This window comes from Narcine bancroftii, chromosome 3 (assembly GCF_036971445.1).
Source record: "Narcine bancroftii isolate sNarBan1 chromosome 3, sNarBan1.hap1, whole genome shotgun sequence".
NCBI classification, from domain to species: Eukaryota; Metazoa; Chordata; class Chondrichthyes; order Torpediniformes; family Narcinidae; genus Narcine; species Narcine bancroftii.
Window position 1 is genome coordinate 247,368,548 of NC_091471.1, and position 71,635 is coordinate 247,440,182.

Consider the following 71,635-nt stretch of genomic DNA (forward strand, 5'->3'; position numbering starts at 1 on the left):
TTGTTTTGTTCTCTGCACTTTTCTTGGAGCTGTCTGAGGGCAAAGACCACGTCAGTAGTTCCTCTGTTTGCGCGAAAGCCGCACTGTGATTCAGGGAGAACATTCTCGGCGACACTAGGTATTATTCTATTTAGGAGAATCCTAGCGAAAATTTTGCAATGGAGAGCCAGCTCTTCAGCACTTGATGTCCTGTTTTGCGGAAACTGCCAAAATGTTTGGCCTGGAAGTCAGCCTGAAGAAAACTAAGGTCCTCCATCAGCCAGCTCCCCACCATGACTACCAGCCCCCCCACATCTCCATCGGGCACACAAAACTCAAAACGGTCAACCAGTTTACCTATCTCGGCTGCACCATTTCATCGGATGCAAGGATCAACAACGAGATAGACAACAGACTCGCCAAGGCAAATAGCGCCTTTTGAAGACTACACGAAAGAGTCTGGAAAAACAAGCAACTGAAAAACCTCACAAAGATTAGCGTCTACAGAGCCGTTGTCATACCCACACTCCTGTTCGGCTCCGAATCATGGGTCCTCTACCGGCATCACCTACGACTCCGAGAACGCTTCCACCAGCGTTGTCTCCACTCCATCCTCAACATTCATTGGAGCGACTTCATCCCTAACATCGAAGTACTCGAGATGGCAGAGGCTGACAGCATCGAATTCACGCTGCTGAAGATCCAACTGCGCTGGGTAGGTCATGTCTCCAGAATGGAGGACCATCGCCTTCCCAAGATCGTGTTATATGGCGAGCTCTCCACTGGACACCGTGACAGAGGTGCACCAAAAAAGAGGTACAAGGACTGCCTAAAGAAATCTCTTGACCACCGCCAGTGGGCTGATATCGCCTCAAACCGTGCATCTTGGTGCCTCACAGTTCGGCGGGCAGCAACCTCCTTTGAAGAAGACCGCAGAGCCCACCTCACTGACAAAAGACAAAGGAGGAAAAACCCAACACCCAACCCCAACCAACCAATTTTCCCTTGCAACCGTGTCTGCCTGTCCCGCATCGGACATGTCAGCCACAAACGAGCCTGCAGCTGACGTGGACATTACCCCTCCATAAATCTTCATCCGCAAAGCCAAGCCAAAGAAAGAAGAAAGCTGCTGTACAAATCTCTGTCTCTTCATTCTTAAACCAAACAGCAAGAACCTTAGCCGTTTAAACCATCCCCATCCCATTCCCTCGCTGACATGTCTGCCCATGGTCTCCTCCACTGCCTGCAAATTGGAGGAACAACACTTCATCTTCCTTCTGGGACCCTTCAGCCAGATGGCATGGACATCAACTTCTCCAGCTTCTGTTAAACCACTACCACTACCTCTCCCACCTCCCCACCCCCCCCCCACCCCGCCCCCATCACCTTTCCTCCAGATCTGATTCTCTGTCTCACAGAGCCAAAAACAATTCTCACCTCCTCTTATCAGATCCAATTAACCTCTTTTGTTGGCCTGGACTCCTCCCCCAGCCAGCCTTGTCTTTATTCTAATGCGCCTTCCGGTTCTTTACTTCTACCTTGAAGAAGGGCTCAGGCCCAAAACGTCGGTAATATATCTTATGGTCACTGCGAGACTGACTGAGTTCCTCCAGCATTTTGGTGGATTTTTAAAGCAGCACATAAAGGCATCACTTAGTCATTCAATATGAATCTTTCTTTGGCTTGGCTTCGCGGACGAAGATTTATGGAGGGGGTAAAAGTCCACATCAGCTGCAGGCTCGTTTGTGGCTGACAAGTCCGATGCGGGACAGGCAGACACGGTTGCAGCGGCTGCAGGGGAAAATTGGTTGGTTGGGGTTGGGTGTTGGGTTTTTCCTCCTTTGCCTTTTGTCAGTGAGGTGGGCTCTGCGGTCTTCTTCAAAGGAGGTTGCTGCCCACCAAATTGTGAGGCGCCAAGATGCACGGTTTGAGGCGATATCAGCCCACTGGCGGTGGTCAATGTGGCAGGCACCAAGAGATTTCTTTAGGCAGTCCTTGTACCTTTTCTTTGGTGCACCTCTGTCACGGTGGCCAGTGGAGAGCTCGCCATATAACACGATCTTGGGAAGGCGATGGTCCTCCATTCTGGAGACGTGACCCACCCAGCGCAGCTGGATCTTCAATTGAAGAACAATCAGTATCATTTTCTCGCCATCCAGATCTCAGCTTGTTATCAGCTCTGGAACTTTTCAGCTCTGCCTATTTCTCGTTATAGTAAATATAAAAGCATACTCTTGTAATTTAGCGAGCCATTGTTTAGACAGAACAGCCACTGACATGAATAGATACATTAACATCAGCTCCCTAGTTCATTTATGGAAGCTTACCACAGAACCATAGAACATTACAGAACAGCAAGAGGCCCCTTTGGCCTTTCTAATCTGTGCCAAACTATTATTCTGCTTGTATAAACACAATGCTGGAAAATCTCAGCAGGTCAATCAGTGCACTTAATTTAGCAAAGATTAAGATATGTAATCAATGCTTTGGTCTCGAGCCCTTCATCAAGGAACCAAGGTTGATACCTTGATGAAGGACTCAAGCACAGAATGTTGGTTATGTATCTTTATCTTTGTTATACTTGTATATCTTTTCCTCTGACTGACGTTGCAAGACCAGCTGAGTCCATCCAGCGTTTTTACCGCAATCACAGCGTCTGCTGGCATTTCGTATTTCACCCTCTTCACTCTGCTACCATCGGGAAAACGGTCCGGGGGGCCCAAAGACGAGCACTCAGCGGCACAAGGACAGCTTCTTCCCCTCAGCCACCAGATTCCTGAGTGACCCCACCTCACTTTGTCTTTTCCTTACTCTTCTTTATTTTGTCACGTGGTTGAAATCAACGTTTGTACTGTGATGCTGCGGCAAAACGACAAATTTTGTGGCATGTTAACGACAATAAATTTTGATGCTGTGTGAGCAATCGGCTCACGCAAACCTTCCACTGATGCCTAAACTGATATTTGTCCATTTACACTCCGCCTATTTCTCTTCATTTATCACGTCTCCAATTGTTTTCATGTGGTTTTTAAAAAAGCATCTGAATTTACCAAAAATAAAGGTAAAATCCAAATAAGAGAATCGGAATTTTGATCCTGCCTGGATCAACTGCATCTTGCTTGGGAATTCATCGCAATTTGTGAAGGGGTTGGGGTTCTGATCACCTTGTGTGGAAGCTACGGAGAGAGCGGAGGGGAAATTTTCCAGGATGTTGCCTGGATTGGAAAATGTCTTGTGAGGCAAGGTTAGCAGAGCTGGGACTTTTCTCTTTGGAGTGAAGAAGGATGAGAGGAGACTTAATCGAGGTCGACAAGATTCTGAGAGGCATAGATAGGGTAGACGGCCAGTGCCTTTTTACCAGGGCGGGAGTAACAAACACCAGAGGACATCTGTACAAAGTGAAAGGAGAAAAGTTTAGGGAAGGTTAGACATCAAGGGGTAAGATTTTTACGCAGAGAATAATGGGTGCTTGGAATGGTAGTGAATGTTAGTATAATAGGGGCATTTAAGAGACTTGTAGCCAGGCAAATTTCAGATTCATATTTAGATTTATTGTCAGAAGACATCATTTACAACCCTGAGATTCTTTTTCCTACGGATGAGGCAGAATTACCACTTATTGGCAATGCAAAAAATCTGACTCAACACACACACGTAAACACATCTTTGGCTTGGCTTCGCGGACGAAGATTTATGGAGGGGGTAAAAAGTCCACGTCAGCTGCAGGCTCGTTTGTGGCTGACAAGTCCGATGCGGGACAGGCAGACACGATTGCAGCGGTTGCAAGGGAAAATTGGTTGGTTGGGGTTGGGTGTTGGGTTTTTCCTCCTTTGCCTTTTGTCAGTGAGGTGGGCTCTGCGGTCTTCTTCAAAGGAGGTTGCTGCCCGCCAAACTGTGAGGCGCCAAGATGCACGGTTTGATGCGTTATCAGCCCACTGGCGGTGGTCAATATGTAAACACATAAAGCAATGTAAACAAACTGACTGTGCAATACAGAGAGAAAAAAATCAATAAAGTGCAAAAGTAAGAGTCCTTAAATGAGTCCCTGATTGAGTTTGTCGTTGAGGAGTCTGATGGCAGAGGGGGAGCAGCTGTTCCTGAACCTGGTGGGTGCGAATCTTGTGGCATCTTGGCAGCTGCTGGGCGGCGTGGGTCCTCCAACGACAGTGCTCCCTGAGGATGTTCTTGATGGTGGGGAGAGTTGCGATGTCCTGGGCTGTGTACACTGGCTTTCCGCTCGGGATATTCGTGTCCCTGCACCAGACCATGAGGCAGCCGGTCAGCGCAGTTTCCACAACACATCGGTAGAAATTTGTCCAGGTTCCCGATGTCATGTGAAACCTTCTGAAGAATAGTGCTTTCTTCACGATGCCATTAGTGTATTGGATCCAGGTTCTCTGAGATAGTGACTCGAGAAATAGAGGGTTTTGAGGTAGAGAGGGTTTAATTTTTTTTATATATGGGTCGGCACCACATTGTGGGTCAAAGGGCCTGTACCATGCTCTCTCTCTTGGACTGACAGCAAGAGGAGAACATTCAACCTTTGAACTGACAAGCCGTCTCTGGTAGGCGGGGAGATGCAAGGCTGCTTGCAGTGAGCTGCCTCTCTTCACTGTCCTACACACGCAGCCTCTGACAGGGGCATAGCTGCCAAGCATCCACTCAACTCGGAGAATAAGGATCTAAAACCAGGCAAGTTCTTGTGCGCAGCCTGTTTGAGCACAGCCAGCAATTCAGCTCGATGCAAACATGACATTCCAATAGTATGTCATGCACAATTTTGACCCTTTGTTGTTGAAGTCAAGGACAATGGGGGCTGTTGATAGACACACACCAACTCAAAAGTCTGCAAAACACAGGTAAGGGGATTTACTACTAAACAGAGCCCAGCAGCAGATCAGTCTGCTTTGAAGTCTGATTTGTGTGAAAGAATGGATTCTTTTGCTAATCTCAAACTGCTTCATTTGATGCTTTGGGCGACAGGGTGTAGAGACGAAGGCACAAGAGTTTCTGAAAGAAATCAGTGACCTCAGTGCATTTCTCTATTTGGATGGGCTCGTAGCAGAGTCAATGTCAGAACAGGTCTAATTGGAGGGCTTTAGGGGTCTCACTCAGTGGGGCGGGGGGACAATTGCTAGGGGCAAAGGTGCTGGAAGCACCTTTTAAACTGCAGGGGGATCGACCCATTAATTCACCAACTTGGTGATTTAAGGGGATCCCGCCCTCGCAATGTCGTGTCACGTACCCTCCGGAGGTACTGCCAGATTTTCAGATGCTGGCTGCCCGGTGACGCACGCACACAAGCGCTGACGTCACCAGAATAAATGGGCTGGCCATTTTACTTTTCGAATCGCCTGTGGACACGACCTAGGTAAATTTAATTGGGTTCCCCAAATACCTCTGAGGTAGGTCAGAGACCCGATTAGATTCTGACGGGGCTGACCGGGTCAGACCCTTTCTAACTGCCACGTAACTGGGGCGTTAACCGGGAAAATTGCCCATTTTACACGGCAGCTTGAAAGGGCCTAAAGCCTTGCACCATTTAACCCACTGTATGTCCCCCTGTGATTTCAGAGTTTTGTCCTCTTGGATGAGTCAGTGCTTGGTTCTTCCATGTGTTCACCTCGTGTAGACAATGAAATACGAAAGACTGTAGATGCTGAGATTGTAGTAAACACACAGAAACGCTGGAGGAACTCAGCAGGTCTCGCAGGTCCAGGAGCCTGAAGACGAGCACCCAGCTTCTTCCCCTCAGCTATCATCAGATTCCTGAATGAACAATGAAGAACTGACACCACCTGCCCTTTGCCTTTTTCCTTGCACTATTTCTTATTTATTTTGAGATGTGCTTTATAGAAATATTTGCACTGTAAAATAATGAATTTCTTGACAGTAAATTCTGAGTTTCTGGGGCTGGGGAGGGGTGGGATAAGATTTGGCTGTGGGCTTTCTCATCTCACCCAGGAGATTGTGCACCTTTAGTGGATAGGAGTGGGAGGGTGGGTTTGGAATGGTTAGGTTAGGTTGCATTGGGGTGGGGATTAATAGACACAAGACCACTGGGTAGTCATGACTGAACCTTCCTGAGTCTGCATTTTCAGGATCATTGTGGGTTCTTCAGAACCTGGCCAATGCATCGGCCTTTTATTATTGACTAGAACTGCATCTGATTGGTCGGTACCTTTACAACCAGGGCCAAGTCGAAAGCACCCAACCTCAACCCAGAAGTTAAAGCTGCTTTCGGGAACAATCACTCCGAGAATGTGTGTTCGAATGGCGGCATGGCAGTCACTGTTCTGGCACCTGAAAGGGCCGGGTGCAGGAGAGGCACCTCGGAGCGAACGCCAGCTCCTGTCGACTGTGGCCGCAGTCCTGCCCACTGTCATGGCCTCATTTGCAGCGCATCGAGGCTGAAGAAGAAAGGAATGCAGGATCATGGCGGGGCCCAGAGCAGAGAAGAGAAATGCCTCTAACGTACTGAAAAATGTGACCGTACCGGTAATGCCGAGTCTGCACACACTCCAGTTTTTCAAAAATCGCGCCAAAGGCTGACGACATCACTGTGACATCATCAGCCCGCCCCCTAGCAGCCGCTGCTGCTTTCAGGTGCCTCGGGGGTGTGCTCGGAAGCGGAGAATATACCTCCCCGAGGAGGGTTGGGTGAGTACTCCTCAGGGCTAGGTTTTCCGCTTTCAGGAGGCCTCCCGACAGCCGCATTCAGGTAAAATAGACGGCTTTACATTGGGGTATTCTGGCCACTTGAAAGCAGCTTAAGGGACATGGCTCAGGATTTCATAATCTGAGGACAGCTGGGTAATAATTGGGGGGTAGGGAAGAGATCACTTTGAGGTGACTCACTTGGTTTTTCTGTTGTAAACATGCAGCATTACCCATTCTACAACCACTGTGGCATTCAGGAAGGCTCTACACCCATGCACATCTGTTCCTGCTCGCAAGAGCTTTTATAATGTTTGGGGAAAAAGTGATTTGCAAATGTCGCCCTTGCCAGCAAAACGCACATCTTACAAAAGTAATAAAAAATAAACCACAGGACAGCATTTCCATCAAGGCGCGTTTGATGCCAGCCCTTCTACAAAGGCGATCAGGCAATGAAACTTTAAAATGATTTTTCATTGGGAGCCTGGTATTTTGGAGCATGGACCCAGAATGAAGAAGCTGGGGGGAAATTAGTTGCAGTTTAAAGTTCTTCGGTCTACAGAATCGCATCAACTGCAAATATTCATTTACAATCCCATCCAAACCACAGATTCGTAAAGCGAATGAATGCACAACTGAATGAATGCATACACAGTCCCGGAATAGAACGTAAAGCCTAATCCAAAAGCACAATGCTGAGTGTGGGGAACTGTTATGCACTCTTACAGTCAGAGAGAGAGAGAAGCAAAAGGATGTCTGCCCAGGGTCACCGAGTTCCATAGATTCGCCTCCAGTACTACCGCAGCCACACAGAGTCCAGACCAAACCGTTGGCAACCAGATCCGAACCTCCGACACGGTCAGGAATCCATTAGGACAGTGGTTCTCAATCTTTTCTTTTCCACTCACATCCCACTTTAAGTAATCCCTCTGCCACAGGTGCTCTGAGATTAGTAAGGGATTGCTCAAGGTGGTGTGTGAGTGGGAAGAAAAAGTTTGAAATCCAATGTTTTAATCGTACTTAATGGACTCGTTATGTACATGGTTTCATAACTCCAAAGGAAATGGGCCAATGACAATTTTTCTCAAGCAAAGTATTTCAGTAACAATTGGGTCTAGAGCAGTGATTCTCAACCTTTTCTTCCCGCTCATATCCCACCTTAAGCAATCCCCTACTAATCCCAGAGCACTGATGGCACAGGGATTATTTAAAGTGGATGTGAGTGGAAAGAAAAAGGTTGTGAACCACTGATCTAGAGGCCCTCGGAAACTACTTGCAACCTGGTTCTGATACTTAGTACCCCTCCAGCCAGTTCGAGCCAGTCTCCAGCAGCCCGGCACAAGTCTCCTGACAGCGGTCTCCAGCAGCCCACACATTCATACAGAACTTTTTTACATAATTTCCAAGGTTTCTTTCCTTTGCTTTGGCATTTAACTGACAATTCAACCTTTGAATTCAGTTACTCTTTGCTCAAAGTTCAAATTCATTGTCGGAGTACATACAGGACATCACATACAACCCTGAGATTCTTTCTTCTGCGGACCAGGTAGAATTTATACTGGTGATTGTAAACTGTACTCAAGAAGTACAGGCTTCTTATATGCAAAAGAAAAATGTAAACAAACTTGGGCGTGGCACGGTTAGCAGAGCAGTTAGTGTTACAGCGCCAGTGACTGGGGTTAGAATCCGGCACTGTCTGTAAGGAGTTTGCACGTTCTCCCCATGTCTGCGTGGGTTTCGTCAGGATGCTCCAGTTTCTTCCCATCCTTTAAAACGTACAGGGCTTGAGGTCAATTGGGTGTAATTGCGCAGCGCAGGCCCGTGGGCCTAAAGGGCCCGTCACCGTGCGGTATGTCTAAATTAAATTTAAACTGACTAGTCATTTACAGAAAAGTAAATATTCGGCAATGAAGAGTTTGCACGTTCTCCACCGTGTCTGCGTGGGTTTTTCCCGGGGACTCCTCCCACCCTTCAAAATTATACCATGGTGTAGGTTAATGGGCTGTAAAATGGCCTGTTACAGTGCTGTATGTATAAATTTTTTTAAATTTAATTTAAAAATAATGAGCAAAGTAAATACATTTTGCTCACACCTCGATGAAGGGCTCAAGCCCAAAACATTTGTTATGCATCTTCACCTTCAGTCCTCTGTGTGGCCTACTTTATCCAACATCCCTGCATCTGCGGACTTCCGTGTTTCTACTGTGAAAAATCTGCGAATTCTCCTCGAGGGATGCCTGCCCTGAAGAAGTTCTCCTCCTCCTCTCTCTGAAGGGAGTTCCATGAGAATATTTCTTACTGCTTCCCATCTGTAATCCCTGCTGCTCCACAACCAGGCCTGTCTACATTTTTACTCACACCTTGTTGAAGGGACCAGGCTTTGCTTCTGCATTTTTATCTTTGCTACATAAAGAATGTTGTGTGACCTGCTGGGTTTCTCCAGCACTGTTGTGGATGGTGGAGAGGTAGCAACTGGTGGTGCAAGCCTTGTGGCAAGTCTTTCCTAATGGCAGCAGCGAGAACAGAGTGTGTCTTGGGTGGCTGGGACCTTGATCACTAATGCTGCTCTCCAACCAGGCTGAGAAAGGATTTCTCCCCATGGGCAGTGAGGCAGCTGAACAACTGCTTCATACCATCCCTGCGAGACTGTAATTTATTCAACAATGTGTAGCCGACCGCTACAAAGAAACACAGCTGGGCAGCTTGACCAATGCCATTTTTGAGCTGTTGGTCTGATGCTGCCTCAGCTTCTACCCCCACTGGTCCCTTGTCCTGGGAGTCACTTTAACGATCTCTGTTCGCATCTACTGTCGCGCAATGTACCGGCCTGATCTCCGCAATTGCCACAAATATTTATATATTTTTATACAGGCACTGCATTTAAATGGTCTGTAAGTATTTGTTCCATGTAGATCTTCTCAATGGGGGGGGAAAGGTTTTGCCTGTGATGTCCTGGCCGTCGAGGCTTCCAGCTCAGAGATGTTGGCACCCTGATACCAGGCCATGATGCAGCACTGTGGAAACAGCTTTACCACACGGATGATATTTCATGCCTTATCATCTTCTCAAGTGCCATTAATAATCCAAGTTCAAGTTCAAATTTATTACTATCATTCAATTGTAAAATGCAACTGGATAAAACAAACCTACTTCAGTCCTCAGTGGAAGAACCATATATAGGTTATATTCCACAGCACGAAGGTAGAGCATTTCTGAGAAACCGCTTGTAAACCAAAAATTTGTAAAGCAATGACCCATTGACTACAATTGGAGGCAATTTTCTTAAAAGTGAAAATTCGTTATAATTTCTTCATAAAAAATGAGCATGGGTTTCTTTGTAAAAGGAAATTTTCATAATTCGAGTATTCAGTAAAGGAGGGTTTACTTATATACACAAAGCACAAATATTTACAGGCAATTTATATGCAGCACGTATGTATAAATAAGTATTGTTGAATGAATAATAGTCTCACAGGGATTGTATGGAGCAGTTCATCAGCCTTTCAGCTGCCCGTGGGAAGAAATTCTTTCTCAGCCAGATGGTTCTGGCTCTGATATTTCTGCATCTCTTTCCCCTCAGGAGTAGCTGAAAAACATTGTGTGTGGGGTGGAAAGGGGCCTTGATTATTTTGTGTGCCCTCTTCAGACGACGAACCCGATAGTTCACATCGATGGGGTGAGGGGATGAGGTGTGGGGGGGGGGGGGGCAGGGGGAGATCTCAGTGATCCCTCTCTGCCACTCTCATGGTCCTGTGGATTAACCCCTGATCCAATGCTCTTCCACAACCGTACCACACTCTGATGCAGCTGGCCAGGATGTTCCTAATAGAAGGTGGCCGGTGACCTTGCCCGCTTCAGTCTTGTCATAAAATGCAGTCCCTGTTGTGACCTGACAAATGAGGAGAGGTTGTGTGTCCAAGGTAGATAGTCCTCAACTTGCAATGGGGTTACACTCCATCATTTCGATAAAGGGTAGTGTGGGGGCCGACATGGGGCAGAGAGTGGGGCAGTGGGATCAGTGTGGGGACCGACACAAGGCTATGAGCAGAGAGCAGGGCAGTGGGATCAGTGTGGGGGCTGATACAGCACTGTCGGGAGAGAGCAGGGCAGTGGGACCTGTGTTGGGACCAATATAGCACTGTTGGGAGACACTGAATAGCCTAGTCAAAATTCAAAATTCAAAATATGGTACAGATTTGAACCATCATAACTTCAAAACATCGTAAGTCGGACCATCAAAAGCAGGGACAATTGTAAATGGACTCTGAGGAACTTGGAGCTCTCCACTCTGTCCACTAGTTATTCACCAATAGTGTAGAGGTCGGCTACCCCCATCAATGGTGTAGTGGTCGGTCACCCTCACCAATAGTGTAGAGGTCAGCCACTCCCATCAATGGTGTAGTGGTCTGCCGCCCCCACCAATGGCGTTCACATCACAAAGGTAAAAAGTCTTCCACATTTATTCAATCTTAAGTGTAGGTTCTCAAAATAACAAATTAAAGACATAATCGAAATTAAAGAGAGAAGTGAACACAAATGATTTCCCTTCTCTTCATTTCTGTAACAGAGATACATTTTCATCCATTTTGCCACCCAGGCAGGGCCGCACTCACAATGTGCAATCCCAGATATAATTCACAGCACAGCTCAAACCCGAGGTTTTTAAGTGAAAGAGTTTTTTTTTAAGGGAATGTTTTGTTTCAGCTGGGGAATTTGACTGAGGAGATAAAGTCAAGATTTATTCACAAGGATTGGAGACCCAAGTGACATCCTCTGTCCAGAAGTATGTTGGCAGAGAGAAAAGTCGATAGGTGGCTATAAATAGCGCAGTGATTTTCTTTTTCAATAACATGTCATGTTTACATGGTGCTTGAACATCAAGAGCTTTCGCAGGAGTCCCACTAGATGAACCCTGGCATCAAGCCCAAGGAGGGAACAATTCAAAGAGGCCGATTTTCAGACACATCTTAAAAGCACGGTGCAGAGGGGGGAATCCCAGAGTCTTGGCAGATGAAGGCCAAGAAGTGAAGGCTGGAAAAAATAAATAAACTCTGGAATAAAAATGATTTTGAGTGGAGAAATAGTTCTTAAAGGTCACGAAGATCAGAGAAAGGAAAAAAAACCTCATTGTAAAATCCAAATGTTCTCCCACGCTTTTTCCCTTGAAAGGTACAGGCACCCTCCCTGCAGTCTGTTCCATGGGTGCAGCCACTCTCTGGAGTTGTCCCACGAAAGAGGGTGGAGGAGGTCAATAAGCCACAATAAGGTGGTGCGGTTGGCAGCGACCGGGACTGGGGTTCGAATCCCGCGCTGTCTATAAGGAGTTTGTACGTTCTCCCCATGTCTGCATGGGGTTTCTCCGGGGGACTCCGGTTTTGTCTCACCATTCAAAACAACCCGGTGGTTGTAGGTTAATGGGGTGTAATTGGGCGGCATGGATTTGTGGGCCTAAATGGCCTGTTACTGTTTTTTAAAAAATGTAAAAAAAAAGATATCTTGAAAATTTCGGTAATGTGGCTGCTGCCTCAAAGGGCAGAAGGCGATTGAGGGGAAGTGAGAGCACAAAGCCTCTTTCATTTGAATCTGGCTTCAATTTTTAAATTAAAATTTATTTACAGCCCAGTAGAAGTTGATTACGGCCATTTAACCCCGTGCTGCCCAATACAACCCCATATGGTTTTGGAGGGCGGGAGGAAACTGGACTCATGCAGACACGGGGAGAGCGTACAAACTCCTTACAGTGGGATTCGAGCCCCAGTCACTGGTGCTGTAACAGCATCGCACTAACTGTTGTGGTCACCATCGCCGCCCCTCACCTCTGATTCAAGATGTGAGTACATGAACAAGGTGAACCTCCGTGACGGGGCAGCAGGGAGGGGAGACGGAGAAAAGGGCGACAGGCTGTTGTCAGAGTTATTGTCCTGTGGACAAGATAGTAAATTGAAGCCCTCAGGTGGATGTGAAAGATAAAGCACCAGGATGAAAAGGAAACATTCTCTCCAATATGCTGCAGCACATTTATTCGTCAATTAACTTAATTAAAACATTATCTGGTCAATAAGGGCTGCACATTTAGCACAGCAGTTAGTGTAAATTTGTTCCAGCGCCATCGACACGGGTTCGAATCTGGCGCTGTCTGTTAGGAATTTATACATTCTCCCATGACCTGCATGGGTTGTAATGCTTGTTAAGACATTCTGAAAGGGATGGGAGAGGCGGTTTAGAAATGCATTTTAAAAACTCAGAATTTTACTCCTTCCCCATCAAAGTGACTGGCCGTAGACTGGGAGATCGCTTTGCTGAGCATTTTCGCTCTGTCCGCACCAGAAACCTCCCAGTGGCCAACCATTCCAGTTCTGTGCCCCACTTCTACACTCCCATGCCTGTCCATGGCCTCATGTACTATCCCACCAAGAGCACCTGTAAGTTGGAGGAACAACACCTGGTTTTCCATCTGGGTGTGCTCCAGCGGGATGGCATTAACATTGGCAGTGGCGTCATTAGGCTTGGTGTCATCCACCTGGTGTTTCTCCCCTCCCCCATCCATGGACCTCCTCCCACACCAGACCATACAGAGTCCTTAGCGGTGTTTTTTGTACTAATGTTACTTGTAAATCGGGTATCATTGAATATAACGGAAATAGAAAATTTGACAAAAGCAGCGACTATACAAACACCAGCATCAACGAAAACAACAGCGCGTGCTGGTAGCGCGGGCAGATGAGACCACGTGATTCGAAGCACCATTATAATTGGGTAATAATGACAGCTCTGACTGGAGCCCATTAGAAGGTTCAAAAATGAAATGAGCATCGAGTTTTAGCTTTGTAGGGACATTGATACGTGTAAGCTGGGCTTACGAAAAATGTTTTTGTTGTTATAACTAGCTACAAAGATATTTTTATTAAATAATATAATTTCTACTGAAATACTGCACAAAAATTTTATAGACAGTCATTTTGGTGTCACTCCCTCTGATGGGATCACCCAGTGCAGTCCGCACCCCCCCCCCGCCCCCCCAGTGACAGCAGTGAACATCGACTTCTCCGGTTTCTGGTAACTTGCTCTCCTTTTCCTTCCTCCCTTTCCCCCCTCTCTATTCATCAAGCTGTCCCCTCTTCCCCTGCTTGCTGCTGTTCCCTCCCTCCCTTCTCCACCTATTACTTCCTGCTTCCGGGACCATGCCATTCCCACCACCCGTCCCCCCACCTTTCTGTTCGGACGCCTGCCGACCTTGATGAAAGGCTCAAGCCTGAAACGTCAGTTATGTATCTTTATCTCTGCTACATAAAGGACACCGATTGACCTGCTGAGTTTCTCCAGTGTTGTGCTTTTACTTCAGCCCCGATGCCTGCAGACTTGAGTGTTTTACACTCTTTTACTCTTCCTGCAGATTTTGAAACTGCTTTACACAGCTCGAGTTGAACAATGCTAAAGCTTACCGTCAGTCTCTTCGTGCTGATCAGAGTAGCAGGAGCTGGAGAGGTTCCCTTAGATGCAGGCAAGTTTGCACAGGCACAGGCCGGGGAGCCCAACAGCCGCCATGCTCGATCCTCTGAGGGCGCACCTTCCACCAGGTGCACATACACCTTCATTGTGCCCCAGCAACGGCTCACCGGCCCCATCTGCCTGAGCACCAAAGCCCCAGCAGGGGGACACGATAGCGCCAACAGGAGCGAGCTGCTGGCTGCGCGGGCAGAGATGCGGGAGCAGCAGCGGCAGATCGAGGACCTCAGGCAGGCAGTGGTGCTGGACGGGGGCCTGGTCGATGAAGTCAAGTCCCTGCGCCGAGAGAGCCGCCACATGAACTCTCGGGTGTCGCAGTTCTATGCCCAGTTGCTGCACGAGATCATCCGGAAAAAGGACGATTCGCTGGAGATCTCCCGGCTGGAGAACCGGCTCCTCAACATCACGGCTGAGATGCTGAGGCTGTCCATCCAGTACAGGGACCTGGAGCGCAAGTACACAGCCCTCACCGCCCTCACAAGCAATCACAGCCAGACCATTTCTCAGCTGGAGGCACAGTGCAGACAGGCAGTCCCCGTACACAATCCACATGATCAACAGGTAAGACGTGAACTTCTCAATGAGATATAAACATTCACCAGTAACAGGCTGGGCAGCTCCAGTTAGCATAGAAGTGCAAGAGTAATAGAGTCAGGGACATTCATGAGATAATGATTCACTGAGAAGGTCAGAGGGGTTTGGAAAGGAAATGAATGCATTTAATAAAGAAAGTCAACCTCATGGCATACTGTAAGAAATGAGTGAGTCTTTATTTGTTTGTAAGCTGTTACAAATCAGTCCAGCTACAGCGGTTAGCGCAACACTGCGCACCAGTGACCGGGACCAGATTTGAATCTGGCACTGCCGGTACGTTCTCCCCAGGTCTGCGTGGGTTTCCTCTGGGTGCTTCGGTCTCCTCCCAGGGGAAGGGGGGTTGTAGGCCAATTGGGTGTAAATGGGTGCAAAGGGCCTGTCACTGTGCTGTATGTCTGAATTTAGATGTCATTACTCCTTCATCAACGGTTTGAAGGCCCACTTCAGAGAGTTGCTGTGCATCCGGACTAAGAAATGAGTTTTGAGATGAGGCGTAGGTATGCAAGATCCTTGTGGGGATAAATATACTTTTATTAAGAATATCAGTTAGTGGCAGGTGCTTTGGGCCACCATGTGCGGACTGCTATCAAGTACCAACTGGGGATGATTGTCCATCTCACTTGCTCCACCTCTCGCAACCCTCTCTCCCCTCTCGATCTCTCTGTCCCCATCTCGGGAGGCAAACTCTCAACAGACATTTTCTAGAAACCCACCAACTCCCACAGCGACCTCGACCACCACACCTCTTCATACCCCATCCTCTGGAAGGATTCCAGTCCTTTCTCTCAATTCCTCCATCTCCATCGCATCTGCTCCCAGAACATCCTAGATGTTGTTCTTCTTCAAAAAAACGTGGCTTCCCCTCTACCACCACTTGCGAAGCTGATGCGCCCATTGTGGTCTCCTCTACAGTGGAGAGACTGGGCATGGACTGGGTGATCCTTCGTTGAGCACCTCGGCTCTCCTCTGGTTTCCTCCCACCCTCCAAAATCTACAGGGTTGTAGGTTGCTTGGGCAGAATGGGCATTATGAGTGAGACATTCGGTATCATAAAAATTAAACATGAAATTATTCATCATTAAATGCTCTCAGAAGGTGGCAGTGAGCTGGCTTATTGAAGATATCAATAAGATAGAAAGAGTGCTGAGAAGATTTACTAGGATGTTGGCCGGACTTCAGGAACTGAGTTACAGGGAAAGGTTAAACAGGTTAGGACTTTATTCCCTGGATTATAGAAGAATGAGGCGAGATTTTATATTTAAAATTATGAGGGGGATAGACAGAGTAAATATAGGTAGGCTTTTTCCACTGAGGTTAGGAGAGGTACAAACCATGGTTTAAGAGTGAAAGGGAAAAAGTTTAGGGGGAACATGAGGGGGAAATTTCTTCACACAAAGAGTGGTGGCTGAAGTGGTAAATGCGGGCACAGTTTAAGAAGAATTTGGACTGGTTCGTGGATGGGAGAGATATGGAAGGATACGGACTGGGCGCAGTCAGTGGAACTAGGCAGAAAAATGGTTCAGCACAGACTAGAAGGGCTGAAAGGGCCTGTTACAGTGCTGTATGGTTCTAACTGCAGTCTGAGCTGAAGTCATTTCTACAGTGTTGTTGAATAGGCTGTTCCAGGATTTGGAAGGAGTCCACACTTGGGGGGATGGGGCAGAGGGGTGGAGCACAGGCCCACAGGCAAGAGGAATATTTTAAAGACATGCAGCACAGTAACAGGCAAATTCGGCCCACGAGTCTGTGCCGCCCAATTTACTCCCCATTAACCCACACCCCCGCAATGTTTGGAAACTGGAGGTCCCAGAGAAAACCCACTCAGACACGGGGAGAATGTACAAACTCCTTAAACATACCACAGGATTCGAACCCTGGTCTGATCCCAATCGCCGGCGCTGTAAAGGCGTTGCACTAACCGCTACACCGTCCCAACCTGGGTGGAAATGGGTGTGAGGGCATCAGAGAAAAGAGCTGGGAAGTGATAGGGTGCGGCTATTGACGGCCCTTCAAACGAGTTGACTGTACGAGTTGACCGTCTGTCTGTCTCAGCAGGGTGCAGGACAAGCATCTCTCATCACGGTCACAGCCCAGACTCTAAATGGTAGCACCAACAAGAGCACGAATCTAGTCTCTGGCAACGAAATATTGAGAGACCAGATCTACAGCATCACACAGGACAGACCAAAGAGAATGGAACAGTTTCCTCCTACCACAATTCCCACCGTGACGACCACCAAGTCGCCAGGTGAGTGAATCAGAATCAGGATTTATTGACATGAACAAGTCATGAAATTTGGTGTTTTGCTGCAAACATTCATATTATAACCATCTTACAAAATTCTATTAAAAAAAATTAAAATAATAATGCACAAATGTCAGGCATTTTATTGATTATTCAGGAATCTGATGGCAGCGGGGAAGAAGCTGTCCTTGTGCCGCTGAGAGCTCGTCTTTAGGCTCCTGTACTTTTACCCTGGTAGCAGAGTGAAGAGGGCGTGGCCTGGGTGGTGGGGGGGGGGGGGGTCCTTGAGGATAGAGGCTGCTTTCTTAAGACAGCTCCTCTATACGGGCAAATCTCCTCTTGTAGACGTCCTCGATGGAATGATGTCTGTGATGTCGCAGGCCGAGTAAACAACCCTCTGGAGTTTATTCTTGTCCTGAGAGTTGGCACCTCGTTCCAGGCAGTGATGCAACCAGCCATGGCACATCTGTAGAAGTTTTTGAGAGTTTTTGGTGACATACCAAATCTCCTCAGACACCTCACAAAGTATAGCTTCTGGTGAGTCTTCTTCGAGATTGCATCAACGTGGAGGGTCCCAGATAGATCCTCAGAGATTTGAAGCTCTTGACCCTCCACTACTGAACCCTCGATGAGGACTGGATCGTGTTCCCCTGACTTCCTCCTCCTTATGTCCACAATCATCTTCTTGGTTTTGCTGACATTGAGTGCAAGGTTGTTGTCGTGACACCACTCAACAAGCTGATCTATCTCCCTCCTGTACGCTTCCTCATTGTGATAGTACAGATCTATCACCAATGTACATAGTGTATATAGTATCTAGACTGTGCTTACAGCGATTGGCTGAGAGCTAAGCCACGCCTATTGTCTGGGCCTTAAAGGGTTGTGTCCCTAGCCAGGTCGGATCATTCTGGACTGGTCGGCCACCTGTGAAGAGCTCCTGTCTTTTGCTAATAAAAGCCTTGGTTTGGATCAACAAGTCTTTGGTTCTTTCGACGAGCTCTACAATCATTGCCGTCTGTGATTCTGCCGACAACTGTGGTGTCATCAGCAGATTTGTAGATGGCATTGGAAATGTGCCTGGCCACACAGTCATGGGTTTGTAACGAGTAGAGCAGTGTTGATAATCAGTGAGGAGGAGACGTTGTTTCCAATTCGTACTGAGTGGTTCCACAATCTCTCACCGGCACTGGGATCTTGCTATGTTTCCTGCATTCCTACATTCCAAGAAGTTCTTCATGGGCTGTAAATTGTTTAGGACAGAAGAGATGCAAAAGGAATTTTAACCCTCCATGTCTTCTTTAAAGGAATTTGGATGCGTGATTAAGAAATAGAACACAAGCAAAGATCCCAAGGGCACAATCCCAAAGGTTGTTGTGTGGGAAACCTTCAATGGGTGCAAAGAGCAACAAGTCTGGACACAGGGGGAAGGATCTTTATTAAAACACACGTAAGGAGATAGCAACAGGGATAACACACAGTAGTACTCTCAATCGCAAAGCACCGTATAATCAGTCACACTACTGATACTAGCAACTGTGTGCACACTTATAGCAACCAATATGGTACCCGCTGTTCCTTGTCTAATATGGGCACAGCTCCAATACTATCTAATGCCCCCGATCCCTGTGAGGTGCACACCTTACCAACGACTCCTCTAGCATTGTCCACAGTTCGCGACCTGGAGGGGAGCTGGGTTCATCTCAGAACTGATGAGCAAAAGAGGAAGAGCTACTCCATGTGGTGGACTTTATTGTACAGTAAGCTGGAGGGTCCAGCCCAGGTAATTACTGTGAATAAAGGGGCCATGAATGGGTTGGGCGGAGTCCGACCTTGATTGGCAGGCGATTCAACTTCCAACTAGATTGCAGATGGAGAGGTCACATGACCCTCCACAATCCACACTACACCGGTGAGCAAGACAGGGTTGAGGACCAGCCCTTCTGAAAGCCTGTAACACCTACACAATTCCCTCACTCTCCAACAACCTCCAATTAGTTCAAGGGAGGCTAACTTCTAAGAGCAGGCGATTCTAACCGTGCTTTGAAGCTCAAAGTTGTAATTAATAAACCTTTAAACCTATTGAATGGTGCACAAGGAGGAAACTGAAGCACGGCATTCTGAAGGATCAGGAATATTTGCCGATTGTATCTCAGAACACAGAGACATAGACTCTGTAGACCAGTGGTTCTCCACCTTTTTCTTTCCACTCACATCCCACTTTAAGTAATCCCTGAGCCATCGGTGCTTGGTGATTAGTAAGGGATTGCTTAAGATGGGGTGTGGGTGGGAAGGGAAGGTTGAGAATCACTGCTCTAGACCCAATTGTTACTGAAATATTTTGCTTGAGAAAAATTGTCATTGGCCCATTTCCTTTGGAGTTCTGAAACTGTGCACATAACGAGTCAATGAGGGACGATTAAAACTTTTTCTTTCTACCCACATCCCACCCTAAGCAAACACAGAGCACTGATGGCAGAGGGATTACTTAAAGTGGGATGGGAGTGGAAAGAAAAAGGTTGAGAACCACTGACATAGAATATAACAACCCAGACCCTTCAGCCTTCAATGTTATGCCAACCTACATAAAGAGAAAAAATACTAAATTTTTCCCACCTCATAACCCTCTATTTTTCTTTCATCCATGTCTAAAAGTCTCTTAAAGGCCCCTAGTGTTTCACCTTCCACCACCACCCCCAGCCAGGGATTACAGGCACCCACAACTTACCCCTCAGGTCTCCCCCTTCCCCTTGTACTCGTGTCCTCTGGTGATTGCTGATCTGGTGCTAGGAAACCGACGCTGGCTGTCCACCCCGTCTACACCTTTTTTAATCACACATCCCTCAGTGTCACAGAGAAACCTCGGTCTCAATAGTGGCAGATTCAACCTTTACAGCACTAGCGATCGTGACCAGGGTTCGAATCCCGCGCCCTCTGTAAGGAGTTTGTACGTTCTCCCCGTGTGTGCAGAGAATGCACATAGGGTTTTGTTCGAGATATAAGCATTGCGGCATGTGTCGGACTCTGGCTTTACCCTCCCCTCAATTCGGTCTATGTGTTGTCTGAGTCCAGCGTGCTCTTTGAATGAAGTGATAGGAGAAGGTATTCGGTTTCACAATTAGTTTATTACATAGCACAAGAATAAAGCTTAACAGAGCTCTGGTCCAGTCGTTAGTTCATAGGTCACCTGCTCAGTGAGCTAATCCCCAAGACTGACTCCTACTGTCCAGTCTCTTCTGTTTATATAGATCAAAATTGTTACATTGACCACAAGTTGGCTTTCTTTGATAAACTCCTTGCATAAAATTTATCTCCAGCAATTTCCTGCTCTGCAATTATCGATAGTGTAGACCTCCTATCTTAATCCCTAAGGCCTGAACATCCTGTTGTTTTGATCAGAAGTCAATTCATACCCCAGATATTTCTAATTATTTCTTTGTTCTCGACTGGCCATAGTCTTTTGTTCTAATCAACACCTCCCATGTATCCTTCTGACTTATTATTTCTACTAAATTGGTTTATACATTTTATTTGTCTCTGACCTTCTCAGTCATGGTACTCTTATCACTTATCCTTGCAATCCACTTATCTTCCTGTCCCTAGCCTGTTTCAGAATAAATCACTCTCCCTCTGGTTCCTCCAACTTCATCCTGTCTGGTTTATCCATTTTGTTTTTGGAGGCAGCAAATTCTACACATACTATAATCAGCCAACTTTTCTACATACTGTGGCTGTTACTTAATTGCATTAATATTTCCCTTAAACAGTATAATTGAAGTAAATAGTAAATTGTTACATAGTAATGGATTAATGAATACCTAATGAATAGTACATAGGCATATTTTCCAAGATTACAACCCCTTGGTTCCAACAAGTCTCAGGGTTCGAATCCCGCGCCCTCTGTAAGGAGTTTGTACGTTCTCCCCGTGTGTACGGAGAATGCACATAGGGTTTTGTTTGAGATATAAGCATTGCGGCATGGTCTCTTGAGCAAGTCCCTGGTAAGATATAAGGAATGATGAAATCTGCCTTACATTGCGGCGTGGTCTCTTGAGCAGGTCCCTGGAAAGATAGAAGGAATGATAAAATCTGCCTTACATTGCTGCGTTGTCTCTTGTGCAGGTCCCTGGAAAGATTGCCTGCAAGTTCTGGAAGAAGGTCACAGATCCAATGGAATTTACCTGATCAAACCAAAGAACATCAACCGGCTGATGCAGGTGTGGTGTGAACAGCAGAGAGAAGCTGGTGGCTGGACAGTGATCCAGAGGCGGCAAGATGGGTCGGTCAACTTTTTTAGGACTTGGGAGAATTACAAGGTTCGTTGAGCAAGTGTCAAGAACTTTGGTCTCAGGTCCACCTCTGGAACTGAGCTGCTTGATGAGTCACAGTGTAAATGGCTTTCTTTAAGCCCCAGTAATTAACGACCGAAGCCCAAAACTTGTACTTGTTCAAGCGACAGAAAATGTTCCAAATTATCGTATGTACAAATGTAATTGTCAATACCATGTCAAAGTTGACCCCCCCCACCTCCCGATTTTTGGCACAAAAATCAGATGTTTTTCCTCTATATCACGTTTAAAAGTTGACCCCCTTCCCCTCTATTTTTGATCCTGGCCGCCTGCCCACCAGAGATCCCGTGCCCTGACCACGGACTCTCACCTAGGCCCTGGCTGCCCACCCACCAGAGCTCCCGTCACCCCAACCGCAGACTCTCACCTAGACCCCAGCTGCCCACCCACTGGACCTCCCAATGCCCCAACTGCAGACTCTCACCTAGACCTCGCCCACTGCTCCTCCGAGCTCCTAATGCTCCGAATGCAGACTTACCACCCGGTCACCTGCAAAGGAAAGTTTTAATTATTAGACCATTTCTTTTCATTGTAGCAAGGCTTTGGAAACATAGATGGCGAGTACTGGCTAGGCTTGGAGAATATCTACTGGCTGACCAATCAGGACCAATACAAACTCCTCATCCTGATGGATGACTGGCAAGGGAGGAGAGTCTTTGCCGAATATGATAACTTCTATGTGGAATCAGAGAGAGACTTCTACAGGCTGCGACTAGGCCTCTATCGTGGGAATGCTGGTGACTCTTTATCCTGGCACAGCAGCAAGCAATTCACTACAGTGGACAAAGACCGGGACCACTACTCAGGTAGAGTCTACCCTGGGGTTAGAGCATCGAGTTAAAGAGCAATTAAACTGAAAGTTCGTTGTATTTTATAACATAACAATTACAGTGCGAAAACAGGCCCTTCTAGTCCGCACCGATTTAAATGAAACTTCATTAGTTCCATCTACCTACTCCCTGCCCATGACCCTCCAACCCCCTGTGGTGCGCTGTTTGACAGAATCAGATGCACACACAAAGTAAAGACTGAACAGGCCATGCTGGCTGTGGCTGCAGCCACTCAGTGTGAGGCCTCCGGAGCCGGTTCTTATAGCCCAGAGGGCTTGATCCATTGGCAGCCAGCCAGGTATCCTGTCCCCTTACACTCCTGCAGGTACAGAGGTTGCCCCCTGCAGTAGGCCGGTGGTGTACCACCACTCACTCCCTTCTTTAAAATTGTCCCGGGTGGGGTGGGGTGGGGGGGGGGGGGGGCGGGGGTGGCAGTAACAAGGAATCGCACCCACTATATACATACAATATTTACAGGTTGAGACGATTCGGCGGCCGCCGGGGTCTCTGTGACCGTCGTAGGACTGGCTCCTGGTCACTGGTCAGAGGGGAAGTGGTGGGGGGGCTGGACGCAGTGGTGTGTGTGGCTGGTGTGGTGCTGTGCAGAGGGATGGCCAGGGGGCTGGGGTCGACGTATGCAGGTCATATTGGATGGGTGGGTGGGTTGGTTCGTCTCCTAAGGCTGAAGCGTGCCCCTTGTGGTCAAGGGGGTCCTGCGTGCCCCATAGCTGCCTGGGGATGGGGATGTATGCCCGGTCAGCGTCGTCCTGGGCTGGATGATGGTGTGGTGTGGTGGGTGCTCCTGCTGGTGCCAGGTCCCTGGTTGAGACGGTGTCCTCCCTGCCACTGCCGAACCTAACGTAAGCGTAGTTATGTTTTGCATGAAGGAGGAAAACCTGCTTGACCAGGGCTTTGGCCTTGTGTGTCCGTACATGCTTACGCAGAAGCACTGGTCCCGGGGACGTGAGCCATGCTGGGAGTGACATTCCAGTCGCCGACCTCCTGGGGAATGAGAACAGACGTTCGTGAGGGGTCTCGTTGGTAGCCGTGCACAGCAGTGACCGAATGGCATGGAGCACCTCGGGCAGGGCATCCTGCCAGAATTCAATGGCCTACCCTTTTGACCTGAGAGCCAGGAGGACTGCCTTCCAGACCACCCTATTCTAGCGTTGCACTTGCCCGTTGCCTCTTGGGTTATAGCTTGTCGTGCGACAGTACCATCAGGTACTGGCGCAGCTCATTGCTCATGAAACTAGACCCCCGGTGGCTGTGGATGAAGGCGGGGTAGCCAAACATGGTGAAGATCTGTCCCAGGGTCCCAATGATGGTGACCGTGGAGGTGTCTGGACAAGGGATGACAAAAGGGAAGCGTGAGTACTGGTCCACTACCATGAGGAAGTGGATGTTTCGGTTCATGGAAGGCAGGGGCCCTTTGAAGTCCATGCCAAGACGCTCGAAAGGCCGAGTAGCCTTTACAACCTGGGCCTGGGGGCGGGGGGCGGAAGAAGCGGGGTTTACACTCCGTACAGACACGACAGGCCTTGGTCATGTCCCTGACATTCCTGATAGTGTATGGCAGATTTCAGGACTGAACAAAATGGTACAACCGGGTGACGCCCGGATGGCAGAGGGACTCATGCAATGCCTGCAGTCTGTCGTCATGCATAGATGCGCAGGTGCAAGAGAGAGCATCAGGGGAATCGGTAAACTTACCGGGGTGGTACTGGATATCGTAGCTTTCACCGGAGAAGGACCAACCTCTTCCAATCGGAGTCCAGGATGTCACCCTCATGTGCCTCAATGATTGCCTCGACTGCGTGCTGCCAGATCTCGAAGCGTGTCTGGGTGGTGTAGGTTAACCTCGAGGCTCCCTGCGCACAGGAGTTTTTCCGTGGTACGCTGTTAGACAGAATCAGACACACACAAGGCAAAGACTGTACAACAGGCTTTAATCCACAAAGACTTCCACAGAGCCAGGCTGGCTGGAGCTGCAGTAACTCTGAGTGAGCTTCAGAAGGGCGGCGCAGGCTTATATCCAGGAGGGTGATTGACACCCGACTAGGTGGGACTTGATACCTTCAGGCCAACTGATTGACAGCCAGCCAGGTGTTGTCCTGTCCCCTTACACTCCTGCAGGTACAGAGGTTTCCCCCTGCAGTAGGCGGGTGGTGTACCACCACACCCCCCTCACATCCATGCACTCATCCAATCTCCTCTCAAATAACAGAATTGTCCCTGCTGCAACCACCTCTTCCGGAAGGTCATTTCATTCAACCACCACACTCTGAGAGAAGAAGCTTCCTCTTGTGTTACTTCTAAACTTTTGCCCCCTAACCGTTAACTTATGATCCCTTGTTCCAATCTCCCCTACCCTCAAGGGGAAGAGCCTATTCACATCTACTCTATCTATCTGCTTTTTTAAAAATAAACAAACACACCAGTCAGCAAGTGGCCAAAAGCTATTGGGCAGAACCACATCATGTCCCAAATGTTGGTGTCAGAACAATCAGGGGGGCATCAGGGTAACCGTGGTTTGGGGCACACATTGACATTTGAGAACCACCTCCGTGTGCCGCCGTTGCAAATCCCCTCCCTCCGACATATGGAGATGAAACCACGTGATTCATTTTGGTGACGCCCCCTCTGATGGTGCAGCCGGTGTGGTTCGCAACCCCCTAGTGACGCTGGTGCTGTGAGTGGGGTGACGCGCTCGATCGATAACTCCAAAGACAGTGAGTGAGAAACTATATGCTTTAATGGACTTCAGATTGCAGCTGGCCCGATTCCACATGCTTGAATGGAGGACAGGGGGAGGGAGGTCGACCTTTATGGCCGGGTCACAAGGGGAGAAGTTACTAGGGAGCGTCATCAGTGGGCAGGCCAGCTACACATATATATCACCACATGGGGAGGGCCCAATAACTCATTTAGGGGCCTTGAATACTCCCTCGTGACCACTGACCCCACTGCTCATCTATTTCAAAGTTCAGATTTATCGTCAGAGTACATACATGACATTACAGGCAGAATTTCCACTTATCAATAATGAAAACTCGGTGAAGTAAAATACAATCAATATTTTGGGCCTGAACTCTTCAACAGGAGGTCACTGGCAATTTTAAATCACGTTTAAAGAATTATTGAAGACCCCCAACATCCATCACACATCATCTTCAACCTGCTACCATCAGGTAGGAGCATCAAAATCACGAGAGCCAGGCTGGGAAATAGCTTATTCCCACATTCTGTGGGATTTGTGGAGTTCACTTAAATTGGTGCGGACTAGAAGGGCCGATATGGCCTGTTTCCGTACTGTAATTGTTATATGGTTATATTAACAATAAATAAACATATTCAAAAGAGAGAAATGTAAACAAACTGACTGTGCAATACAGAAAAAAACCCTAAATATTCAGTAATGTGCAAAGTAAGTCTTTAAAAGAGTGTCTGATTAAGTTTGTCGTTGAGGAGTCTGACAGTGGAGGGGTAGCAGCTGTTCCTGAACCTGGTGGTACAAGTCTTGTGGCACCGTGACCTCTTTCCTGATGGCAGCACTGAGAACAGAGCGTATGCTGGGTGGTGTGGATTGTTTTTTTTTTTTTTTTTTTTTTTTTTTTTTTTTTTTTAATTTTTTTTATTTTTCACACCATAAATCACATTAGCCATGATATACACTATTTCTTTTCACACATATACAGTGACTTTTTCTCCCCCCCCCCCCCTTTCCTCCCAAACCACCCCCCCACCCCCCCCTCTCATCCATTTTAGGTATACAATCTAGGTTGCATTAAGCCAGTCAGACAATGTTGTCATTCAACCAAATTACACCAGAAATTCTACTGAGTCCATTCTTTTCTTTCCTTCTCCTTCCATCAACTTAGGTAATGTTTGTCCCCGGTAGGTTTTCGCTATTGTATTTAATGTAAGGCTCCTATACTTGTTCGAATATTTCAATGTTATTTCTTAACCAATATGTTATTTTTTCTAATGGAATACATTTATTCATTTAAATTTGGTAGTTTCTTCCTTTTAATTTGGTTATGTATTCCATTAATATTTAAAGACATATAGTTCAGCGTAGCCCTTTTATGTTTTGTTTATCTTCTCTTTCCGTTTTTCCATCATTACCTTTCCTCCTTTTCCATTTCTGTTTTCTTATTTTCAACTCTTTATAAGACAACATTCCTACAACATCTAACATTTTCCTTATTCTCCTATTTCTATCTTATTTATCCCCAATCTCCCCTTCACCTCCTGAGTTGTCCTTTATCCCTTGTCGGACAACCACATCTCCCCTCTCCATTTGGATTTGCGAATCCACTCGCAAGCGTCAACTGATTTTGCAGTGACCGCTATTTCCCCCCACCCCGCCTCCCCCAGAAAAGATTTCACTTTTCATATGTCACAAAGGTCCCTCTTTTAATTCCCTCCTTATTCTCTCTATTCCATTACCTTCCCTTATTAATTCTTGTCTATACTATCCATATTTTCCTCTAAGTACAGATACATTCATGTATGCTCATTGTCTCTATTCACTCTTATACCTCTTTACCTGCATACATATCAATCGTGATCATTTTTACTCTCATTACCCGTCTTCATCCCTCAGTCTATTTTTGTCTTTACCCACATACATATCAGTCGTGATCATTTTAACTCTCATTACCCGTCTTCCTCCCTCAGTCTATTTTTGTAATTGTTCTGCAAATTTTCGTGCTTCTTCTGGATCCGCGAATAGTCTGTTTTGTTGTCCTGGAATAAATATTTTCAATACCGCTGGATGCTTTAGTATAAATTTATACCCTTTCTTCCATAAAATCGCCTTTGCTGTATTGAACTCTTTTCTCTTCTTTAGGAGTTCAAAACTTATATCTGGATAAATGAAGATTTTTTGTCCTTTATACTCCAGTGGTTTGTTGCCCTCTCTTACTTTTTCCATTGTCTTCTCCAGTACCTTTTCTCTTGTAGTATATCTTAGGAATTTTACTACAATAGATCTTGGTTTTTGTTGTGGTTGTGGTTTAGAGGCCAATACTCTATGTGCCCTTTCTATTTCCATTTCATGCTGTAGTTCTGGACATCCTAGGGTCTTAGGGATCCACTCTTTTATAAACTCCCTCATATTCTTGCCTTCTTCATCTTCCTTAAGGCCCACTATCTTTATGTTATTTCTTCTGTTATGGTTTTCCATTGTATCTATTTTTTGAGCTAGTAGTTCTTGTGTCTCTTTAGTTTTTTTATTAGATTCCTCCAATTTCTTTTTTAAGTCTTCTACCTCCATTTCTGCTGCTACTGCCCGCTCTTCCATCTTGTCCATTTTCTTTCCCATTTCTGTTAAGGTCATCTCCATTTTATTTATTTTCTCTTCTGTGTTGTTTATTCTTTTTCTTAAATCCTTAAATTCCTGTGTTTGCCATTCTCTAAATGATTCCATGTATCCTCTAATAAGAGCAAGTATATCCTTTACCTTGCCTCTCTTTTCTTCTTCTATTTCACCATACTCTTCCTCTTCTTCTTCCTCTGGGTTGGCCATCTGTTGTTTCTTTGCTGCCCTTTCCTCCTCTTCTATCTTGTTTCTATTGTCTTCTGTGGTCTCTTCTTGCTGCAGGTGTTCTGCAGCTGTCGTTGCCGGCTGTGGAGATCGACTCCCCAGCTGGTCCCCCCTCCCGTCGGTGTGTTTTTTTTCATTCGCATCGCGCATGCGCGAAACTTCGCGCATGCGCGGTTGCGCACTTTTGTTCGGCTCTGCGAGCCATTTTTGTAGTCCATTATTTACCGACCTGAGGGAGCGGGTTTCTCTCTCCGCAGCGGGCCTCTTCGGACAGGTAAGGCCTTCACCTTTTTCCTCCTTTGTCTTCTCTTCCTCTCTTCTTACCGTTGCTTTCGACTTTTCTTTTTTTGTCGCCATCTTCTTTCCACCTTTATACTCACTTTTCTGTAACTTTTATTTCTGTGCCTTTGTGTTTTCTCTTGTTTTTCCCGACTTTTCTGGAGAGGGCTGGAGTTCACCGTCCGGCCACTACTCCATCACGTGACTCCTTCAGTGGTGTGGATTGTTGATGATCGCTGCTGCTCTCCAACAGCAGCGTTCCCTGTCGATGTTCTCGATAGTGGGGAGGCTTTTGCCTGTGATGTCCCAGGCTACGTCCACTACCTTTTAAAGAGCTTTACACTCAGAAGTTCACATTCAGGTTTCAAGTGCAAGCCAATCAAGTTCAAATGCGATTTATTGTCAGGGTATATACTGTACATGACATCACATATCTCAGGATAGCGACCAATAACAATTCAGAGTGTTCATCCATTAAAGCAGTCACTTGTAGAATACCAACTTCTGAAATGAAAGAAATGAGCGATGAATTCTATAAAAGATAGACCTGAACATCTTTCATAGTTTCCAACCTACTTTACGGGTAATGAAGCTCTATTCAAATATACATACTGTATATACGTGTGTTATAGTCGATACTATGTAAAAGTCGACCCTTATTTTTGGCCTCGGCCGCCCAGCCATTCGAGCTCCCAACGCCTCGTACGACGGAGGCACTTACCGCGCAAATTTAGTATGCGTGTAATAGTCAACCCTCCCCATCCTAAATTTTACCCTAAAAATTAGTCCACAAAATTCAACTATTACACAGGGATATATGGTATGTAGTAACGTGAGAGCCAATTGTTGTACTAGAGGTTCCTAACAATAAAACGATGGCTAATCTTTGTGTAAAGTTGCACCACATCTACTCAACCATTAAATATTTGCAATCTAAAATTAATTCTGAGTCTCAAACATTTGGCCACATTTTACAAACTACGAATACTACAGGTATCCCCCGACATATGATGATTCAACTCATGATTTTTTGCAGTTACGATGGTTTGAATCCGTACTGCTCTTCAAATATTGGCTAGGCTATGCTGTTCAGTATCTCCCCACAGCCCTGTATCGGTCCCGACACTGATCCCACTGTCCCCGCTCTGGTCCCCACACTGATCCGACTGCCCCACTCTCTCTTCACAGCCCCGTGTTGATCCCCACACTGATCCGACTGCCCCACTCTCTCCCCACAGCCCTGTATCGGTCCCCAGAGTGATCCCACTGCCCCGCTCTCTCCCCACTGCCCCGTGTCAGTCCCCACACTGATCCCACTGCCCCACTCTCTCCCCACAGCCCCATGTCAGTCCCCACACTGATCCCACTGTACCCTCTCTCCCCACAGCCCCGTGTCAGTCTCCACATTGATCCCACTGCCCCTCGTCTCCCCACAGTCCCGTATCATTCCCCTCACTGATCCCACTGCCCCCCCTCCCCTCAGCCCTGTGTCGGTCCCCACACTGATCCCACTGCCCCCCCCTCCCCTCAGCCCTGTGTCGGTCCCCACACTGATCGCACTGCCAGCCCTCTTCCCACAGCCCCATGTCAGTCCCGACACTGATCCCACTGCACTGCCCCGCTTTCTCCCCACAGCCCTGTATCAGTCCCCACACTCATCCCACTGCCCCACTTTCTCCCCACACCACCGTGTCGGTCCCCACACTGATCCCACTGCCCTTTTTCTACTTACAATTTTTTTTTTAAATTTTTTATTTTTCACACCATAAACCACATTAACCATGATACATACTTTTTCCTTTTCAAATATATACAGTGCCATTTTCTCCCCCCCCCACCTCCTCCCCCCTCCCGTCCATTTAAAGTACAAAATCTAGGATACATTAAACCTACTTACAATTTTTTTGACTTACGATGGGAACGCTGGAATGTAACCCCCACCATAAGTTGAGGCCTACCTGCATTGAAGCCAAACATAATCTTCTGGAGGAACCTCAGTGGATTAGAGCTTCAGTGAGAGATAAAAGTAAGATTTTGCAGCTGGCCTCAGATACCTGCATCTGCACTTTCCTGTTTCCAATCCGTTACTTATACCGCTCTTGATTTTGACATTGAAGTCAAATTCACCTCTTCAATTTTGATGAAATGTGAATACCTGATACTCCAAAAGCTAAAATTTGCAAACCTATGACTCCACAAACTTGCTTATCTAATTCCCTTCAGGATCTCACCTCATTCGAAAGCATTTCTCGTTTTTTAATTTTAAAATTTTATTCAAACATGGTAGAAGCTGATTCTGCCCAATTACACCCAAATTAACCTATAACCCTATACATTTTGGAAGGTGGAAAGAACCTGGAGCATCCGGGGAAAACTCACACAGATGTGGGGAGAACGTTTAAACTTCTTACAGACAGCATGTGATTCGAATCCTGGTCACTGGCACTGTAATACTGTTGCGCTAACTGCCAACAAATTCTCAATGCTTAATGCAGGACACAAAAGGAGGCCATTTTCCTGGAAAACATTTACCCAATCCATCCATCTCAGGCACAAAAAGGTATCAATGCCTATCAAATTGGGGAAGAAGAGTTCCAAAATTTCAGTATCCTTAACGTGAATGTATCTTTCTCGGTCTTACTCCTGAATGGTTTAAGATGAGATCATTTTATTTAATTTTTTTTGATATTGTAAATTTAGACATACAGCATGGTAACAGGCCACAAGTCCGCCTAATTTACACCCAATTAATCTACACCCCGGAACATTTCATACAGTAGGAGGAAAGTGAAGCCCCCAGGGAAACCCCACGCACACACAGGGTAAACGTACAAACTCTTCACAGACAGTGCGGGATCCCAATCGCTGGCGCTGTAAGGGCGTTGTGCTACGCCAACCATGCTGCCCCGTCCCCTCAGCCATTGACCAATGTCCATCTGCTTCCTTTACAGGTAACTGTGCCCACTATCAGAAAGGAGGTTGGTGGTACCACACCTGTGCTCACTCAAACCTGAATGGGGTCTGGTACAAAGGAGGGCACTATCGCAGCAAATACCAAGACGGGGCCTACTGGGCTGAATTCCATGGCGGAGCCTACTCCTTGAAGAGGATAGTGATGATGATATACCCAAGCTCAGCATCGAAATAAACTATTCACCATCGTACCTTAAAATACAATCAATAACAATATTGTGATATTGTTAGGGGCATGTAATGCCACCTGGTGGCACTGCTGGGCTCCTAAGACTCACCCCAAGCCATCAAGGTGACCCTTACGATTGGCCCACCTAACTCAGCCCTGACCTTCACCCAATTGACCCAGGTGAATCACCTCAGTTCACCCCTGCTGATCCCCTGCACCTGGTTTCGAGCCATTGGCCACAGCCGCTGACCCTTACGATTGGCCCCCAAGCTTTGACCCCAAAATTATAAAGGACCATGTGCCCCTTTGTTCTGCCCCTTTGGACTCCTCGTGGCATGTAAGTATCACCTCCTGGGTTGGGGGGAGCCTCGAAGCCAGGTAGCAGAGTCGTGTCCGTACCCGTCAAGGGATGGGGCCACGTAAAATCACCTTGATCTGATTGTGGAATGTGTATGCTCTTGTAACTTCCCCAGTTTCTGTTGGTTTCCTCCTCGTCATCCGAAAGTGTATATCTATCCTCTGCCTATTGTGTAGTTTAGAAGTTTGCTTGACATATCAACCCTGTTGTCTCAATTCCATCCCTGAAATAAATGTGTGCTTTGTACCTGCACTTTGGTCTGGTTCTTAACCTGTTGGACCCACACGAATAACAAGACATCATCGTTCTTTTAAAATACCGTGTAATACATAAACTATCTTATACACACAGACAACAGAACTAGATACTTAAAGCATGTTATGGTTTAACAAGACCGAAACTGAACTTTAGGAACGTGCCCTCTCACAGGCTTAAGTGATCTACAATACTGTTGGATTTTTAAAAGGTCCATCCCATTGATTTATAAAGACTTCTTTTATGACAGTGTCCATGTGATCCTGAATTATACCAAGATCCACCCATTGAGCGAAGTGTTTTCCAGGAATGAATCCCTTTCATGTATCAAGACCGTGTTAAAAGCCACATTTTTCTATTGTTCGGCTTTGGTCAATTATACACAGAGCGATCTTGAAAGCGTCAGGAGCTGGAACCCAAACGCATGCCTGGTTTAGCTTGGGCAGTTCAACGGGAAAGCCTGTGGTTTTCTTGCTGCGCGCAAAAAGTGCTGGAGAAACTCAGTAGGTCACTGCCACATCTAAAGGAAGCAAAGGGTAACTAATGTTTTGGGCCTGAGCCCTTTCTTCGTCAAGGTATGCGCAGGAAGCAAGCGCCTGAATAAAAGGAGAGGAGGGTAGGGGCAGGGAAGCGATCTTGGACTGCAGGGGAGGTGCCGGAGGATTGGAAAATGGCAAATGTAGTCCCCTTGTTTAAAAAAGATATGTGATGTGCTGTTGAGCAGAAAAGCAAACACAAAACATAAAGTCTGTTCAACAGGCTTTATTCCACACAAACTTCCACAGAGCTGGCTATGAGAGTAGCTGTGCTGGCTCTGAGGCTGACCTCAAGGGGTCGGATCTAGCTTATATTCTGGAGGGTGATTGGCAGCTGACCGGGTGGGGCTTGGTCTATTCAGGTCGGCTGATTGACAGCCGGCCAGGAGTTGCCTTGTCCTCTGGTGCTCTTCCTGCAGGTACACGAGTCGCCCCCTGCAGTCGGCTAGTGGTGTATCACCACACAGAGGCCCCTCAATCTCGAGCTTTTCTCCATCATCTATCTATATCATAGCTGCTCTGAGAACCCAATCCAATATACCCTCTTAAAACCTACAGCCAACGGGGAAAAAAAGATCCACCTCAAATTAATCTTTATTCATTTGTGAGATTTTTATGGAAAACTTAAATAAAATATTCCCAAAAAAATGGTGAGATCTGGAGATTATTATAGATTTAGTCTTGTTGAACACAGGAGTGTTTAGCCAGAAGAAAAAATAGTATTTTTCACTCCTTGAATGTATCTTTAAGGCAATCCTTTTGCTTCATGATTAATCTGGAAAAACAACCAACTGAAAAACCTCACAAAGATAAGCGTATACAGAGCCGTTGTCATACCCACACTCCTGTTCGGCTCCGAATCATGGGTCCTCTACCGGCATCACCTACGGCTCCTAGAAAGCTTCCACCAGCGTTGTCTCCGCTCCATCCTCAACATCCATTGGAGCGCTTTCATCCCTAACGTCGAAGTACTCGAGATGGCAGAGGTCGACAGCATCGAGTCAACGCTGCTGAAGATCCAGCTGCGCTGGATGGGTCACGTCTCCAGAATGGAGGACCATCGCCTTCCCAAGATCGTATTATATGGCGAGCTCTCCACTGGCCACCATGACAGAGGTGCACCAAAGAAAAGGTACAAGGACTGCCTAAAGAAATCTCTTGGTGCCTGCCACATTGACCACCGCCAGTGGGCTGATATCGCCTCAAACCGTGCATCTTGGCGCCTCACAGTTTGGCGGGCAGCAACCTCCTTTGAAGAAGACCGCAGAGCCCACCTCACTGACAAAAGGCAAAGGAGGAAAAACCCAACACCCAACCCCAACCAACCAATTTTCCCCTGCAGCCGCTGCAACCGTGTCTGCCTGTCCCGCATCGGACTTGTCAGCCACAAACGAGCCTGCAGCTGACGTGGACTTTTACCCCCTCCATAAATCTTCGTCCGCGAAGCCAAGCCAAAGAATATTATTAATTCAAGCCTACCATTCCATATTTATGGTTAATTTAAAATGAACTTACTGCTTCAGATCAATCATTCCGTTCACTAGTCTTGCAATTTTACCACGATTCTATATTTAATAACTGGCATTGACTGATTTGCTTTTGGAAAAGTTCCAAATTTCAACATCCACCAGCCTTTTCCTTTTAAGATGCACAGCACAGGTAACAGGCCATTCTGGCCCACAAGCCCGTGCCACCCAAATACACCAATTAACTTACAAATCCCGTACGTTTGTGGAGGGTGGGGGGAAGCCAGAACTCCCTGGGGTAAAACCCATGCAGGGAAATACAAAAGGCTGCAGATGCTGTGACGTTAGTGAAAAACACACAGAGATGCAGGGGGAACTCGGCCAGTCTCGCAGCGCCCATAGGAGGTCAAGATATATTACTCTCCCCAGTCTGCCTTTCTCTCTCTCTCTCTCTCTCTCCCCTTTTCTCTTTCATGGGGCCAAAATCAATTCTCATCCCTTATCATACCCAAATAAACCTTTTGTTGATCTGGACTCCTCCCCCGGCCTTTATTCTTGCACCTTCCTGTTCTTTGTTTATTCCTTGAAGCAGGGCTCAGGCCCGAAACATCGGGAGTACATCTTTACCTCCTATGGACGCTGTGAGACCGGCTGGGTCCCCCAGCATTTCTGATATTAAAACCCATGCAGACACACAAGGAGAAGGTGCAAATTCCTTTCAGACAGTGCCGGATTCAAACTCGGGCTCCCTGGCGCTGTAATAGCACTCACCGTGCCACCCTTTAGTGGCTTAACTTCACTCATTAATCGGACTGGCTCTGAGATCCATCCGAATCTCCCCTACCACCCTTCAAGTCAAAATAGTTTCTCTTCACCAGTTCCCCTTTATCTTGAAAGCTTCAATCAAATTACCCACCCGCCTTAAAATTCTGGTCACCATCAGCCCGTTAATTGTTTATGTAAGCGAACAGTTCTGAACTTTGTTAAAGCATAGCACTGTAAATATTTGAACAAGTGAACCCACTCCAGATCAAGGAAGCAGCTAATTAATTTTCTGCGAGAGGTAAACATATGAGATCCCACCAGCACTCCAAGCAATCTGGATAATTGAGCTCTGGAGTTATTTTAAAATGAGATGCACCTCAGTTCCAAGTTGCATTCCAAGTTCCTAGACCTTTAAGAGGGCCTGAGCGTACCTTTGCCGTGGGCAGACTTGGCCACTGGGATACCGTAAAAGTCCGCAGACCTCCTGAGATTCCGGACTTCTCGAAAACTTTCCAACTTTAAACTTAACGGGCTTTTGTGTGTGCATGCACAAGTGCCACAGACAGACAAGCCGTGAAGATGAGAGAATAAATATTTATTTGGTTTTTTTTGGAGCTTTGTATTTTAGATAAAAAATATTCCGTTAATAAACTCTCAAATTTTACCTCTTCATCTCTTCTTTATTCTCCTCAAATGTGAATTTTAAAATTACTGCCCGAGAATCCAAAAAATCTGGACCGACTCAATCCTATAGCAATCCAGATTTTACTGTAACTTCAAAACCCAAAGCGGCTGATTGTTGATAAAACTCCTGGTGCGTTAGCTACTGTTACAATCAGAAAATTTGACGAACACAGAGGTTGGGCAGCATCTGTGGAAAGGGTAAAAAAACACAGAAATGCTGGAGGAACTCAGCAGGTCTTGCGGCGTCCACAGGAGGTAAAGATGCACCAAAGTTTCAGGCCTGAGGCCTTCTTCGAGGTACGAATAAAAATCAGGCAGAAGGCTGAATTAAAAGGCTGGGGGAGGAGCACAGGCCCACAGACAAAAGGTGTTAATTGGAGATGGAAGGGCAGGAGTGAGTTGATTGGGGGAGGGTTGTGGCCCTGTGAAAGCAGAGCTGGGGAAAAGGGAAGGAAGAGAGAGAGAGAGAGAGAGAGAGAGAGAGAGAGAGGAAAGGAGAGGGTGAGGGGATCTAATGGAAACCGAAGGTCGATGTTAATGCCATCCAGTTGGAGGATGCCCAAACGGAATGTAAAGTGCTATTTCCTCCAATTTGCAGGTGCAATGCTGGGGGAGCTCAGCTGGTCTCACAGCATCCACAGGAGGTAAAGATGTATTACCGATGTTTTGGGCCTGAACCCTTCTTCAAGGAATCAAAGAACAGGAAGGTGTCAGAATAAAGACTGAAGACTTTTACATGCAATATATGGAAAATACCAGATTTTTGGGCCAAAATTGGGGGGTGGGGGGTTGACTTTTACATGGTATCTACTATTATACGTATATATTATTGAAGAGTAGGTTTCCAGAGGTCACCAGAACGTCAATGGGATGTACTGCGCTGTAATGTTCTATACCATTGGGTCAATCACCTTGTAGGGCAGTTACTCTGGAGCTATTACTCTGCTTTCCCACATCCTCAAATCCACAATGACTATAATGTAGAATAGACTTTCATCTGTCACTACATTAAGGATATACAGCCACAAGTCTCAGGTGACCATTCCAAAGAAGGACAGGGTCATAGGTTACGATATATATTTTTAAAATAAGATTTAAATGGTATTTCAAAAACAACAAATGTGAATCTTATTAAAACATATTATAAGTTATATATTATATATATATGTATAAATATTTCCTCACACTCAGACATGTTAGCTTTACAAGTAGGCCATAATTGCACACACATGCAACAATCAGAGGCTTGGTATGATCCACAATATGATTTTGTAACCCGGATTATATTCACATCTTACCACTTGGGGTGGACAACCTTTTAATCTTTAATTTGGACCTACAACCTGGTAACAGGCCACTTTGGCCCACGAGTATGTACCAGGGGTGTAGGCTGATTGGGCGACACGGACTCGTGGGCCGAAATGGCCTGTTACCGGGCTGTAGGTCCAAATTAAAAGGTTGCCCACTGGAGGACAACAATATTCCAAGGTAGCAGAAATGCCGGAGGAACTCAGCAGGTTTTGCAGAGTTTCTAGACGGGAAAGATTATGTTTTTTGGCATACAGCATAGTAAGAAGGCCCTTTTGGCTCGTGGGCCTGTGCTGTCCAATTACCCTAATCAACTGACAACCCCTGTATGCCTATGGATGGGTCGAAACTGGAGCAACTGGAGGAAACCCATGCAGACCCAGGGAGAACGTACAAACCCCTTAGTGTCAGATTCAAGATCCTGTCACTGGTGTTGTAACGTCAGGGTGCTAATTGTTACGCTAACTGTGCTGCCTTATAATATATATAACCAATGTTTTTGAGTCTGAACCCTTTGTCAAGGTAGGCAATATGTCAATATCCAATGGTCGGGAAAGCTCTATGGCTATATTTCATCTCCATGACTAAGCCGAATGTCCTAAAGCAGGAACTATACGGTTCCCCCCGGGGGCCACGGCACATTCGAGGAGGACCATGGACCAAAAATCACAGAAAAAAATTTTTTATACATTCAGTAGGAGAGAAGTGGGGTGGCATGGGCGACTCTTACTAAGCAGGGATAAGGAGACACTTTAAGAGAGTCATCCCAATGGCAAGCGGCACCAACCAGCTCTTCATCCTGGGCTACGCCATTTTATTCAAACAGCTGCTACGAGCAAAGCCCAACCCAAGGCTGCCCGCTGGTGGGATATTTGCTCCCATCTTCACCAAAGGATTGTGTGTTACTTCAGAGAACATTTTACTTTTACAGTTTTAAACTTGCGTATTTTTAACAATTATTTTAATTTTTTTAATTTATTTTCCTCAATTCTTGAATTCTGGATAATGGGGATTTTAACGTATAACTGTCCTGCTCGCCGGGCGCGGTGGCGCGCACCCGTAATCTGGCTACTCGGAGGCTGAGGCTGTCGGATCACTTGAGATCAAGAGTTCTAGACTGCTGCGGCCTGTGTTGAGCGGGTGTCCCTCACTCAGTTAGGCATCAATATGGTGATGGCTACAGGTCATCACCAATTTGTATAAAGAGGGCCGAATACTTGGCTTCAGCCAGAAAAGTGCCCTGTGCCAATGAGACTGATGGTGTCCACAGATAGAGCTGCAGCGCTATCTGCTCAATCAATACAGTGAGACCCAGTCTCTTAAAAATATATATATAAATGAATAAATAGATAAATAAAAAAATTAAAACTGTCCTGCTCAATCTCTAAGGGACCTACATGTACAAATTGTTTCCTTTTTATATATCCATAGAAGCTTCCAGAGTTTGTTTTTGCTGGATTATTTTCCATACTTGTTGGGTTACTCTTGTATTCCACTTTCCTGATCAATGTCGTAACCCTCTGCTGAATTTTGAAATTTTTCCTAATTCCCAGGGTTACTGATCTTTTTAAAACAGTTTAAAAAAATCAAATACTATCTTTAACTTTTGTCAACTGCAGCTGAACATCTTTTATTTGGATTTCAGGTGCTTAGAGGGATGTAGATTTTGTTGTAAAGTTTTGCTAAATGTTAGCCATTATTTATTTCCTGTCATGGCTTTTCCCCAATCCACAACTGGCAACTCAATCCTGTTATGTCTCTGAGTTACTTGGGAGGCTTCTTAAATAACTTAGAGATGCAAGATTTAAATAACAGAAGAGATTTTACTTACTGATGCCTTCCACCATCTCAGGAAACTGTTCACACATGCCTATACATATACACACGCCCCACAGTGGTGCACTACAGTTACTACAATGAAAAGGGTTATTCTTACACGGCTACAAAATAGTTCACATTATCCTGACTATATAACAAATCCTTGTCCCTCTGCACTACCTAGGAAGTTTCCTTGAGTTTAATTTTAACATCTGAATTCACAGCAAACCAAAATTATATTTAACCGTTAAAAGACAAATGGGCTCCTTTAGCTTAACAACCAGATTGTTAACCCTTTTTTGTCACACAATGGCCTGTTCCCTCTGTGTATCCTCAAACTGATCTAGAAAGCCATTAATCAATTCCTCTTCTGCATTGGCTCTGCTAATTTAGTTTATCAGATTTTCAGATTTATTACACACATGACATCACATACAATCCATTATTGTCTTAAATATGTTTGCTGAGATCGCCTCCAACGTTTCCATGGGCAGAAAATTCCATAGAGTCACCACTTTCTGGGAAAAGCAGTTCCTCCTCATCTCCATCCTAAATCTACTATCTTGAACCTTGAGGCTATGCCCCCCTCGTCTCGTCGCACCTACCAGTGGAAACATCTTACCTATCTCTATTGTATCTATGCCTTTCATAATTTTGTACATTTCTATAAGATCCCCTCTCGTTCATCAGCCGGCTCGGGGAATCTTCTCTGCGTAAAAGGACCGCGCGATCTGCCTTTTCCACCTTCTGCATAGGAGGTAAATCTGCCTTTTTTTCCTTAACGTGAGCAGGCGCTAACGTGGCTTTTGTTCATAAAAACCCCTAATAAGTGCTGAACGTGAAATAATAGATTAAAAATTCCATTTTCTTCCAGGCCAGACCCCTCAACTCTATTAAATATAACCTGCAGATATATATGTTTGTTTTTCATTTATAGTGGGGGCCTCCCTTTTTGTGGGGCCCTGATTCAGCTGCACCATGGTAAACCAGCACTGGAAAATAAATCCTTCCCTCAGTGCCCCAAGCATATGCTTATTTTGCTTCATAATGAATCCAGGCTGATTCATTACACAGAAATACAGCTGTAGGTGTACAATCCAACAATAGATGGTGATATTTCTGGCAAAACGCAGCACATTTAATTCACCCGCCCACACCATTTTTATGAGCCATTCTCCAGATTAAAACTGGTATATTGTTATCACTGTAATGTAGGAAATTTTGCAGGTAAGTGGTGCCCAGGACAACAGTAATACACAGAAGCCATTTCATTACATTTCATTTATCTCACCTTTCAATACAATCACACTTGATCCCCAATGCATCTCCCCTGTGACAGAATATAGATATGTTTTTGGGAGATAAATTGTCGCAGGTTTGTTAGTGTAGGTCATATAGAAACACTTTAAAACAGATCTTATTTAAAATACTGGAGTTCTGCCCAATGCAAGATATGTCGGGGCCTCAGAGCCTTTGCGAGAGCTTTGGAGAGTGCCCAAGAGACTTCATTAATGGGTTGTTGTTTACAAAAAAGGTAACTGATGAAAGACCTTGTTAGAACCACAGACAGTCTGGAGGGGAACTTGCTGTTCTAAGAGGGTCATGTGGTTTTTTAAGCAGAGAGAGTCAAACAGACTTTCTGTGTCTGTGTTTGTGAGAGAGAGGGAGAGAGAGAGAGAGAGAGATCAATTCTACAGTCAGCAGCAGCAAATGGGCCTGGAGCAGGAGAAACTGGCAAGCTTGTGGAAAACCCCATTTGGAAGATGGGGTTGTGAGTGTTTAGTTCAGCCTGGTCAAAGCCATTGTGGTTGATGCAAGAGCAGAGGACTGGCTGTTTAATAAGACCATAAGGCATAGGATCAGAAATAGGCTATTCAGCTCATCGAGTCTGTCCACCATTTAATTATGAGCTGATCCATTTCTCCACTGAGCCCCACTGTTTCAGTTGGAATAAGAGAAACAAGAAGGAACCCTGTGGTGACCTGAAAGAAAGAGGTTATCAGCTGGAGAACCCTGAGGGGGAAAGTTTCTTCGGCAAGACACTGAAGTGGCTGATGGAAGTAAATGTGCAACAAATTTCTCTCTGAAAACCAACAAGAATCTTCCTGAACTGTAACCATTCACCTTTCAACCACCAAAGCCTGGTGAACTTTATAAATGTAAAATTCTGTGCACAGTAGAAGAATTGCCTGCAGCCAGTAAACTTGGAGGAGTGAGAAGTGAGATTGGACTGCGAATCAAATAACTTTTCTGAATTTACACACACATTACATATACGTGTGCTTAGAATTAGAAGGGGGTTAAGTTAGTTAAGTCAATAGTGATAAGTTAAAGTGTTATTCTGTTTTAATGTTTAAAGGTAATTAAAAGCAACTTTTGTTTAAGTAACCATCTATTGCTGCTGGGTTTTGGGGTCCTCTGGGCTCGTAACACACGATTATCACGTTAACAGAAAATTGATTCAGTCTCAGATTTGAAGTTAACAAAATCATTTCCTCGTCTTCAGGCTCCTGTAGCTTTTTCCCGATGGTAGCAGAGTGAAGAGGGCACGGCCTAGGTGGTGGGGGTCCTTGAGGATAGAGACTGCTTTTTTAAGACACCACCTCTTGTAGACATCCTTGATGGAATGAAGTCTGGTGCTCGTGATGTCGCAGGCCGAATTAACAACCCTCTGGAAATTTTTACTGTCCTGTGCATTGGAACCTCCCTACCTGACAGGGATGCAACCAGCCAGAATGCTCTCCACAGTACACTTGTGTAATGAACTGGGATTCACTAGAAGGGTGGTGTGCTAACGACTGATCCCGTCTCCCGGCCCCTCCCCCAGGGGTCCGTACATAACCCTGGTTTCCCACCTAAGCCGAGAAACCCTCTGAAACCTGTTCATGAACCCTATCTGTGTTGTAAGCTAATAAAAGCATTAGTTCTCCCTCCAGTTGAGCATGAGCTTTTATCTATGCTACAACCTCTAGAAGTTTAAGAGAGTCTTCAGTGACGTACTGAATCTCCTCAGACACCTCACAAAGTATAGCCACTGGCGAGCCTTCTTTGTGAGTGCATCAACATGGAGACTCCTGAACCCAGTGGTGCGAGTCTGGTGGCACCTAGACCTCTTGCCTGATGGCAGCAGCGCGAACAGAGCACTTGCTGGGTGGTGATCGATGCTCTCCTCCGACGGCAGTGTCCCCTGTAGATGCACTCAACAGTGTAATCAATAACCAAAAGCTGATGCGGTCATTGCAGGCACTGAGAGAGAATGTGTTCTGTGCTGCCAACACTGCCCTCCAGGAGATTGGAAGATGAATAAAAACCAGCCTGACTATATTCCCCGTTAGGGCCAGACAATTCATTCCCGTCACTCCACTGAGAAGGGCTGAAGACCCCCTGTAGGATACAGACACACAACCTGCAATCAAAGCAGAATCAGATGTGCCAGGTTTTAGATGACGATCCACAGAAATTTGCCTCTAGGTGGTTAAGAAAGAACTCACAGCATCACTGCAAGGAAAGGTAAAATCTTCATCACCCACTCAAGTCGACCAAAATAGATCACCTCAACACGGAGCTCACTGCTGATTTTAAGAAGCGAATAAATTGACTACCACCTTTTCCAACCATCAAGCGCTTTCTGATGTTACTGACACGGGAAGGCCCATCAAAACTCACCTGTCTCTTTGTTCCCTGTAGAGTACAGTAAAACTTCTGTTATACAGAATTCAATCACCTGGCAGCCTCAAGCAACCAGCAAAATCAACTGTGGAAAGTAAATTGTTTAAAATTGGCGCCGTTAGTTCACCAGTCACACAACACTCAGACTCAAGCAACTGGAAAATTCACTTCTCCGGCATCAATCAATCCCCATAGGTGCCGGATGTAGAGCTCGTTGAAGGAATCAAAGACTTGTTGATCCAAACCAAGGCTTTTATTAGCAAAAGACAGGAGCTCTTCACAAGTGGCCGACCAGTCCGGAATGATCCGACCTGGCTAGGGACACAACCCTTTAAGGCCCAGACAATAGGTGTGGCTTAGCTCTCAGCCAATCGCTGTAAGCACAGTCTAGATACAGTAACTATATACACTATGTACATTGGTGATAGATCTGTACTTTCACATTCACCCCTTCTTGGAGAACTGACCCTGGGAAAAAAAAACAAAAACGAGGGAGAGAATGAAAAGAAGGGGTAGGTCAAGGACTGTAGCGGTCAGGGGGTCTGACCATCTGGCGTGACCGCTGTGGTGCCGGGATTGGGGTCGCTGGAGTGGTGTCGCCAGCGGGCTCGTCGGGTGCGACTGCTCCGTCGCTCAATTCCCCAGTCGTTTTGTCGGCAGGGTGGCCCGGGTCGTTGGGTGCTGTTGGTCCTTCTGTTGCGGCACGGGGCCTGGAGAATAAAGAGTTGAGGAAGGTTGGGTTGGGGGGTTTGCTGGGTCTACCGCGTCCTGAGCTAGGTCCCACACCGAAGCAGTGTCCTCCCGCCCGTCTGGGAACTCAACGTAGGCGTAATGTGGGTTTGCGTGGAGTAGAGTCACTCGGTCGACCAAGGGGTCGTTCTTTGAGTGCCGGACGTGGCGTCGCAAAAGGACGGGGCCAGGTGAGCCATGCCGGTACAGTGGTTCCTGATTCGGATTTCCTCGGGAAAAGGAACATCCTTTCGTGGGGGGTGGCATTTGTTGCAGTACATAGGAGGGAGCGGATGGAGTGTAAGGCACTAGTGAGAACCTCCTGCCAGTGAGAGGTGGGGAGACCTTTAGACCGGAGAGCCAGTGTAACCGTTCTCCATATGGTGGCATTCTCCTTCTCGACCTGGCCGTTTCCGCATGGGTTATAGCTCATGGTCCTGCTTGAAGCGATACCACACTCCAGAAGGTACTGTTGCAGCTCTGTGCTCATGAATGAAGACCCCCTATCACTGTGGATGGAATTGGGGTACCCGAAGATGGCGAAAATATTGTGAAGGGCCTGTATCACTGAGGTGGCAGTGGTGTCTGGGAAGTCACAGCGAACGGGAAGCAGGAGTACTCATCGATGGCCGTAAGGATGTAGGTATTACGGTTGGTCAACGGTAGGGGCCCCTTAAAGTCTACGCTAAGACGCTCGAAGGGGCGGGTGGCCTTGATAACATGGGAGTTATCCGGACAGAAGAAGTGGGGCTTGCATTCAGCGCACACCGAACAGGCTCGGGTCATGGAGCGGATCTCCTCGACTGTGTAGGGTAAGTTGCGCGCCTTCACAAAGTGGGCAAACCTAGTGACCCCTGGATGACCGAGCGCCTCATGGAGTTTCTGTAGTCTGTCCATCTGTACGCTGGCGCACGTCCCCCTGGAGAGCACGTCAGGCGGGTCATTGAGCTTACCAGGCTGGTACAGGATGTCAAAGTTAAAGGTGGAGAGTTCGATTCTCCATCTGGCGATTTTGTCGTTTTTTATCTTACCACGCTGGGTGTTGCTGAACATGAAGGAGACCGCGCGTTGATCAGTCAACAGTGTAAAGCGCCTCCCAGCGAGGTAATGTCTCCAACGACGCACCGCTTCAACTATGGCCTGGGCCTCCTTCTCGATCGAGGAGTGTCTACTCTCTGGACCCTGGAGGGTTCTGGAGAAGAAGGCTACAGGCCGACCGGCCTGGTTCAAGGTGGCTGCCAGGGCGAAGTCGGATGCATCGCTCTCGACTTGAAACGGGACAGACTCATCGATCGCGTGTAGCGTCGCAGCGGCGATGTCGGATTTGATTCGGTCGAAAGCCACTCTGGCTTCGGTCGAGAGGGGAAAGGAGGTGGTCTTGATAAGAGGACGCGCCTTGTCGGCGTAGTGTGGAACCCATTGGGCGTAATACGAGAAAAGGCCCAGGCAGCGTTTGAGTGCTTTCTGGGTATGGGGGGGTTAAGTCCATTAGGGGACACATGCAGTCAGGATCTGGCATGACTATCCCGTTCTCCACCACGCAACCTAGAATAGCGAGTCGTGTGGTCTGGAAGACACACTTGTCCAAATTGTAAGTCAGGTTCAGCCGACGGGCAGTTTGAAGAAATTTGTCTAGGTTGGCGTCGTGGTCCTGCGTCGACGGATGAAAGGTAAATAGTGGGGTTTGTAGTTGCTCATGATTGGCGGTGGGTAGGTCGTTGGTTGCGGCGGTCGGGCCCCGGCAGTCGTCGGCGATGGACGCTAGGGTGAGTACCTGGTTGGCCGCAGGGGTGGCTGTGGCGGCGGCAGCAGCAGCGGTTGCCACAGTCGGGACCGAGGCCGGGTCGAGTGTTCCGCACGGGGGCGAGAGGCGGGCCAACACCATGGTTGTGAGGGTGGGCTGCCCCTTCCGGGTTCGGCATCTCCGTGACGTCAGGCGTTGCCGTGCAGGGGAGCCCTCGCTCTCATTGGACGAGAGCTCTGGGGAAGAAGAGTTTGAATGGGATAGCGGCGATTGGTCTTCACACGAGGCACTGTGTTTGCCGGCGGCCATTTTAGACCTACAGACTGCAGCAAAGTGGCCCTTTTTAAGGCACTTCTGGCACTTGGCTTTTCTTGCTGGGCACTGGGACCTGCTGTGCTTGTCCCTCCCGCAGAAATAACATTTTGGGTTCACACGGGGCAGGGTAGCAGCAGCCGACAGGCCGTCAGTATCTCGGGGGGTGGTAGGGTAGAAGGGCACTCTACTCACATCAGAACGAGGGGTCCAGTCCCTAGAGAGCTCGGTGGACTTTAAAGCTGCATCCTCCATTGTGATTGCAATCCGGGCCACGTCCTTTAGTTTTTCTACCCCTTGCTCGAGCAAGCACAGCCTCACTTCGTTCGATCGGAGCCCGGCCACATAGGCATCCCGGACGAGATCGTTTGTGATCTCGGCAGCAGTTTTGTCCACACAGTTACAGTCCTTGCCCAACGCCTTTAATACTTGTAAATATGCCCTGCTGGACTCGCCGGGCTGTTGCTTCCTCGAAGCAAGCACGAGCCGGGCATGAACTCTGTTCACCGGTTGATTATACAGTTCTTTCAGTACCTTTATGGCTGCGGTGTAAGTGGTCTCATCCTGGATGTTCTCGTAGACTCTCAAGGACACCATAAACAGCAATGCTGTTAGACGCTGGTTATCCTCCTCCACCTCAATGAATCTCAGGAAGTTTTCAAAGTTCAGCAGCCAGAAGTTAAAGGCTTTGAAGGCTGTAACTGACTGTGGGTCGATATCAAGTTTTTCTGGCCGAGTTAAACGCTCCATCCCTTTCAAAAAAAATTTTTTTGCTAATAAAATTGTAGAGCTCGTTGAAAGAATCAAAGACTTGTTGATCCAAACCAAGGCTTTTATTAGCAAAAGACCGGAGCTCTTCACAGGTGGCCGACCAGTCCGGAATGATCCGACCTGGCTAGGGACACAACCCTTTAAGGCCCAGACAATAGGTGTGGCTTAGCTCTAAGCCAATCGCTGTAAGCAACCACAGTCTAGATACAGTAACTATATACACTATGTACATTGGTGATAGATCTGTACTATCACACCGGATACCAGGAGTTTTACTGTTTCCACATTTATCTGGGGTAGGGCACTCCAAGTTCTCACATATCTAGTTGGTAGCCGCTTTTGGGTGGAATAGACAATAGACAATAGTCAATAGGAGCTGGAGTAGGCCCTTCGGCCCGTCGAGCCAGTGCAGCGACATTCCGGTGGCAGCGCTGAAGACACCGTTCTGGCACCTGAAAGGTCCGCGGCAGGGGAGAGGTGCTGTGGAGCAAACGGTCAGTTCCTGTCGACCGTGGCTGTCGTCCCAGTCGCTGTCAGATGCCTAGGGGGAGCACTCGGAAGCAGAGAATACACCTATCCCGAGGAGGGTTGGGTCAGTATCCCACAGGTCAGGGTCCTCTGCTTTCAGGTGGCCTCCCGATAGCCGCATTCGAGTATTTAAAGCGGCTTTATGTTGGGGTATTCTGGCCACCTGAAAGCAGCTAATAACCCCTAATCCTGGACTCTACAGACAGTTTACATCATATCTCAGCGCCATAATCAAAATCTGGTGCCTGTTGGATGCCGTAATCCTGTGATGTGGTTCCCTACCTCTGTAACCACAGAGATCTATGCCCAAGATGGCAGTGCCTGTGCTGGACAGCATACCACGAGGGATTGCAGACTCTGGGGGAGAATGCTGGGCACCAGAAATGGGGAGAAATATCCTTCTGAGGAGGAGAAGCCTGGGAGACGACCCTACAGGGGCGGCAACCACGGCAGCGGTTCAGCAGCTGAAAGACCCACACAGGCTGCGGACTGTTGGTGACTTGCAATCGCACGACCCACGAAGGCTGCAGGGCTGCCGGAGCTCATGGAAACCAGGAGTCAGAACTGGGGGTTCCTGAGGGCAAGGAGAGCTGCTAAGGCTTCCTGATCATATCAGAGATTTGTATCTGTAACCTGGCATGCCAGTGGATCGAACAGGAACCTGCGAGGCTGTGGGTGCTCTGGAGACAAATCCACGGACAGTAGCCCCTTTCAAATTGGAGCCCCTGGGTGGCTTTCTTGAGACCCGGGTGTGATTAATTGGGCAAAGGTGCTGGGAGCACCTTGCAAACTGCAGGGGGACGGATCATTAAATCACCAAACCCAGCAATTTAAGGGGGATCCCACCCCCGCAATGAAGTGTCATGCACTTGCCGGAAGTACTGCCGGATGTTCAGATGCTAGCTGCCAGGTGACGCACGCGCGCAAGCACTGACGTCACTGAAATAAGCAGGTCGGCCATTTTCATGGATGAGACCTAGGCAAGTTTAACTGGGTTCCCTGACTACCTCTGAAGTAGATCAGGGACCCGGTTGGATTCCGACGGGGTTGACTCGGTTGGACCTTTTCTAACTGCCACGAAACTGGGACTGTCTTTTGCTTCTCTTTCTCCTATTGTTAGGGGCACTGGGCAATGCTCACGGTGACTCCTTGTTTGCCTTATGGCAGGTTGACGTATACCATGTGTTCTATGTGTACTTGACAATAAAGAAATCTTGATTCTTGATTATTTGCTTCAATGTCTTTGGTGAGTACTATCTTCGAACTTTTCATGTAGCTCACAAATTTATTAATAGGTCAAATGTGTCTTAAAAAGAGTGTGACAGAATATATAGAGGTGTTTGGGAGATAAATTGGGAAAGGTTTGTTAGAGCTGGTCACACACAAACACTTTAAAACAAAGTTTTTGCAGGAGCTTTTGCAAGAGACTCAGGCTGGTGATGAGCTGTTATTTGCAAAAGGCAACAAATGTAACAACAGGCAGTAGCTGCTTTGTCTGGAAAACAGAACTTACTGTCTGGAGGGTCATGTGATCTTTGCAGGCAGAGAGCAGAAAAGAAAGAGGCTTTGCTCTCAGAAAGGAGGGGGTGAGAGGGAGAGAAGAGAGACACAGACATCAGTTCCAGAGGGACAAGTTGGCAAGCTTTTGAAGACAGTCTGGTCAAAGGAGAGGACTGGCTGTCCGGTGTTTCCCTTGGAATAGGAGAAACAGAAAGGAACTCTGTACTGACCTGAAAGAAAGAGGTTATCATCTGGAGAACCCTGAAGGGGGCAAGTTTCATCAGTAAGACACTGGAGTGGCTGATTAAAAAGGAGTCAGTTGCGGATATCTTGGAACAAGAGAAACACTCTCTCTGAAAACCAACAAGAACCTTTCCAAGTGGTAACCATTTACCTGTTAATCACCAAAGCCTGGTGAACTTTATTAATGTTAACTTCTGAGCACAGTACGAGAATTGCCTACAACCAGTGAGATTGGACTGTGAACTAAAGAACTTTGCTGAACTTGCACATACATTACACACACCTGCGCTTAGCATTAGAAGGGAGTTAAGTAGGTTAAGTAAGTCAATAGAGATTGTTTAAGTAACCCTTTGTCGAGGTGCATATCTATTGCTGCTGGGTTTTGGGGTCCTCTGGGCTCGTAACAAGAGAAAAAGTATTACATACTGAACCTCAAGAACAAGATTATTGACTACTGTAATTTTTAAATTTAAAATTTAGATATCAGGTGCAAATACCCCAATTCACCATTACATTTTGAAGGGTGGGAAGAAACCAGAGCCCCCCCAAGGAAACCCACGCAGGCACGTATAAGTTCCTTACAGACAATGCTAGATTCGAGCCTGGGCCGCTGGCGCTGTAATAGCATTCCACTCACCTCTATGTCAACCGTGCTGCCCCAAATGGAATAAATCTAATGTACAGGTTTTAAAAATCAAGGCACATTGTGGAAGGTTTTGAAAACATTAACAGATTTAAATTATTCTGAGAATTAACAGTTAAGAGATTGGCTGGTGCAAACAACTGCTTCATTTTTGTTGGTATTGGAACAGCTCTGAAACTTGGTCAGGTGGAAAGGATTGGCCATGAATTCTAATGGACAAATCTAAAATATAGTGAATCCAAGAATGCAGACTGTAAACAATAATTCTTCCAATCTTTTCATTGCAACATCTTTACTCTATTTGTGATGTCAAACATACATTCTGCCACTCCTAAAATTAGGACTTGGATATTCAGTTCAGTCCACTTTCCACAGCTTTAAGATTTGCGTTCAACAGTCAACTCATCCGAATCTCTCATGTAGAATGCCATCAATGCTATTCCCAACAATTCTTTAGAATGTCAAGTTATTAAAATCACTTATTTGTTACCGAATTGCCTCCCAACCCATCCAATTCTGGCTTCATGCACGCCCTTGGTGAACGTTTTTATGGCTATCTGTCGGTAGCCGAACATTCATTTGCCTACCCCAGACTCTGTAATTATACAAGAACATAAGAAATAGGAGCAGGAGTCGGCCGTCCGGCCCGCCGAGCCTGCTCCCCCATTCAAAGAGATCGTGGCTGATCTAATGGGCTCATCACCCACCTGCCTTTTCCCCACATCCCTAATTCCCCTACTATGTAGAAATCTATCCAACCTTGTCATAAATACATTGACTGAGGTCGCCTCCACTGCTTCAATGGGCAGCGAATTCCATAGATTCACTGCCCTTTGGGAAAAGCAGTTCCTCCTCATCTCCGTCCCTGAATCTACTAACCTGAATCTTGAGACCAGGTCCCCTAGTTCAGGTCTCCCCTAACAATGGGAGCAACTTACCTACATCTATCTTATCTATGGCTTTCATGATTTTAATCCTTTCAATGAGATCCCCTCTCATTCTTCTAAATTCCAGTGATTCAATCTCTCCTCATAGGCTCATCTCATCTCTGGAATCAACCTGATGAATCTCTCACTCACTCTCCCTCTCTCTCACTCACACTCTCTCCCTCTCCCTCTCACTCTCTCTCTATCACACTCTCTCACTCACTCTCTCATTCACACTCTCTCCCTCTCTCCCTCTTACTCTCTCCCTCTCTCCCTCTCTCCCGCTCTCTCACTCTCCTCTTTTGATGAAGTATTTCCTCCACGCTCCAACATCTTATGTCAAATCTTGGGGCTAAATTTTGTTGATGACAACCCTGTGAAGAATCTTGGGGCCCGACCATATTATTAATAACAAGCTGTTATATTTACACTGTCTCCGATTGTTTTAAAATAATTTGAGACAATCTCTAAAATTTAAAATAACTTTGAATTTCGTAAATATAGTGAACATGAAGCGTTAAAGTGATTCCCTTCTGAAATGCAGCAGTTCTTTAATAATATGAAAATCCTTACCATTTTCCACATTCTTATTAGAATGCAGTTAGCGTTACAGCGCCAGCGACCCGGGTTCAAATTCAGGGCTGTCTGTGAGGTGTTGGTACATTCTCCCCATGGGTTTCCTCTGGATGCTCCGGTTTCCTCCCACCATTTAAAAACATACCAGGGGTTGGGCATAATTGGGCAGCAGGGACTCGTGGGCTGAAAGGGCCTGTTACCACGCTATATGTCTACATTTAAAAATGTTTTAAATTCACTGTATTACAGAATTTCATTTACTATAGTGCCATACATTTAAAAAGTTGCGGAAGCTGGAAATCTGAAAAACAAGTCACGCTGTGAACATTCAACTTACTGGAGAAAAGGAAATTGATAACAATCTGATCCAGGACCCTGCTGGGTTTCTGACGCTCTAAATCTTAATTTCAGACATCCAGCATTTGCAATTTTTAACTTCAAGTGTCAACAGTACAAGAGAAAGAGAGAGTCCCTTCAGACTTACTGAACGTCCGTGGATTTGCCTCCAGCCCTCCCCCCCAGACTCCTGTTCGATTCGCTGGCAGCCCGAGCTCCAGATCCAAACCTCCGATATGATCAGGAAGCCTTCAGCACTTGAGGCCCTTCGGGGGCCATTCTTGCCCTCGGCGCCCTCTCGCATCCTGGTTCCGATGAGCTAGTCCCCAGCCGGGCATGGGCCTTTCAGCTGCTGATCCCCTCACTGCTGCATTCCAGTAAACACCCCAGGCTTCCCCCTTCCTTTTACGTGTGTGTACCCAATAGCTGTCCGCGCACGTGTGGAGGGCGATATCACTCTCTCCGTGACTTCCTTGTCCACTCCTCCTTCCCGCCCTCTTGGCACCTACCCCTGGAAGGAGTGAGGCAGGAAGTGCACCCAAACCCCCATCACCACCATTCAGGGCCCCAAACAGTCCTTCCAACAGAAGCAACAGTTCACTTGTAAACCTGCAGGGGGCTCAGCTACTGCATCCGGGTCTCCTGTTGTGGGAGAGACTGGACACAGTCCAGGAGATCACTTCGCTTTGTCTGCCGCAAACAGTGAAGATCTCCTAGTGCGCAACCATTCCCTGCCCCTTTCCCATGCTGACATCCATGCACTGCTCCGCACAAATTAGAGGAACAGTCCTTCATATTCTGATTGGGCACTTTCCAGCCAGATGGCGTTAACATCGACTTCTCCGTTACCGCCCCTAGCCCATCACCTCTCCCATTCTTTCCCTTTGTCTATCCCTATGTCTCCTTTACATCTGTCTCTCTCTTTCTCTGAAGCCCCTTTCATATCGCCGATTCCGTGTGGGAATAATTTAGCGGCTCCATTCCCAGTAATCATGTGGTGTGAGACGTCCCAACCTGGCTGGGCATGTTAAATTCAACCAGACTCAGTGGGGGCAAGTGTCAGAGCCCAGCTGAGTTAACTCACTCATCGCCTTCTGGCACACTGAGCCCTTCCAAACTGCTGGGCAAAATGGGGTTAATCAGGCAATTTGTGCGGTTAGCACCCCACTTACACGGCGGTTAGAAAGGGTCTGACCCGGTCAACCCTGACGGAATCCAACCGGATCCCTGACCTACTTCAGAGATAGTTGGGGAACCCAGTTAAACTTACCTAGGACGCGTCCACAGGCGATTTGAAAAGGAAAATGGCCAACCCGTTTATTCCAGTGACGTCAGCGCATGCGTGTGTAATTGGGCAGCCAGCATCCGAACATCCAGCAGTACTTCTGGTGCGTGCAAGATGCATCATCGAGGGGGCGCTGGATCCTCCTTAAATTGCTGGGTTGGCGATTTAATGGGTCGATTTCCCCCTGCAGTTTAAAAGATGCTTCCCACACCTTTGCCCCAGTAATCGCACCCGGGTCCCAAAAGGGCCATCCAGGTGCTGCAGTTTAAAAGAGGCTAATGTCACCACTGGAGGCAGGACCCCCTCCCCCTTAAAATGCTGGGTTGCCGATTAACCAGGTAAATCATAGTGCAGCGGGAAAAGCTCCTGAATGCAGCACACCTGGTAAGTTTACCCACTTCCTCCAAGGGTTGTCCCTATCCCTCCAGCTCACAGAGCCACACCCTCCGTCGATTAATTCTAGCCTTTCCTCTCCTGTCCTCGCATCCACACCCAATTACCATCTGCTGGCCCCTGCCCTTTCTTCCCTCCTCCCACACCATTTTGTCCAGGCACCTGCCTAGCTTTTAGCTCTGCGAGACCGGCCGAGTTCCTCCAGCATTTTAGTGTGTTTGCGGCCATACCCCCAGGCGTGCTGGGTTTTACCTGACTGCGCAGGTGCACCCCAGCCCGCCTCTCTGACAGCTGGAGGCAGGTGTGGGAAATGCATGCATGCACACCATTTACCCTTCGCCGGTTGTGTGCCTGCAGCAACTAAATGGGACGTTTTCAGTGTCCGTCATTCACTGGAATACCCCATGATAAATATTCAGCATTCCTTTTTAAATTGAGCTGGAGTAAAGAGTTTTGAAAAATAAACGTGCACCAATGCAGGAGATGGGAGTAGCCCAGAATCCCAACTTGGTCAGCATGGAAGAGTTGGGCCGAAGGGCCTGGTCCGTACTGTTTGACTCCTACCTCTCAGTAAATGTGAATTTTCGGTATCCAATGATGAAGCAGCCAAAGATGGTCAGGTTCACATGCTGCCCAGAGTTTGCTGTAGTGATGCGTAGAGATTGGGATGGTTGGCCACTGCCATGCACAACTCTCTTGCTTTGTGCAAGATTTGACTCCAACCCGGTGTGTGTTTCCCCCTTCAATCTTCCCCCTCTACATTCCTCCAGAGCGATGTTTCACATCTAGTTAAAAGCCAGTTTAATGTCAGAGGCAGCCTCATTCACCTCACTGTGTGAATGCAATCCTTTGGTTCATGTTTGATGCATTGTATCCCAGCAACACTTTCCTTCATGCCCGAGGTTTTTAATGATTCAATGGATCAACAAGGTGGATTGTTTTGTGTAAGAACGTGTTCACTTTTGGAGAAAGAGCTTCAGTCGCTGTTCATTAAGGGGGAACTAAATACAACATGGCATCAGCTCTTGCAGCTTAACGCTGTGTGGGTGCGTGGGCACAGGAGTGTGCAGGTGAGAGAGCGTGATTGTGGTGTGTGAGAGTGTGTGGTGGAGAGAGGGTGTGAATTTGTGGTGTGAGTGAGAGTGTGAGAGTGCGTGTGTGTGCATATGCACATGCGTGTGCACTTGTGTGCGAGCAGGTGTACATGAGTGTGAGTGTATGTGTGTGGTGTGTAAGAGTGTGAGTGTGCTGTGTGTTAGCAAGTGTGTGTGTGTGAGAGTAAGTGTGTGTGTGGTGTGTGTGAGTGTGAGTGTGAGTTTGTGTGGTGTGTGACAGAGTGAGTGTGTGTGTGTGTGGTGTGTGAGTGAATGTGAATTTGTGTGGTGTGTGAGTGTGTGACAGAGTGAGTGTGTGTGTGGTGTGTGAGTGTGTGAGAGAGTGAGTGTGTGTATGTGGTGTGTGAGTGTGTCTGTGCGTGTGCAGTTAGAAAACTGTAATTATCAGCTATAATTCAGACTGTGGCCTGCAGCAAATGAAATAGAAATTGCCTTCCTCTCTGTCACATGACCTGGGGGAGGTGGGGAGATGAGATGGGGGAGGGAAAGGAGAGAGAGAGAGAGAGAGAGAGATCAGACATCACAGGCAAGCATGGTGCTTTGACAACATGCAGATGGCTGTTTGTGTGGAAGAGGGCCAGCTTCTCCAGACACAAGCACACCCCTCCTCTCTGCACCGAGCAGTACCAGTGGAATGAAGATGACCTGCCCTCAGAGGACGGTAAATGTATCTTTTATTGCTTCTCACCCATTTGTACATTCAGCTGGGATCCAAGGGAGGCCGAGGGGCGGACAGGGTGGTCAGCAGGAGTCCCTATATCTCTGCGCTGCCATTGCGCTGGGGTGACATTTGTCTCACCCATCACTCTCCTGTCAGTCAACCCATTGACTCCAAGGCTGAAAGAAATGTGACAGTTGCCAATGTAAAAGTGAAATGTATGTGCTTTTTTTGTTATATAAAATAGACTTTATTTCACAAATACATCAAGGTCATCAAACAAAGCATGATACACAAGACAACTATATTATAATGTTGCTCGCCTTGTAGAGGAGGAAGTGAACACCCGGCGGTGCCCAGCACTCCCGAAACCCTTCCATGGATCCCGAGGACAGCGCATGCTTCCTGTCTAAGGTCCCACAGAAGATGCCCGGCGTCATTGCAGGTGGAGCCTGGAGCTCCCCGCTTCCAGGGTTTGACCAGGCCCCGGAGCATCCCCCTCCTTCCCTCTCTGGGTGGCCAAAGAGGGTGGGGCTGAAACGCAGCCGGACCGCAAGGAGCCTCCTCTCCAGTGCGGCAAAGAGGAGCTGCAACCTCACTCCCCCCCATGTACCTGGTCTCCCAGCTGGGAGATCCGTGTACCGACTCATCACAGGGCACTGCTCAGTGTAGTCCCCTCCACCCCAGGTCCCCAAGGTACAAGGGCCCACGATCGGCAGATGGAAACACAATGCCAGGGTGTATTGGGGCAGTGAAGCAGGGTGAGGAAAGGGACTGGTGAACCGTACAGGAACGCCGTCCCATCCCTTTGGAATGGCACAGCGGGTGTTGGCGAGAGACGGCTCAGGTTGTGCGGGACAGGTTCCCAAAAAGACCCCAGGGGCCTTGATCCAACAAGCAACTCCGGTTGAGTGGAGGTGAGCCCAGCCAGAATCGCTTTCCCCCACCCTAGCCCAGTAAAGCAGGGCTGGGGTGGGTTGTTCACATGGCCGCTGGTGGAGGGGGGGCTCCTGGCTGAAGGCAGCTATGTTCCAGTAATAGCTGGAAAACCCTCGCAGCGAGCACAACCGACCCGCCGCTGGCAGCAGCCATGCGCCCTCATGAAGGCAGCGGCCCTGTCGGAGTGATCGGAGAAAGTACATGGTCAGCATGTACCATCTGGGAGGGTGCTCACCATACAGGAATCTCTGCAGGGTCCTGAGGCAGAGAGCCGCTAACTGTGTTCGCACACACACACACCAGCGACTGTCCACCCCCACCAATCGGTAGACTTAGGATCACCACAGGGACCTGAAGCTTCCTATTGCCACAAAAGAAGCCCACCAACTTCTTCTGGATTCTCAGGGTAAAGGCAGCATGTGACCAACTGGTACCATATAAGATTGAGGCCACCAGCTGGTTGATAACCACCACATTGCCTCAGTAAGAAAGAACCTCAAGGAGCCCTGACAGACCATCCCCGACCTGACAGACCATCCCCGACCTGACACCACCCCGGACTGACACACCGCCCCGACCTGAGATACCGTCCTGTCCTGACACACCGCCCCGACCTGAAACGCCTTCCCCGACCTGACACGCCGTCCCGATCACCTTCTGCTCTGAACCAGCTAAATTACACTGGCTCCTGGTTTGAACAATTTCACCATTGTTTTCAAATCCTACCACCTCCCCCCACCAGCCCCGCTCCGTAACCCCACACGACCCTCCTGATGGTCCATTTGTGGCCTCCTGCTCAACCCTAAATTTACACGTTCCACAATTGCTGGCAATACCTCTATTAAGTCCCACAGCTCGAGAATTCACTACTCCCACAGTCATCCTTATCTTTGCCCCTCCTTATGATCATTTCACCAATCTTTGTGTGACCCTGTGCCAAAATTGGTTTGATAGCATCCTGACCCTGAGCTGTCGCTGTTTGAAATCTGAGCATCGTTCTCAAACTGCTATCAGTGCATGTTTATCAGAAAGTCAGGAAGGGGAAAACATGAACTGTTCAGCAGTTGGATGTTTTCATACCTCAAGATGTCCTAGGTAAACTTGTACCTCTCACTTTGTTCATTTAAGATTGGTCACAGTGTTTGAGCTACCGAAAGAAAATAGACACCCACACCGAGAGCAGTTCAGTTTATACAAATGTTTATTACAAATTCAAAAGCTGATTTCAAACTACAATATGCAAGCCCTTCCCAATTATACTTATCAATGCCTGGACTGGTCCCAACTGCCGAAGCGAGGCAATGACCGCACACTTGTAGTAGGTTGTCAGGGCGCTGGTAGCAGCTTCTCCACCTCCCCCGACCGAGACGTTAGCTGGACTCTAGAAGTTCTTCTTGCTTAGAGACGTTTCCACCCCTCAGAGAGTTTCCACTTCAGCAGTGGGACCATGGCTTATATTACCCAAAAAATTGTTTACTCATAGCTTATCTCTTTGAGTAAATTATTTAATTATCTTCAAGGTCTCCTGACAGTCTGCGACCAACAAAAGACATCTGCATCTCTGGGCCCCATGGTGGAATTTAGATTATGTCTTCTGATGCAACTGCATCCCTTCTTGCATAAGCTGGTCTAAATCCTCCATTACACAAGATCAACTTGTACCTGCAAAAGCAGAGCCTTTTTATTAGGCCGTGAGCTATGTGGACGAGTGTGTCATACTTAGGAAATCCATAGGATCAGAAGGAGCCCAATTATCCTCATGAATTGATGCCAAAATTCACTAAAATCGATATCAATATTCTTTGGTTCTGTGATTGAATGATTGGCCCGAGATTTTCATCACCAACTCGGTTCTGCTCCCTTTAGTACACTGTGCCCAGAGCAAATACCCCTTGAACTTAATACTCCCTCAGGACTGCCCCTTTTTTAAAAATATACTTTATTTCACAAATATTTCAAGGTCAGCAAACAACTACAAGGCACAAAACCCCACTATACAACTACAGTGAAACCTCATTAGAATGTAATTCATTAATCCGTGGAATCGCTTATATTGCTAACATTGATTTTAGGAAGCCAGGCTAACAGTGGCTCACTCCAAAATGGACTCTCATGACTCATTTACAAGATGTGTTTGTTAATAAGTGGAGCTTAAAGGTCTTATTATAGGGTTTGAGTCACAGTTTTCTGTTTTCCTGCTTCCTGAATCATGACCTGTATGCATCTGTTCCGCGACTCGGCTGTAATGCGGTACGAAACCTTGGACCCCCAACTACTGCGTTCTAATGATATATATGTATATATCTAATATACATCTAATGTATATTATAACATTGCCAGCCTTGTTGAGGAGGAAGTGCCCAGCGCTCCCGAAACCCTTCCACAGATCCCGAGGACAGCGCACGATCCCTTTCTAAGGACACCTGGGTGCGAAAGGTACCCCCGGAAGATGCCCATTGTGGGAGGGGCCCTGAGCTGCTCGCTTCCAGCAGCCGTGGATGGAGAGTCTGGCCAGGCCCAGGAGTAAGGCGACCAGGACATCCCCCTCCCCCTTCAAAGATGAAGAGGGTGGGGCTGTAATGCGACCAGAATGCAAGGAGGAGCCTCTTCAGAAAAGCAAAGAGGGGCTGCAACCTCTCACACCCCCATGTACATGTGGTACAGGGTCTCCTCCAGCCCACATTGGCACATTGTTGGGGTAGTGCAGCACTGTTCTGCCCTTAGACAATTGATCATTCTTTTGGTATTGTTCCCCAAATGTGTATCATAGTCCCTCTGGACTGCCGATCCCTCAACACAGTTCCTTCAAAACAACCTTTTTTGGATGTGGACCCCTCCCTTAGTATTGCCCTTTTACAGTTTAGTATGCCCTAAGAACTGCCCCTCTCACAGTGCAACGCTCCCTCGGCATTCTTCGTTCCACTGAAAGATGACACTCCCTCCACCAGCACTGCGATTCCTCGGGACTGTCACTTCCAAGGCGTGGCATACCCTTCCGATAGCGCATCACTCTCCGACCGCCCGTCCGACTGCGTTCTTCAGCCTCCCCTCTGCCGGGTGCCCTCTTCACCTGGCTCCGCCACTGATTGCCAAGTTTATTGGCAACTTGATTCTGCAAGTACAACCTGACGAAGCAGCGTTCTCCAGTCCTCGGTGCAAAACATGCAGATGCACAACCAGACATAACACAAATACAGGCAAACAATACACATGCAGGGCAAGTATTCGGGTATACAAATAAATATTGTTTCATGAATATGAGTGTCTCGGATGGGCAATTCCTTTGGTCGTTCAGCATTCTCACTGCCCATGGGAAGAAGCTGTTCCTCAGCCTGTTGGTCCTGGCTCTGATACTCCTGTATCTCTTCCCCGACGGGAAGATGCTTTGGTAGGGGTTTTCTTCAGGCAACGATCTCGGTAGATCACGTTGATAGCGGCGGTGGGGGGGGGAGGATCCCATTGATCCTCTCTGCCACTCTTTTATATTCCTGTGGATTGACCTCCGATCCATTTCTCTGCAGCAACCGTTACACCCTGTGACGCAGCCGGCCAGGATGCTCTAAATAGAGCTCCTGTAGCAGGTTGACGTGGTGGCAGCTTTCCTCATGTTCTACCGTGAAGCGTTGCTATGATACAGAGAGCCTTCTGTACTGCCCTCCCTCCCACCCCCAGCAGTCCGAGCAATCTGTTGCTTTGGGGAATCTTCACAACAATCCCCCCTATCCTTGCCCCCCCCTCCCCCACCCCACAGGTCAGTTCATCCTTAATTTGTGCAACACTTTCCTTTATGACGACTGACAATTTGTTCTCTTTTCTCCCAGCGGAATGTTCTCCTGGCGATGGTACTGGCCGGAGGAGCGTCATTCCTCGTGGCCCTGGTCCTTTACATCCATCAGTGTCCCTATCCCATAATCCTCTCGCAAGTGACTGGCAAACCAGGCATTGACAGGCTCAGCCATTTTCTCGGTGGTTTGGGCCCGAAAGGCAAGGTGCTCCGGGGCTATGTTTCTCTCCCAGAGCAGCAGGTGAGTCCCTGGTACCCAGCAGGTACCAAGCAGAACAGGCCGTGAGATGAATTTGTGGTCGCAGGTACCCAGGGACAGGTAAGTTAATCAGTTGGCTAACAGGCAGTGCAGGAATTAAAAACATATACTTCGGGGATAATGTTACCATAAAACGAAAGTGCGGGCATAATGTGAGAGGAAAGCACCATTAATTATGGCAAGGAATCCTCATTTAAGAATAAGAGCTATGTTTGTCAGGGATCGGAGGCAAAGATTGGCAGTCCAGAGGGAGGGTCTTATAACAGACGGGGCAGCGCTAAGGGGCAGATACACAGTTGGAGAAACAACACTGAGAGAATGATCAGTTATCTTGGGGCAGTACTGAGGGTGTGCTCAGAATGATGCATATTTGATGGTTGGGACAGATCCTGCAGTGAGACATAAACCATGTAACAATGTATGTCCTATCCCAGCCACTGATCCTCACCTGTCGGCAGTGCAGCATCATCTCCAGCTCTGGACAGATGTTGGGCATGCAGCTTGGAGCAAAGATCGACCAATCGGAATGCATCTGGAGGATGAACAACGCTCCAACACGAGGCTTCGAGAAGGACGTGGGCAGCAAGACAACCGTGAGGGTGGTGTCCCACACCAGTACCCCTCTCCTTCTCCGCCAAGGAGCCTTCCTCTCTGGCCTCAACACGTCCTTCCACATCTTCTGGGGACCTCAGCGTAACATGAGGAGAGATGGCAAGGGAATTGTCTACAACATGCTCCGGAGCATCAGCAGTCGCTTTCCCGACGCCAAGATCTACACGCTGACAGAGGAACAGATGCGATTCTGTGATGTGGCCTTTAAACAGGAGACTGGCAAAGACAGGTAGGAAGTGCAAGACCCCACAGTCCCCGTCACTGATGAGAAACCAGATTATCAGTAAAGTGTGAGGAGAGGCACCAACAGGCAGACCACTGTGCTAACACTGACACACTCATCCGGAGTCTGTTCAAACACTGACACACTCCCCCGGAGTCTGTGCGAACACTGACGCACTCCCCCGGAGTCTGTGCGAACACTGACGCACTCCCCCGGAGTCTGTGCGAACACTGACGCACTCCCCCGGAGTCTGTGCGAACACTGACGCACTCCCCCGGAGTCTGTGCGAACACTGACGCACTCCCCCGGAGTCTGTGCGAACACTGACGCACTCCCCCGGAGTCTGTGCGAACACTGACGCACTCCCCCGGAGTCTGTGCGAACACTGACGCCCTCCCCCGGCGTCTGGGCGAACACTGACGCCCTTACCCGGAGTCTGTGCGAACACTGACACACTCCCCCGGAGTCTGTGTGAACACTGACACACCCCCCCGGAGTCTGTGCGAACACTAACGTACTCACCTGGAGTCTATGAGAACACTGACGCCCAAGCCCGGAGTCTGTGCGAACACTGATGCCCTCCCCCGGAGTCTGTGTGAACACTGACGCCCTCCCCCGGAGTCTGTGCGAACACTGATGCCCTTGCCCGGAGTCTGGGCGAACACTGACACACACCCCAGAATCTGTGTAAACACTGACACTCCTCACCAGTCTGTGCGAACTTTGATAAGCAGTGATTCTGGTCAAATATTTCACATTTCATCCCCTTCTGTTGCCCCCCAGCCAGAACTCCCTTCTGTTATTCAACAGCCTTTGCTTCTCTCATTTATCCACTACTTCACCTTTGGTGCCGTTCATCCCTCTGCCTTCCACACTTTCAGACTTTCCTCCTAATCTCTCTGCCCCTTCCCCTGGATCGTAAAACCTCTTCCCCTCCCACTCTTGCCCTGTTTGACAAAGAGGCATCAACCTCAAACCTCAGGAGTAAGACACAAAAGTCCGTAGACACCGTGGTTGAAGTTAAAACACAATTCGGGAGAAATTCAGCAGGTCGAACTGTGTCCTTTGTCGAGCAAAGATAAAAATACGTAATCAATGTTCCGGGGTTGAGCCCCTCATCAAGGGATAAGCAAAATGTCACCAGGCACCCGAACAAAACAGAAACGTTGGTTATTTTTGGTTGTACCTTGAAATTGGTAATGTATCTTTATCTTTGCTCCCTTTCAGGGATTAGAAGAAATTGTATTAGTACAGTATCGTATAACTGCAGTATTTGAGTTACACACTTTTTACAGTTCAATTATAATGGTCTTCACCATCCAGAATGCCCTCAAGCCCCTGTGGCGCTCACTGGTCCCAGAAATCCCCCATCGTACCCCTCTCCAGGGACACGTGGGCATAACGGTAAACCCTTGGGAAGATAGACAGGCAGTCACCCTGGGCCGATCCCGCTGCCTGGACCCACGGGTGGCCATCTTGGCCAAGCCCAGAAGCAAACCAACCCAGGAGATTCCTCTGAGCGACCCACGCCAGGATGACCAAAAATCAGGAGCATGGGGCTGAAATGTGGCCAAATCGTGAGGAGAGCAGATATTCAAACAGAGGCTGCAACCTCTCATACTCCGTGTACATGGTACAGCTCAGGGCAATGCTTTCCACCCCAGGTCTCCAGGGTAACAGCAGAGAACTACTTCGTAAAGAGACCTTTGACCTGCTGAGTTTAACCTCCATTTTATTTTCTGATCTGTATGTCTATAGAGGACAAGTAACATTTTCTGTTTAAACCCAGAAAACAACCTTTAATATCGAGGGCAGGAACCCTTGCTGAACAGCGTGGTGTTGTATTGGTGGGGTGACATGGTTAGCGCCACGTTATTTCAGCGCCAGCGACCCGGGTTCGAATCCCGCCCTGTCTATAAGGAGTTTGTGCGAGTTTCTTCCAGGTGCTCCGGTTTCCTCCCACCCTTCAAAATATACCGGGGTTGTAGGTCAGTTGGGTGTAATTGGGCAGCACGGACTCGTGGGCCGGAAGGGCCTGTTACCTCTCAATTAAAAATCATTTCTAATTCCCTCTTAATTTCCGTCAGATTACTCGGGGAGGTGAGATATTTAACATGGTACTGGCCAGTTTAACGGCTACCATGTTTAGAATACGTGGTGAATCGGTGACACCCAGCCACACTGACACACACACTGTGATACCTCTGGTGGAGCCGCAAACTCATCAGTCCAAAGAGCCGAGATCTGTCTGCGTGGAGTTTGCACGTTCTCCCCTGGGTTTCCTGCTGTTTGCTGCCACTTGTGGGTCGGCCGGTTCATTTTCTGCTTCAAGTTGCCCCCAGAGCATTGGCGAAATCTGGAGATGGGACATGGGTGGAAATTTTGAAAAAAAAAGACACACAGCACGGTAGCTGGTCTTTTCAGCCCACGGGCCCGTGCCGACAAATTACACCCAGTTGACCTACAACCCCTGGTACGTACGAAGGGTAGGAGGAAACTGGAGCCCCCAGCAGAAGCCCACATGGGCACGGTCAGAACGTACAAACTCCTTACAGACATCTCAGGATTCGAAGTCGGGTCACTGCTGATGTAACAGTGCTAACCACCCCAAATTGGACCAGTGTAAACAGATAGCTGGTGCAGACTTGATGGGCTGAAGGGACTGTTGCTGACCTGTTGCTCACTCTCTGGAGTCGGTATTTGCGATACGATCATTCAGTGGGGAGGGAGTGGCGTTCGATTCCCCCCTGTCCTGGGATGGTTATGGGACATTGTGTGGGTTCCTCACCCTCGCCCTCCAAGTCTAACCTCATTCTTTGTGTTGTAGGGTGCTCTCTGGCTCTTACCTCAGCACAGGGTGGTTCACTTTTATCCTGGCGATGGAAGCCTGCGACACCATCCACGTCTACGGGATGATCAACGACACTTACTGCAGGTACGGTGTGTTGGAGAGGGGGGGTGGCCAGCGGTCGGGACCGGAATCTGTAAGGAGTTTACGTTCTCCTGATGCCTGAGGGTTCCAGTTTCCTTCCACCATTCAAAACGTACCAGGGATGTAGGTTAATTGGGTGTAAATTGGACAGAACATGGGTCAAAGTGGCCGTATGTTTAAATTTAAATTTAATTTAAGAAAAGACTTCCGACCTCTCTGGTCAGACATCCCTCCAGGGCGAGCATGTGGATTATCCTTTGTTTGGGGCGGTTTCCTGCCTGACCTGTTGGATAATCCCCTGAAGAACGGGTGCTGGAAGGGAACAGATACACTCAAGCAGCTGAGGGGTGGTGGAGAGAGAAGGACGTGTCAGCAGGTCCCGTCGCGGTGTTAAGATGGCAGCGTCTGTGGGTGGAACAATGACTGGAGTCGATGGACGAGGCAGAAAAAGCAGGAAGGTCATTGGTCAGCGGGGCAGCATCATCCCTGATGCTGGGAATAATGCCACCTCAGGGCTGTTAGACAGAGGATGGCCTCACGCAACGGTGTGAGGAGCATAGGAATTTGGCAGAGGGAGTCGGGAAACACTTGGGCATCAAGGTTTAGGAGAGGACGGACTTCCACTTACTACACATTGCCATCTCTGAAGAATGTCAACAGCCAACCTGGATTAAGGGAGCTCCATGTTCAGTGAGGAGAAAAATGGGCAGCATGGTTCGTGCGACACTGTAACAGCGCCAGCGACCTGGGCTCGAATCCAGAGACTGCACGTTCTCCCCGTGACTGTGTGGGCTTCCTCAGGGGGCTCCGGTTTCCTCCCACCCTTCAAAATGTGCGCTAATTGGGTGTAATTAGGCGGCACAGGTCTCCATAAGATATAGGAGCAGAAGCAGGCCATTTGGCCCATCAAATCCATTCAGCACTCTATCATGAGCTAATCCATTCTCCCACTCAGCCCCACTCCCCATAACCTTTGATAACCTCAGATCTCCGCCTTAAACAGACCCATGGCAGCAAATTCCAGAGGTTCACCACTCTCTGGCTAAACAAATCTCCGTTTTAAATGTGCGTCCTTCAATCCTGAAGTGTCCAATGGTCCTCGAACATGGCAAGCAACTTTCCCACATCTGCTCTGTCCAGGCCTTTCAACATTCGAAATACTTCTGTGAGGTTCTCCACCCCCCCCCCTCCCCCCACCATTCTTCTGAAGTCCATGTTGTAAATTAAAAAATTGAGTGTTTTATTAATTCACAGGATCTGGGAGTCATTGATAAAGCCAGCATTTTTAGACATACAGCATGATAGCAGGCCTACAAGTTCGTGCCACCCAATTTACACCCAATTAACCTACACTCCCGATACATTTCAAATGGTGGGAGGAAACCAGAGCCCCTGGGGAAAACCCATGAAGACATGGGGAGAACGTAGAAACTCCTTACAGACGGCGCGGGATTCGAACCCCAGTCCCAATCACTGGCACTGTAAAGGTGTTGCACTAACCACCCTACCCATCTCTTATTGAACTAGAGAAGGTCGCGGTGAATGAACTCAGGAGCCCCACTATTGAAGGCGGTCCCACAATGCTGTGGAGCGGGGCGTTTCAGGGCCCAGACCCAATTACAGTGGAGGGTTGCTGACCTATTCTTTGGCCAGGATAGAGGGCAGCTCTGCCAGTGGTGATATTGCTGTACAAGCACTGCCCCTTCTCCATCCTGGTGAGAGAGGCCATGAGTTTGGTTGTTGACGTGAGTAACTGCAGTTCATTCTGTGTCCACTGCAGCCTGGGGGGGTGTCATTGGTGGAGTGTTTTCAGGTTGAACGATCCAATGCAGAGTTCCATCAGAGCCTTGGTCCATGCCTTGAAAGTAATGCAAAGGCTTCGGGATTCATTGGACTCATTTTTACTTCTCTTTCTCTTATTGCAGGGGCCGCCGGGCACCTGCTAATGGTGACTCTTTGCCTTATGACAGACAGGAGTAAATTTTGTGTATATTGCATTTTTTTGTATTATTACATGACAATAAAATGAATCCTGATCTTGAGGAGAGTCACATCACGGGATACGCAGGCTCTGATGTGTTTTGGAACCCTGTTCATTTTCCATCTGGTCTGGTTTTGTCACTGGTGATGTTTCTGAGGGGTAAACGTTGGTTCCAGTGTGCTGTGGTCGTTCCTGAGGTAGCAAGATGGGGGCTTTTATGATAGGAATGGAGGTGTGCGATTACCAAGACCGTGTGGGGCCTGTGAATGCCTGACGTTATTGCTTCAACCTCATGGACTTCCAGATGATTTCCAAGTTTGCAACCTATCTCCAGAAAATAAGATTGAGTAGATTGGGTCTTTATTCAGTGGCGTGTAGAAGGTTGAAGGGGGATTTGATAGAGGTATATAAAATTATGAGGGGAATAAATAGAGTAGTTGTGAATAGGCTCTTCCCCTTGAGGGTAGGGGAGATTGGAATGAGGGGTCATAAGTTAAGGGTTAAGGGTTAGGGGGCAAAACTTTAGAAGTAACACTCCGAGAGTGGTGGCTGAGTGGAATGACCTTCCGGAAGAGGTGGTTGCAGCACGGTCAGTTTTGTCATTTAAGAGGAGGTTGGATCAGTGCATGGATGTGAGGGGGTTGGAGGGTTATGGGCAGGGAGCAGATAGGTGGAACTAGTGGAGTTCACTTAAATTGGTGCGGACTAGAGGGGCCGAGATGGCCTGTTTCTGTACTGTAATTGTTATATCTCTCTGTTTCTCCCTATCCCTCTTCTCTCCCTCACTCCCTTTTCCCTCTTCTGCTCCCTCTCTCCTCTTCTCCCCCTCTCCCCTTCCCTCTCCCTCCCCCGCCTCCTCTCTTCTACAGCACGGAAGGCCACAGGAACGTCCCATACCACTATTACGAGCCCAGTGGCCAGGAAGAATGCACGGAGTATTACCTGCACGAGAATGCCCGGTATGGAGGGCACAGGTTCATCACGGAGAAAACAGTCTTTGCCAAGTGGGCGAAGGAAAGGAAGATCAGGTTCTTCAATCCCACCTGGCAGGTCTCCTGACCAAGGCTTTACCATCGAGCTGCCATCCTCAGACACCAGTGGTCGGGCCCTCACTTACTGCGGTGTGAAGCCAAGCTAATTTCTGTTTCTGTAATGCTACAAATAAATATTACCCCATCGATCTATTGGTGCAAGGATCAATTGGAGATCTTCGTTTCTTCTTCAATAGCTAAAGTGTAGGCTTATATGAGGCATTCCCCATTATTGCACACACTTTTACGAGCACTTCAAAGTGGGTTCACTGGTGTTGGTGTGGTAACTCAAGGAGCCACCCCCCCTCATTTGATGGACCCCCCCTCCCCCATACCAGGCCAAACAGAATCAGTAATGGCTTTTTGTACTTTCCCCTTCTTTTCCTTTAATTACTACTTAATTCTCAAAAAAGTTACTGATGTAGGTTCACAAATACTAATGATCACAATATTGTAGCTAAAACACCAGAAAGTTTGACAAAAGCAGTGACTTTAAAAGCACCAGCAGCAATGAAAACAACAGTGCGTGCTTATAGAGCAGGTAGATGAAACCACGGGATTCGAAGTGTCATTGTAATTGGCGAATAATGACAGCTCTGACCGGAGCCCATTAGAAGGTTCAGAAAGGAAATTAGCATTGAGTTTTGGAGGGGTATTGATACGTATTAACTGGACTTACAAAAAATGTTTTTGTTGTTATATCTAACTTCAGGGATATTTTTATTACAAATAATACATTTCTGCTGAAACACTGCACAAAAACTTTACAGACAGTTATTTTGGTGTCAGCCCCTCTGATGGTGTCACCCAGTGCGGTCCACACCCCCCTCGCAATGTCAGTGGAAACATGAAATTCTGTCGACACTGTGATTGTAGTAAATATACAAAAGTGCAGGTCCCACAGTGTCCAGAGGAGGTAAAGATTGCCATCTCCAAGTCTTCCCACTTGTGCCCTGGTCGCCAACTGGAGGCCAACTGCACAAGTACCAAACTTACCCTCAATGTGGGGAGTGAAGTTAGCGAGGGAATGGAAATGAGGATGCTTTCAGAGAAAGTGGACAGCCTCAAAGGGCTGAATGGCCTTTAACATGACACAGAGAAAGAGCTGTTGGTTCTACAGCCAACCATTCGTGACCTTTCCCCATGGGTTGGTGCAACCCATTTACAGCGCCAGCGATTGGGACCGGATCGGGGTTCGAGTCCCGCGCTGTCTGTTAGGAGTTTGTACGTTCTCCCCGTGTCTATGTGGGTTTTCTCTGGGGGCTCTGGTTTCCTCCCACTGTTCAAAACGTTTGGGGGGGGGTGTAGGTTGATTGGGTGTAAATTGGGCGACACGGACTTGTGTGCCAAAATGGCCTGTTACCGTGCTATATATCTACATTAAATTAAAACATTTCAAATCCTTGCAGTTCACACTGCACTTTCAAGCAGTGAATTACAGATTAAGGGCAGCACGGTTAATAGAGGTGCTAGCATAATGCCATTACAGCACCAGCCATATGGGATCGAATCCGGTGCTGTTTGTACATTCTCCCCACGTCTGTGTAACAGGTTTGCATAGGGCGTAGAAAAAGAGACGTCACACAGAATTGTTTTTCAGCATTTATTCGCTCCTTGTAGTAGGCAAAATAACACAACCATTGCCTTCTGGTCTTTCATCCTTTTCTCCCTTAGCAAGGTAACAAGTCGTGTGTTTATTCTTTTCCTCAACCACACATAGATACTTTATTTTAACATTTCAATATGTACTCAACTCAGTGTACACGGTACACGAGAGCTTTTAAGATTTGCAAAGGAAAACATTTCACACTTTAAAATCTTTTCAAACTATATTAAAAAAAACTAGATATACAAAGTGAAAAACAGTGACACCCAGTGGGGGACTTAAAAACTGCATGGAGGAACTAACTGGCCAAAATCATACATTTAACAAGGAAATTTGTACCTGTAGAAGGCAAAATAACACAACGATTGACTTCTGATTTTTCGTCCTTTTCTGCACCTTAGCTCCTAAGCATTCAAAATAACAAAATTTACACTATGAAATCTCAGCAACGCCGCACATGGTGATGGAGCCAAAACACCAGTAAGATAAAAACATCCATAAAATTTATATTAAAGGTTAAAACAATACAAAACCAACAGTAAAGCATAAATCAATGAACAACATACATTAAGACTGATAACATAAACAATTCATTTTCCAAATAAAACGTTAAAATAGCCCAGAAACAAAGTTCACCCACACTTACCCTCAGCAAGTAACAAGCATGGTGAGGAACAGGAAGGGTGGGGCTTGAGAGGTGCAGAAGAGGTGTGCACTGCATAACTCATTCCAACCGGAAACATTAATAAAATAATAGCAAATACAAATTACTCATTGAGATAAAATTCACAAATCCAGAATTGAGAATAAAAATTATTAAAATGCATTTTTAATCTGTTACACCTAGTGCTCTGGTTTCCTCCCACTGTTCAAAATATAGGTCAACTGGGTGTAATTAGGTAGTACAGGACTGTGGGCTGAATGGCTTACTATCATTCTCTCTTGCCAGATGGATGGTTCCCTTCCTCTTATTATCCCTTTCCCAAACTGGATATCCGACCTATGACCCCTGTTCACTGGCCCTTCTGCAGTGGAACGAGAACTCTCCACTCCCGGTATCGGAAACCCTCCTTCACCTGAAACTCATGGTGGGGGGGGAAAGAATGAAACTTCCAGTCAGTGATGGACTAGGCCAGCTATTCTCAATGTGGGGGAGGTGGGGGAGGGGGGGGAGGGGGGAACCAGCACATTTAAGTGGGAAATTAGATCCTTAATAAGGGAGGCCCAAGGAGCACAGGGGATAGAAGTATAGAAGAAACCAACTGAACCTGACGGCCGTGAAACACGAAGGTCTGCAGATGCTATGATTATACAGTACATTTCCCCATATCTGAAAAGCCTGGGGCCAGACATTTTACAGTTAACTGGATTTTTCCGATAACTGAACAATGGGTTTAAAGCAGCCAAGCAGCGTTAGCAGAATACTTGTATCGGCCATCGCTGATCCCGTCCTGGCGCCCGAGGTCGTCGCTTCTGCCTGTGAGCCCAAGGTCCTCCGCTCCTGCCCTGGGGGTGAGGGCCTGCTCTCCTTGACGACGCCGGGGCAGCGGAGAACCAGGAACCGCGGAGGGTAAAGAAGAAATTGAAAGAGAGAGGGGAGGGAGTCACCTGAGAGGAGGGGGCACATTGGGACTGGGGGGCATTCCGCTCCCCCCCCAAACGAGGTGCTGTGCCCCCTCCCCACCTATGGTCATGGCCATCCCACCCCCACTCCCTCCCGCGTCACTAGCAGGTAGATTGATGCACGCTAGCGACTCTCCACCCACCCCCCCCCCCATTGTGTGCATCGAGCAACAGTAGCATTGAGTGATGCCTGACGCAATAAAAAGAGCCCACATTGGAGGTGGGAGGCCTCAACAACAGGGAGGATCCTGCTAGCACCCCCACCATCGACAGGTCGGATCCTGTCCTCCCCCCAACTTGTTAATGCCCTCCCCCCTCTGGTGCCGACCCTGGGTGGAACACAGGAGAGAGGGAAGGTGAGAATGATTGGAGGAGGGGGGTGTCTTGGCTCTGTAAATGAAGAGTAAGGGGAAAGGGGGCAGGGGGAACGAACAGCTTCACAGGGAAGGGGGGCCGTAAACTTTGAGCAGAGGTTGAGAATGGCTGGTCTAGACGCTGTTCCATCTTCATGTGTGGATTTGATGATGCCATGTTTATTGTCATACAGTGTACAATGTAGATGAGCACTGAAATTCTGTAATTACAGCACAGTACAGGCCTTTCGGCCCATGATGTTGTGCTGACCTAAAAAAGAACTAAACCCTCTCTACCTCTATTTTACCTCCATCCACATGTCTAAGAGTCTCTTAAAGGCCCCTAATGTTTCAGCCTCCACCACCATCCTTGGCAAGGCATTCCAGGCACCCACAACTCTCTGTGTAAAAGACTTACCCCCTGACGTTTCCCCTAAACTTCCCTCCCATCACTTTTTACAGATGTTCTCTGGTGTTTGCTACCCCTACCCTGGGAAACAGGCACTGGCTTTCCACCTTATCTCTGCCTCTCAGAATCTTGTAGATCTCTATTGAGTCACCTCTCATCCTTTTTCACTTCAAAGAGAAAAGTCTCTTGCCTCATAAAACTTATTTTCCAATCCAGACAACAACCTGGTAAATCTCCTCTGCCCCCCTCTCCATACCTTCCACATCCCTCCTGTAATGAGGTGACCAGAACTGAACACAATATTCTCAGTGTGGTCTCACTGGAGATTTGTAAAGCTGCAATATTGCCTCACAACTCCTGAACTTAATCTCTCGACTGATGAAACCCAACATCCAACGAGTCTTCTTATCTATTCTATCAAACTGCACAGCAGCCCTGGGAGATGTATGGATTTAGACGCCAAGGATCCTCTGTTCCTCCACACTGTTAAGTATCCGACCATTAACCCTGTACTCAGCCTTCAAGTTTGTCCTTCCAAAATGCATCACCTCACACTTATCCAGACTGAACTCCATCTACCACTTTTCCACCCAACTCTGTCTATATTTATTTGTAAACTACAACAGTCTTCAGCTCCATCCACAACTTCTTCCAACCTTTGTGTTATCTGCAAACTTACTCACCCATCCGTCCGCCTCTTCATCCAGGTCATTTACAAAAATCACAAAGAGCAGGGATCCCAGACAGATCCCTGCAGCCCCTCCACTAGTCACCGGCCTCCAGGCTGAATAGTTTCCAAGCCAATTTTTTATCCACAATGCCAAGGAGGGGGGGGGGGATTTATTTGAAATCCTGCGACCGTGGGTCAGGGCCCAAGATGGCGGCGCCTATTAATCGGCAGGAGTCGGCTGCTGCAGACTCTGGGGAAGCAGAGGACTGGAGCAAGTAATCAGATGAGGGGAAGACCAACGCCCCCCCCACCCCCACACAGTATGAGAAGGAGAAGCAGGGATGGTGACCACAGCAGAGGATCGGAGCTGCTGGAGGCTCGAGGCAAGGAACCCATGGGCTTCTGGTGACCACTGTCGGTGGACTCACGGACTGCTGGAGGCTGGCTCCAATTGGCCAGAGAGGGTATCGGGTATCGGAACCAGGATGCGAGGAGGTGTCAAGGGCGCTCAAGGGTTCCTGACCGCATCGGAGGTTCGGATCTGGAGCTCGGGTCGCCAATGGTTTGGACTGGACTCTGTGTGGCTACGGACATTCGGCGTCTCTGGGGGGGTGAGGACTCCCTTTTGCTTCTCTATCTCTCTGATTGTAAGATCCTGCCGGTGGCAAATCCATCTTGCAGCAGGCAAAAAGAAATTTCATGTAATTACTATGATAATAATAAATTCAATCTTTAACCTTAAAATCCATATTCACCACATCTACCACCCAAACTTCATCAATTTCTTTCACTTCTTCCTCAATAATCTTAAATAGCCTTGTGAGGCACGACCTTCCCCTCAAACGCTGTGCTGACAATCCCCAAGAAGGCTGGACTTCTGCAAATGCTCAGAAATCTTGTCCTTAAGAATCTCTCCAATAGTTTGCACTCACTGGCCTTTAATTCCCAGAATTCACCTTTTTTAAATGAGGGCAACCTTTGCCATTCTCCAATCCTCTGCCACCTTCCCCGTGGCTCCCCAGGTACCTAATAAATAAAAATAACAAAGCATCACAAGCACGCAATTATATTAAAAAGGCAATTAAAAAAAAAAAGTAGATCATACTTCATACAAAAAAAGTGATAGAGCAGACCGACATTTTGTGGTTCCGGAGCAACCCCTGATTAGTGGAACAAGGGGTCATTCAAAAGCCTGATGACTGTTGGAAAGAAATGCTGCCTTTCAGAGTGGAGTTTCTGGCTAGTATTGATGATCCAGTTATGAAACATCCAGGTTTTTTTTAATCCACCAGCTCAAATTCACCTGGGAAGGGTCAATTTGAAACTTGCATACAAAATAATTATATCTTGGTGACCCCTTATGGTACCCGTTCACTTTTCAGAAGTTGTTTTCACCAAATAACGGCTTATGGGGTGGCATGGTTAGCGCAACGCTATTACAGTGCCAGCGACCCTCGTTTGAATCC

General features: G+C 47.5%; 2 protein-coding genes across 3 annotated transcripts; both read left to right on the plus strand.

Moving 5' to 3' along the window:
* Window positions 1-4,586: 4,586 nt before the first annotated feature.
* Window positions 4,587-31,733, plus strand: angptl6 (angiopoietin-like 6). 2 transcript variants are annotated; one of them, XM_069927426.1, is made up of 6 exons: window positions 4,587-4,838; window positions 14,030-14,703; window positions 16,789-16,984; window positions 21,101-21,294; window positions 21,863-22,133; window positions 30,939-31,733. In XM_069927426.1, the coding sequence occupies exons 2-6, from the start codon at window positions 14,065-14,067 to the stop codon at window positions 31,133-31,135; spliced, it is 1,497 nt and encodes a 498-aa protein (XP_069783527.1). In that variant the 5' UTR covers window positions 4,587-4,838; window positions 14,030-14,064; the 3' UTR covers window positions 31,136-31,733. The 2 variants fall into 2 exon arrangements, with proteins under 2 accessions (XP_069783527.1, XP_069783528.1); XM_069927427.1 differs by having other exon boundaries at window positions 16,792-16,984.
* A 21,857-nt stretch (window positions 31,734-53,590) lies between these two features.
* On the plus strand, window positions 53,591-65,661 carry LOC138756444 (alpha-N-acetylgalactosaminide alpha-2,6-sialyltransferase 3-like). Its single transcript, XM_069922938.1, has 5 exons — window positions 53,591-53,750; window positions 58,508-58,711; window positions 59,164-59,570; window positions 62,392-62,499; window positions 65,347-65,661. The coding sequence occupies exons 1-5, from the start codon at window positions 53,724-53,726 to the stop codon at window positions 65,534-65,536; spliced, it is 936 nt and encodes a 311-aa protein (XP_069779039.1). The 5' UTR covers window positions 53,591-53,723; the 3' UTR covers window positions 65,537-65,661.
* Window positions 65,662-71,635: the final 5,974 nt, after the last annotated feature.

Excerpts from the sequence above, each read along its gene's own strand:
- LOC138756444 (XM_069922938.1), top strand. The coding sequence starts at position 53,724 with ATGAAGATGACCTGCCCTCAGAGGACG. Across the intron at positions 53,751-58,507 it reads TGACCTGCCCTCAGAGGACG|CGGAATGTTCTCCTGGCGAT; the intron begins GTAAATGTATCT and ends CTTTTCTCCCAG. Across the intron at positions 59,571-62,391 it reads CAGGAGACTGGCAAAGACAG|GGTGCTCTCTGGCTCTTACC; the intron begins GTAGGAAGTGCA and ends TTTGTGTTGTAG.
- angptl6 (XM_069927426.1), top strand. The coding sequence starts at position 14,065 with ATGCTAAAGCTTACCGTCAGTCTCTTCGTGCTGATCAGAGTAGCAGGA. Across the intron at positions 16,985-21,100 it reads GACGACCACCAAGTCGCCAG|GTCCCTGGAAAGATTGCCTG; the intron begins GTGAGTGAATCA and ends TCTCTTGTGCAG. Across the intron at positions 22,134-30,938 it reads AGACCGGGACCACTACTCAG|GTAACTGTGCCCACTATCAG; the intron begins GTAGAGTCTACC and ends CTTCCTTTACAG.